The following is a 72,089-nucleotide window of genomic DNA, read 5'->3' on the forward strand; positions in this document are numbered from 1 at the left end:
CTTGTTGTATATTGATAAAGGAGGAAATAACTGCTGTCTCATAGTCTCCTCTTGAACGTTTCCCTTCTTGACAAACTGGGATATATGACGGTGAATGTGTCTGTATCATCAGTATCCTATCTGTGGGCTCAGACTTCTTGCATTTGTACTGTTATTTACAAGTAAAATGTTTCCAGGTTTTATTCTTGGCCTTTCCTTGTATTGCATGTAAGTGCTCTGACATTTAGCAGTACTTTAGAAAACAGCTGGTGCCTCCAGGGTAAACCTTTAAACAATGTCCTACTCTGACAAAATTCTGCTTTATCAGCAAACTGTGTTGTGCTCATTTCTCTTATTGTTTGTAAATGGCAATTACAAAGTGCTTTTGCATTTAAACAGGTTCTCTCTGACCTAAGAGATAGTAAAAATTGTTAGAGATGGCACACAGTAACTTGACGCTCTGACCTACCCTAAATAGTCAGACTTGTTTCACTTGGGCAAATTATATATTTATAATGACCCATTATGTCGTCAGAATACTTCAGCAGAGATGTTGTGGCTCCAACTTACATGAATATTCTTTTGAAGGGCTAATCAGAAGAGATATACCATCAAGTTTATGTGCTTTAAAAATATGGTTCTAGGCAGCGCTGTCCAAACTCTGCACCAATAATTAATCAGATCTGATTAATCAGATCACATCGATCCTTGCTTCTCACCAGCTCTGCGTGGTCTTAGTTCACATCAAAGCTTGGGCTGGAGAGATTAATTTTGTGCCAGTGTTTGAAAGTCAAAAGGCTTTCTTCAGCTCATATAAAATTGATGCTGGTAAGGTGCCTGACTTACTGGCAGCACTAGGTTCTGCTGCTTGAGGATTTCACTTGTTTAAGTGTCTTCCCAGGCCCTTCCTGCCTTTGCTTACCCGTGTGCACCTAACAGGCTGCATACAAACAATAGCTTATTCTCGTATAAGTAATCTTCATGCTACAGGGAGCAGCTGGTGGTCTCCTAAGTGTCCAGAGGATGAGCCAAACAGAAGATTTGGAAAACAAAAACAGCTCCATGTGCTACGTCCAGAAGGAGAAGGCAGTGGCAGCATGTGATGCTTGCTGTGCTGAGGTACCGTTGTCTCTTTACATTGAGCAAGAGGTTAGCTGGAATTCTTTGGTGGGCTGGAAGTGGAGGCTAGGGAAAATGTACTGTATCATGAAACAAGAAATTTCAGTGCAAGCCATTTTTTTGGGTGAAGGTGTAGGAGATTGTAGGAACTGCATGTTGAACGTCACTAAACGGAGAATGTTCTTTTCCATGAGGGTTTATTCTGATACTTTCATGGCTGTTGAGATACAATGTAAATGAAGAAAACGGATGAGTTAGAAGAACATAACATATTTTTACAATCAGAGATGCTCCTCAGTGCTTTTCAAGGGAAATGCTTCCAATGCATTCCAGGGTAGTGTGGCAACTGTAGAGCTACCCTGTTCGTAGCTTCTGCTCCAGAAGAAATAGGTAGTATGTACTTGGCCAGTGTGTCCCCATGGTACCCATCTTCTGCGCTTGTCCCCTGACCTTGCAGTCAAGATCTGGGGAATCTCCCCTTCACTGGGACTTCTGTCAGGAGAAGGCACATATGATTTGTCTGTCTGCTCAGTGAAATGGCCATGCTGGGCCTCGAGTCCTGGGGCTTGGGGACATTGCTATTTTGAACTGCTTTGCTGACTACTTTGTACTTTTGGAAAGCAAGGGGAGAAATAGCTTTAATTCTTGTTTCTTTTTTCTTGCATTTGTTGTTGGGTTTTGTCTTTGGTTTCTTTCTTTCTTTGAGCCATTTTCTGTCACCAAATTTGCAATCAGAGCCCAACGTTTCCAGATTCCCTTTGATAACTTAGCAGAACAGCCTGGTGCAAAATTTTATCTTCCCCTCTTTTCATTTTAACAGCCTTTAGTGCCTCATATGTTAGGAGTATCTCTCATTAGGATTAAAGTAACTTGGTCCCTCTATCTGCTTTGGATATGTACATGGCACTTCCTGAATCTCAGCTGTTCTTTTTGTGCAATTCTGCTAATGAAAAGCTGGTCAAAGAAGATAGTTTGTACTTCTAAATCCATGGTGCAGGAGGATGTTAGTGTATTAATACAGCTTCCTGTCTGCTGTCACTGAGGTCACTGTTCTATCAGAGTGAGACATGAACAACCACAGAAATCCAGTGATGGCTCTGCTATGGCTTCCTGGAGGGATGAATGTGGAAATAAGTGTCAGGAAAAGGAAACTTCCAGCTAGGCTCTCTGTCCCGACCACTTGCTTGTGGGAAAGGATTGGCAGGTGGCCCCTATTTCTTACATGGAGGATGGGTATATATATATTTTTTTTCCTATCTTCTAAGCTTCTGCTCAGACAAAACTGCTATAAAATACTTTCACACATGATTGTTGGCCTCACCACAGCGCAGGTCAAGCCTTTATCTGACACCATGGTCCTGTGAAGGCTGCTAATTTGAAGGACTTTCTTTAGAAGCCGCACCAAGAAACCATTTCTGCTCCTTTTGCTAGGGAGTGAAGGGTGTGCTTGACAATCCAGGACAGTGGGGGGTAACCATCCCACCCGGCCCTGATGCTGCCCTGTGTCCATTGTGCAGCTAAACACATGCTCTAATGTTCATATAATGTAGACCAGTTATGAATGTCAGGGATAGGGATGGTTCATATACATCCGTGAATTTGTTATTGTATGGGCTCCCTGTGTGGGACACTGACTCTCTGTTGGCAAAATGGTCTTCAAACAGCAGTTAAAAGCTAGCTGGAGGCATCTCAGAGAGGATGAAGGTGATTGCCCAGTACCAGCTGTTCTGAGTGGAAATGTAGGCTCGCAGAAAGCTGAGGCCAGGAGGGACAGCACTTCCACAGTGCCTGCTGGCCATGGGAATGGCTGCTTTTTTCAAAGCTCTGTCTTCACACCTTTGCAATTCAGGTAAAGTGGATAGATAAATCACTGTACACAGCTGTCATCTTTCCCCTCCAAGCACCAGCCAAAGAGTTTAAATATAGCTAAACCACTGTATTTCCTCAGAATAAACACTCCAGTACTCAAAATAAATTGCTAAGTCCTGGTATCGCAGGAATGATTTATAAACCAATTATACTGGGAATTTTGTTCTCTATTGTTGCTCTGATAGATTATGGGTCAATTAGGTATTTTACTCCTCTAGGAACACATCCTCATACTGCCATGAAGTGTCTGAACTTGGCATGCTGGGGTTCCATCTTGTAAAACATGTCCAGTTTGTGAAAGAAATTTGAGAATCTTTCTACTGAGGGCCAAGTCTGTAATTTTTATAGTGTTCTGTCTCCATTTGCTGCTGAGGCCATTAGTAGGAATGCAGAGAGTTCCTTTCTGGTAAATAGTCTTCACCATCTTCTGTCTTTTCACCAGACTTGCAATGTGCAGATGATGCTCATGGTGCAGCTGAGTCTGTAAATGATCAGCCACTGAGGAATGGATTTCTTTGAGCCTTCAAAGTAGCTTGGCAGCATCAGTAATGGGTCTTCAGCAGGGGCCCCAAGAAGACACCTGGTGAAAAATAAGAACAGGGCAAGCATGTTTAATCTTCCTCCAAAACATTTTCTACACACTCAGTATATTTAGCTCAGGATTTCCCAAGATTGATGTGATTCTTAGTAAGCCACACTGGGATCCTCTCGCAGCTGCTTGTCCAATCTGTCCTTGAACATCAACAATTCTAGCACCATCCTGAACAAGGCACATTAGCTTTTAGAGCAAAACCTGTTATTGCCTACAACAGTGCAAAACCACAGTTATACTAAAGCCTTTAAACCATTTGCTTTTTTGATTGGTGAAACCTGAACAAGGAAGAGAAATTGAAGACAGTTAATGAATATAAAAGAGGAAATTCAGGGGAAAGCAGTTTTATGATTATGCCTCTAAAGTCTTGCACCACTTCAGCAATGCAAATTGACTAGTGCATTTTAATTCTCTCGTTAATATGGACTTTTCCACTCCTCCATGTTATTTATGTCAATATAAACCAGAAAGGGAATCCAGCCCAAGGGTTTTGTACTGTCCTTGAATCTGTTCCTCCTCCTTTTTTTTTTTTGCAAATTAGAATAACAGTGTCACAGTCATGAATAATGTTGCATTTTTCTACTCCTATAAGCTACAGTCATCTTTGCTACCCATAAGGAGATGGAAGCTAGAAGAGGAACAAAATCCAATCCCAGTGAATTTTCTACAGTGGTGATGTAAGACCCCAGGCAGGTGATGTTGGTATTCTGATGCTCAGCCTTTTTAATTTCCCGGATGAAGCTATTAGCATCCTTGAGTTGTTTGCATTAAGTGGTGTCCATAGAGCAAGCCTTTTCCTCAGAATGCCTGACTCTTCTTGTTTGTCTCCCCACGTTTCAATTATCTAGCATATGAATACAACAAGCACTGCAATAATTAGGACATCATGCAACATTCACAAATTATTCTAGAGCAATTCCAGCCTTGGTGGGATGGATAAGCAGTCAGTAAGAATAAAATAAGCAATGCTACTGGTGTGAGCTGAAGATTGCTAAAGTCAGTGTTGCAAAAGACAAACACTGAGTAAGTTAAGTGTGTGTACAAGCTGGACTTAAGGAACTATTTTAGCTTTGTTTGCTTTCCAGATGAAATAGCACCCTAGATTAGAAGGGTTTATCAAACTCATTTGCAGAGATGGATGCCATTCATGGTGCAGTTCTCTGAAGATGATCTTTGTTATATTCATCGTCCCTCAGTTGGGGGAGAAGTTCTCTAACACTTGGCTGCCTATTACTGCATTGTTATTTACCAGTTGCGATGAATATTTAGTGTTTTCAATTATTTGCCTCTACATTGAAAACACAACGTTCATTGGATCCAGTAAGGGATTCTTAGTCAATTCCCCAGATAATAAAAAGGAGCAGAGGGCATGTATAAACTCTGAGCTCTTGCTGGCCTGGCTGTCAGCTGGGAATGTGAGCAAATCCTGCCCGCCAGCCATCATAGTCCTGCTTACAAAGGTTTCGAGGCACGTGAAAAAATGCAGATAGTCGAATGTTCTCAGGTTGTGTCTCTAGAAATATTACAGCTGGGGTTGGAGGAGGGTCTTCTGCTGATTCAAGCTGCATGTCTGTAGGGATGGGTGCTCTTATATGCAGAGTGTCAAGAATTTCAGTGTGGACAAAACCCATTCGGCATTTTCTTCCTGTTAATACATTTCCTTCCAACTGATAAACTTCAGCTACTTGGATGAAAATTGTCTTTCAGATTAAACAGCTGGCTTCGTGTTCTCACTAAACATTTTTTAATGATGTGGAAGCAGCACGATGCGTGCCACAGAACTAGTTAGGCAGGGGAGGTTAGTGGGTGATCTCCCAGCTTCTCCACCAGAAGCCCCGGGACACCCTTTGCTTTGTTTCTACAGAGATGCAAAGCAACCAATTCCTTTTTTTGTTTTTTCTTCCCTTCCTGAGGACAAATCACTTCCAAGTACATCTGGTTGAGCATGAGGAATGAGAATATGAATACAGAGAATTATGATGGAGTAGAGGCCTTGTAAATTTATACCCAAACTTACCCCCTGGTAACTCATTCATCTGCAGGTCTTGACAGGATGCATGTGAAATAGTGGGACAATAAAAGCTGTTGTTATGCTGAAAGATGTTAATAGCTGGCCCCGGGGTGAGCTGGGTTTCCAAGACAATCACAGATAGCGCAGATAACGCCGTGGAAACTCAGGAGGCTGAGGAGAATGAGCTGCTCAGACCTTTATTTTGTAAAATAAAGAGACACAAGCTATCTCAGAGTGGGGGCTGTCTAAAGATATATGTTTTACAGGACCTTATTTTTATGGAAAAGCACTTTGGGGAACAGCGGGATGTCTGAACTGCTGGTTACGCATATGGAAATATCCAGGGAACATAATTAGAGCCGGCTAAGCCTCAGCAGGTGAAGGTCTAGACATGTCAGAGGGCACTGGGCATTGGCCCCTTCTGCACCTTTTGCCATGCGAAGTTCAGCCTGTCTGCCAGGCTGCAGCCCCAGGCTGGGAACAAAGGAAGATGCCTGACAAAGAAATATCACGTGAAACTGCTTTGGTCGCCTTTGGATGGTTAAAGATGTTTCCTAAAAACGTTCTCAAAATTCAGTCTCTCAGGAAGGGAGGCTGTAATACAGCTGGGGCCTCACCGAGGAACTGTTCTGCCATGAAGCTCTTTTTCTGTCTCCTTTCTGCCTCTTTTGCCTGCTGTCTCTACACAACCTGCTGTCTCACAGGGAAGATGCTACGCTGATCACAGGACAGCTAGGAGAGCACGTTCTTAGGGCTGTGGATGTTATCAGATAGCTCCTGCATCTAAATCTGGATCGGCTCGGTTCTGTCTGAAAATAGTGTCCTTTCCAAGGTGATGCTTTTGTGGGAAGACTCAGGAATAAACAAACTGGAACAGATCCACGTGGGCAAGCATACAGAAATGATTGAAGTTTTGCATGTACTCCACCTAGTCTAAATGTAACTGTCTAAAAGTTGATTTATAGTCTCAAGAAGTGTGCGGATTTTGCTCTGCAGTCAGTAGGAAGAGAATAGTACGTTCAGAAACTGATCTCACTTTCCTAGGACAACCATCTTAGGATGAGACAGATAGTCTTGGGGGAAAAGGAGGGTGTTGGGTGTTGGCTGTTTTTCTCTCTCCAGCAACTACAACACAATCTGAGACATTTTGCAGGTCAGCTGCCTAAGCTCAGTTGAGAAGAATCCTATCCAGAGTTCAGCAGCACTGACACAAGGGTTGCTCCATGTGTTCCTGTATCCCATGAGCTAAAAAAAGCCTTTCCAGAGCCTACACCACAGCTGTAAAGCACAAACTCCACACTCAACTATCCCCTGTCAAAGGGAGGATATCCTGAGAGAAAACACACAGAGGATCCTAGGAAGGGCTTGCTGGCATCTCAATTTGGACATGACTAGTGGCAAAATGGCAGGTGAGCAAGCAAGAAACTTGAACTTTATGTGGCAGTGCTAGTGGTCCTAGCTGAGACCCACTGATGTGACAAGGCAAACCGGTAACAACATCTCAGAAATTTTGAAGGGATAAACACACTCCAGAAATGCCAGGCCCAAAAGTTGCACAAATGATTAACAAATGTGAAACTGCACAGTTTTGTCTTGGCATCCATAGTATAAGTTGTTGTCAGAATAATGAGGTGTCTATTTTGTGGTCATAGAGTTAATGTCTTTGGTGCAGGTAGAATGATTTTCAAGTTATAGGGACCTCTCTGGAAGGAGACAAGAAGCAAAACTTTTTTAAATGGCTGGTTCTTATACATCCATTATGTATTAAGTGTGTGTAAAATGTTGATGCTCTGCAATCCCATACTATGCTTGAGAGATGACAAACCATTCCGTGGCCTGTTGGTCCTTTAGAATTACCCTGGACAGTGCATACCAGTTATTATAATGGGGGTTCAGACAACAGTTGAGGGCACATGTTCTTTGAACTGGTGATCCCACTGGGGTTGATAGGTAGATAATTAGTTATGTCTAACTTGACATCACTTTGGGGTTTATGTATTTCGTGATTTTGGCTTCAGTTCTGGTTACGTCTGATGAATATGGACAGATGCAAATGCTATTTGTAATGAAATATCTGAAATATTTTAGCTGATGTAGGGCTCAGAGAAAGCTTCCAATCTCCTTATTTCATTTCTTGTCTGTACTGAGAATATTCCATTACTGACCCAGATCCATTGTATTGACTGATTCCTGATGGTGAGATGCAGGGACTGTTGCTGCTTTGGAAGAGAATATATTCACATTTCTGGACAAAGCAGTGATGAAGCTGGTTAAAGGCAAATGTATTGAGGGTTGATGTTTCAGATCAGGTGAAGGGTTTGGATTTCAGGATATTCACTGAATGTTCTTTGTGCTTCAGTTCATCCAGAGGGAAAACTTAAGCAAAAAGTAGCAGTCACACTGAGAAACAGATGCCAGCTTTTGGAGCAGGGCAGGCAAAGGACAACAAATACAAATTGATGTGAGACAGACAGCATCTAATGAGTGATGGACAGTTGCTTTCAAGATGGTTGAGTGTGCAGCGTTTCTAAAGTAGTGCTTAGTCATGAGTGGTCTCTTCTCATTGCTGAGCAAAGTGAGCATTAGAGCTGCCATGTTCTGCCATGTTATAATATTCACCCATCTCAAACAGCAACCATGGGAAGCATTCAAAACCGGCGTGTTCACATCATTGCTGAATACGTAGCAACTTACGCTGTACAGTGAAGTGCTGTTTCATGGCACAAGAGCTAAGGGAAGGTCAGTAGCAAATTTGGGAGCCCTTTAGTTCATTCCTAGCCTGGCCCTCCACTTCCCTCTTACCTTAGTACTTACTGTCCGATCTGAAACCATGAGGACTGTCCACTGGAGTTGAGAGAGATACATCTGATTACAGGCACTAGGACAATCCTGGTAGGAACTGCAGAAGGAAAGGAGAGGGGTAAGATGTGTGGAGCCCACTGAGGTGTACAAAGAGATTGCATAATATAAGATTATACTGAAAACAACAGTGGTGAGATTCAGCTCACCTCATTTCAGGTATCTAATCATCTGTCCAGATTTAGGTTTTTACTTTAGGGTAAGATGAATCATAATCTAGAAACATCCCTTTCTGCTGACTATAGTCATTGTCTGGTGCAGATGAAGTTGTCTGAACTTTAACTATCTGTGCCTAGTGAGCTGGGTCTGGCCCCTGTGAGTGAGATTAAATTTGCCTGTGCAAATCCCAGTTTGAGCATTTGGATATTCCTTCCTCTTTCAGTGCAACCTGCCTCTGTAGCCATTTCAACACTCCCAGCAGACTAATTATTACAAAAATTCTCTGTCATTGCTTTGCAATGGTCCATAGCTTAACTAATTTAAAAATGCAAATGAATGCTAAATTGCAGTTGAATCTGAACCATCTCCTTCTCCCTCTCTCTTTTTTTCATTTTTTCCCCTCTGCTGGGAAAAGAAAGATACAGCAGACATTAAATGCTTGATGGTGAAAATCAATCCTTCAGATTTGAGGTAATTTTGAATTAGGTCGCAGTGCCAGGGAAAGTGACATCACCAGAGTTGTTCAATTGATCCATGATTTGAGGAGAAACAGCTTGGACTTGAATCCTCCCTTTGTCCTTACAGAGAGAAATAAATGCTGCAGTCTTCAGCTTTTTTCACTGGGAAACTTTCATACTCAAATGGTCTCAGATGTCAGGAAGAGGCATTCAGGAACAACATAAGCAAAAGTGTGAGCTAAAACATGTCCCCTTGTACCGCCACTGTCCTCACACATTAAACTTGAGCTCTGTTTCTCTATCACGTGTGCCCAGGTGGTTATGAAGAATCACATGAAAGGTTGTTACCTGTTTAGCATCTATAATTAGCTAACTAACACTCATTAAGCTGTTGGTACATTCAGATTCTGTAATGCCAGTCAAGATTGTCTCATCATGTCACACTGTCCATCTATCTTTACCTGGTGACATTAACTTTTCTCTGCGAAAAGTGACATTAACTTTTCTCTTCCTTTGAGGAAGAGGTTGTGCTATAGCTACATATTAGAGGGGCACATGAACAAGAACCATGACTGGTGGTCTTCAGCTGCAGGGTCACATTGATAGTAGCAATCACATTCATAAACTGTCTTGTTGCTTTCCTAATGCCAGCACTGCACTGGAACATTAATACTGAGATTGAATGCTCAGGAATGGGACTCTTGAGCATTTAGAGTGCCACTGATGGGGTCAAATTTAGGTATTGAGTCTGCTACTCTCTGTGGACAGTATATAGCCTAAGGGCCTGGTAATCCAAACTCTTTACCACCTTCTTGACTGTAGATTTCCTTGGAATGTAGCAGAGTTTGGTACCCAGAGGAGAATACCTGAAACGGGACTCCCTGTGCTTCAGGGTTTCGATAATAGACCTTGTTAGGGGTTTGACTTCAGCTCACCTATTGAGTGAGTATTGATGGTAAAGGACATCTTGCTGAGAGAAACATGGCAAATTACAAGAATGGTCCCAGAGGGCAGCTGTTGGCAGCTGTATACACAGGGCTTCATTGGTGTTCACAAAGAATTTTTCCTATTTTGCTAATTGATGCAGAGATAAAATTTCATGAGTGTTTGTTGACACTTGCACAGAGCAGACAGATTTCTAAATGGGTTTGGCATAGGTGATTGAAATTCAAAACCCAGCCCCCACTGTGCCCATCAGCCTTGTACAATACCAATGGTGTTTGCTGGGCTGATGTGTGATGGGAGGTAAACGTGGTTCTTTGGAGCTGTGTTGCCCTTGTTGCCCAAAAGCAGATGCTCACAGACACACACATCTCACCTTCCAGATCCCATACCAGCACAGTCTGTGTGGGAGGGACTGGTTTTCAATTAGGATTCACTCTATCATCACAATGATAGAGTCCCACTAATCCTTCTACAAAGGTGCGTGTGGATAGTCAAACTGTAATGCCTCAGACTCTGGGTAGTTTTGTTTATCATCAGCTTAGTGCCAGATCCCCTGGGACGTGTTCACTGGTTCAGGATGTGCAGTGTGCTTCCAGCCCTCACAGGGCAGGGATGGCTGCTCGCCGCTTAAGGCAGATGTAGCTGTTGTGTTGCTTAATGCTGCCTCTTAGTAGCTGCCTGGAGGAAGAGGAGCCATTGGCCTTCTCTTCCATGCAGAAAAGCATTAAGCATTTTGTTTTGGGTGCAAATGTGCTTGTGAGAGAGGACAGATAATTTTTTTGTGTGTACAAACTACATTCAAGGAGGGAGCAATGGGAAGTGGGACAGGAAAGAGTTCTTTTATTGCATTTGCCTTGAGGGAGGCTGCAGTTCTACCCCAGATTACCCCAGACTGTAGCTAGATGTCAGCTGTGCCAGCCAGAGGTTTGCTTGCTCCATGTTTCCTGGGCATGTGGCAGCCCTCACTCATAAAAACACTTGTCGAGTTGGGTTTTGTTTTAGTGATGCTCCATTTTCCCATGTTCTCAAGGGACAGGAGAAGTAATTAATTGTTGCAAAACCTGGATGTCTCTAGCAACAGGCTGGCAGTTTTGTAAATTAAGCAAGAACCCTTTTTGAGGTTTTTCTGTGTTTGCCTGTTAATGCCCTCAGGAGTTTTGTGGCAACTTGGGATCACCAGCACATAGTGAAGGCATGGCCTTGAGAATTTTCCTGGACATTACTCTGACCTCATGTCCAGATGGAAGATGCCAGAGGAGATGTTTTCCAGGCTGCAGGAGTCCTAATGGTCAGTCATGCTTGTTGTACTAGGGATTTGCATTATCAGCGATGCATTCGTAGGAGCCACATATGGCAGTCTTAATTTTACATGCATATGCAAGGTCAAAGCCTGACCTTGATGATACTGGTGTAAAACTGAGATTTAGTATTATATTCATTTCAAAGTAAGCTCTATGCTGTAGCAATGGGAACAGAACCTGACCAAAGATCCCATTCTAGATGAAGGGAGAAACTATACTCTTTGCAGAGGAAAGCCTTATATCCTACCACAATCCATCAGTGCATGGCCAGAGTGCTGCAGGTCTGTGTGTGTCTTCTCCATGTGTGCTTCTCTGCACTTATGAGAGGTGGTCTGTCTCCATGAGTCACAACAAGTTCTTGCTCTGTCTCTTCAGCCTAGGTAGATAGCTGTGCCTATAGCTGGGGGGGTGGGGGGTGGGGGGGGCTGTGTTTGGATCATAACAACCCATCAGCATGCACTGAATCCATCCCTCAAGCATAAAACCTTTTGTCCCTTATGCCTCAGAGTCTGTTTGGTGGAAAAAGACTGAAATTAAATCTCCTTTGTGGGCCTGTGTCAGAATCCCCTATACATGTGTTGGCATAAACACACATACATATATATGTGTATTCATGTGCTTCCATACTGTGGTGTTTTTCCTGTGAGTCAGTGCTGGTAGGTCCAAAAGCAGTATTGAAGATGAATTCAATTTAATTTTAGCTATAAAGAACATTGCAGTCACAAGAGGTTTGCCATCAGTGTTGGAGGACATTAAGTATTTGGGGTTTTTTTAGTTGCGAGATAATAATGTTCTGGTGTAAATGTTTTATAATTATCTCATGAATTATTCACAGTTAACTTGATAACCCGACATTTTATGGGATATGGTTTCCAGAGTGCAAGGAGGGAGGGAAAATTTAAAAATAAATAAATGGGAAGACAGAGCCCAGCTGCAACAATGAGAAAGCACTGATTTATTTTCTGTCTGCACTGAAGGGTGTTTTCATTCTTTTATTTACGTTTTTGTGGTGATGAGCCACAGAATGTAAGTGGATGAGGTTATTTTCTGTATATATAGAAGGAAAGGGAAACTGGGAAAGAAATCAAACTCCTTTCACTGTTTTTTAATTTGAAAGTGGTGCTTGAGTTATTTCACCTATTGCTCTGGAGCTCAGAGGTTCTATTATTGTTGATGCCATTTACATCTGCTGAAGCATTAGTGAAAACCAGTGTGGATATTTCTTTATGCATATTCTTGGGTCTTTTTGCTCCCTTTCCCTTTCCTTCCCCTTCCTCTCTCTTCTTTCATCCTTATTTATATTCCATTTGTTCATTAATTTTCCTTTTTTGTCAGTTCCTGTCTCTCCTCTCTGCACTTGGCTTTTTTTTCCCCCCTCACTTCTCACTGATTCGTTCTCCACTTCTCATCTTTCAATGTTTTCCTCTGTCTGCAGTTCCCTCTTTGTTCTCTCTGTTCCTAACAGGATTTTAATGCTATCTGCTGATGTCCTTGAGCCTTAACCCAAATCAGCTGAAGAAAGAAGCAGACCCAAAGAAGAGTTCCTGCAATTTAATGAAACATGGTGACAGCTTCTAGAGGAGTGTTGAAACTCACACCTGCACACCCAGTCTGAATGTCTATCTGGCCTTGAAAAATGAACTGAAAGGAAAGGCACAAAAATGAACTGGAAGGATCAGTGGCACAAAATACCCAGCAAGGGGCTGGAGAAGTCTCCCAACATGCCAGGTATCCATGAACCCAAATGGAGAAGAGAACATGGCACACAACACTTAATCCCAATTAGAGTAAAGGCTGCTCCTGTACTCAGAGAAACACCTGGCAACTAATACAGGACTGAGACCTCTGTTAAGTTGTCCAGGAATGATGTCTCCTCTGTGGAAGACAGAAGTTTGGGGCAAACTCCATCTTCTCTGAATGGACAGTGGGAAGGGAACAGTATAATGCTTGGGATTGCCTGAGCTAGCTGGCATCCATATGCTGAGCTGTGTTGAGGTTTATTGCACTGGAGTTTCCATAAAGAGTTCTCATCAATCAGGAATGGATGTACTTCATCAAAGAAAGACAGGGGGATCTGCAGAGCCTGATGGATATGCTTATACATTTCAAAGTGGCAATTTGGAGGGTAGCTGGAAAGACATGAGCCGTTGTAGAAAGATGAATTCATAGGCAGGACTTTTTAGAGTATGGATTTGAAAATGAAAGAGTGATTCCACCAACCTGCTTCATTCATTTATTTAAATTTATGCTTTAACATGAACAGGAGGAAAGCCAAGACTTGCACTGATTATGGCACTGATTATTTTTCTTCTTTTTCCCAGCCTTCTTTTATTTATTAAGCTGCTCTGGCTATACCTTTCCAAAGAGGTTTGGGGGTTTTCTGCGGGTTTTGGTGTGTGTGGTGTGTGTGTTTGCGCCTCACTGTTTTTTATAGCTTTATCACCCTTGGTACGGGAACTGCAGACAGCTTGATAAATGTTTGAAAAGCTGCTTCTTCCAGAATCAAATGAACAAAACCCTCTCAATATCCAGGAACCCTTTTGTTTTAGCATTTCTAAAGCAAGCAGTTTCCCTTAGAGCATCACTGAAGAGTGATGCACCAGGGCAGGTGGGGTATGGTAGAAGGAGAGAGTGGGAGACAGTCCTTGGAAGGCTGAGCAAATCTTGACTCCAAAATGTCTTGGGATGATCACTGGAGTAAATAAACCAAGACGTATGAACTTTGGTCCTGCTTACAGAGACTAGCAGCTGTCCCACTTCCATAAAGCTATTTTTTAGCTAGATACTTTCTAAACTCTCCCTTGCATTCCAAACCTTCCTTAAATATGAACAGCTAAATATATCCCTGTTTCAAACCTTTTGTCTTCAGCATGCTTACTAAGGTCCACAGTTGGTGCAGCCTGGCAGTAAACCAGGGCTTTAGCTACTGTGATTTATTGATAGAGTAAGTGGCTCATTCCCATCTGTGAAGGTACAAAGTGTTCATAAGAAAATAAATACCCCATAAGAAAGTCATAATGGATGCAAAGCTCCCAAAAAGACAGGTGAAGGCATGTTACATTTCCTGCACAGATGTTGCAGCAAAGGATGATGGAAACAGAAAAATCCCTTTAAAACAAAAAGAGGATTGAAAATATTTGACTTGTGAGAGGAAGGACCAAAGCTCTTGTGGTGGATCCTGGGGACAAAATGAGAGAGGCTTGTGTTCCTTTCCTTGCTAACCTTGTTTTGCTTCTACATGCAAAACTGATTAATATGCAATGCGAAGGATGCTAATTTCCCCTTAACTAAGCTCACTGGTATGTAATTTCCCAATATGGATCATACTGGAACAGTGCATCCTACTCTCCTAATGCAGTTTCCAGTATACAGCATGACAGCAGTACACAAGGGCGGCTGCAGGATGCTGGATGGGCTCTGCCAAAGTCATCAGTTGTCTTGTTCCTGCCCATTGCTTGCCTGGTTTCTGACTGTGCCATCAGTGGGCTACCAAGGTCCTGGGCTGATTTGGTGATTAGGGTCACGTCTTCCAAGTAATGTTTCCAGTGTTGTGGCCGTGCTGTGGGTTTGTTTTCAAAACTACAGAGAGCTGATATCACTGAGGGATTGCAGTAACCCCATGTCGTTCCTTTTTCTCTAGCTGCTCCAGTCCCTCTTAAAGAACTGTCCAGCTTCAGAAGGTACATTGGTGTTCCTCAAGGCAGGAGGTGAGTGTGAGTGGAGAAGGACAGAGAGATGGACACTACCTTTCTCTTGCTGGAGAGATGTGGTGTGCACAAGGCCATGCAGCCAGGAATACTAATGGGAATAAGAGGTAAGAGGTCGGAAGGTACCTCGACCCTTGTGATTTTCTGGTTGTTTAGAATGCGTAATTGCAGTTTGTTTAACACCAAAGGATAACTGATTATTCACAGGAAAGAAGCCAGTGGTGGGGATCAATATTTCTATTGCAGTGCTAGAAAAACAGCAGAAAAGGAATGGCTCTTTATCTGTTACAGCAAAGCAGAAGAAATATATGCTTAAGGCTTCTTGTAGAGGGGGCAAACAGAGGGTTTGTTCAGCGCTGACTGTCATGTCAGTCTTGAGCTTCAGTGAACGTGTGTGGATGATGTGTATCCTGCACTTCGGATGTGGCCTGACTGGAGGCAGGACAGAGGGCAGCTCTGCCATCCTTGATCTAGAGAGAAAAATTAAGTCACCATGAAGGTGAAATAAGGAAAATCGGGGCCACAGGCTGATGTGTGGAATAGGAACCTGAGGAGATCACAGGTCAGTACTTTATTCTCCATGTAGGCCATACTGATGCATATTTTTAATAAAGACAGAATAATTACCAAAGAGCTGATTAACACTTGGTAGAGCCAGAGCTGAGTTTGCACTGGCAAGTTAAGGCTCCTGTAGTAAACTCATAGATTTATAGATTTTTTTTTTGGGGGGGGGGGGGGGGAGGGGGGAATCTATTTTATCAGAACATTCAGCTGAAGGGTTTTGTTTCCCATCGAATATTTGTTGAGCCTTTCTTGGAGAATCTCAAAGAAGGAGTAGGAGGAAGTGACTCTATGAATGGGATTCAGTGTAGAAAGTTAATTATAGGCACTGGCAAGAAATATGGCTCTGCACATGTTGTCTCAGACCTGAGGAGCATCCTGAGTTTCTGTGAGCCTGCACCCTGCTGATGAGCAGCACATCAGCCCTCTTACTGAGCTTATCCAGCAGCAGCAACTTTTGAGCAGGGAAAAAAGAAAGAAATGAAAACATGAAGAACCTCTAGATCCAAAATTCGACACCGAGGGAGCTGGAAAAGGTTCTATCTGGGGATGTCTTGTACACGACACCTGGGTGCTCAGGATCCCAAGCGCAGGGGCATCCCAGTGCCTCACTCCCCACGCGGGTTTTCATGGCACAAGACTGACCTCCAGTGGGCACTGACTGGTGTCGTCGGCCTGCCTGAAAACCTGGGATAATCTCTGCAAATGCTCTTTATAGTCCACATGTGCAGATATCAGGGCAGATAGTTGTTCCTCGCCTTCTTCAGGCACTTCTGGACTAAACCAGACATTAGGAACCATCTCCCGCTGAGCTGATAAATGCAGCAGGGCTCCACTGAGTTAGTTAATTCTGAAAATGTCCTTGTGAAGTAGGGAGGAGGTATCTTGTCTATGACCTCTACCTACAGAGCAAAGTGACAAGCAAGACAGGGTCAACAGAAAGGGATGACCCTAAGCTTTTGGGACAGAATGAGTCTCATTCTGACTGAGGCTCTATCCCTCAGAAGTCCAGGGCTAAGGACAAGGACCTGCTGCAGTCCATGTTGTGTGGTCTCCTGGCAGCTGAGTCATTCCCACTAACAGTATGTGTCAGCCATCAGAGAGCCAGGAAGGCTTGTCCTCTACCTGCACCACCTCCAGTGTCCAAGTTACTTAAGTATGTATGCATGATTTGTAACTCAACCTTTGCATGATGAGAGTGGGGAAAAACACATCCCAATTTAACCAGTGGTTCCACTTTACAGGGCAGCAAACAGCTGGGAGGAGCACTCGTATGACTGAGGAACCATCTGAATAAAGAATCACCCAGGCTTTCCTTCCTGTCCAGAAACCACAGGTGTCTCCTCCTAATAGTGGAATAGTCTCCTCCTCTTATTCCTCTCACAACTGCCACAGGACTATTCCTGCCTTTTATATTGCTGGTTGAGTTTAGTTCCCTTTCCCCTCTGTTTTCAGTAGCTCCTATGCCCTCAACACAATTCTGTTGGTGGCTCATTGTCTGAATACAGATCTCTCCTCATTCTTCTCAGAGCAGCATCCCTCCTGCCAGTGAGGAATCATTGACACCATGACAAGACGTTGGAAGAGGAGTCCTGGCTGGGTAATAGCTACTTGACCTTCATCGAAAGGAAGAAGATGTTTCCTCTGCCAGCAGAGAACTTTTGTGAACAGTAGGCTACAGCAGTGCAACCTTATCTGTAAGAAGGTGAGAAACCCATCAACTGCTAGGTGTAGATCCTGTTCCTGATTTCCAAAGGAGACCTGTTATCACAGGCTGAGGAGAAAATGAAGCTGCCCTGGATCTAGTCCAGTTAGTGCGTTTTATTTCAGAGGGGATTTTCAAGGACGACTTTTGGGCAACCAGAGCTGCATTAAGCAAGAGAGATCTTATGCCTACCAAATGTGTAAGTAATAGGTGATCACCTTGTGCTGAGTACATCCGATGTTCGGTTTGATATGATTCAGGTTTAGCTCAGATTTGCACCCAGGGCAGATCCCAACACCCATGAACATTGAACCGAGGCACTTTCCACCTGTATATGGCAGGAGGAGGTGGAAATATCACAGTGCCCTTGGTATCTGCATGAGAAGCATTCACCTCACAGTTTACACAGGTGTCTGATGGGCAGCTCAATGAACTTGGGAAGGCTGAAAAATGGGTAGAGGAAATGCCTTATCTAAAAGCAGCTCAGAGAAAAGGCAAGAATTATGAGCAACTGGGAGAGGTCTCTGGAGGGAGCAAGACAGACACATCTGAGCTGTCTTTCCCAGAGCCTGCCTAGCGTAGGCCAAGGTCCTCATTTGCTATTGACTGGAGGGATGTTTTACAAGTGCCCCTTCTGGTTTAGAGAGATATGAAATCTGCCTGTAATTAAGTTAATTTGGAGTTGAACATGGACAGAGATAATGAGCTGGCAATAACAAAAGAAGAGTAAGAAAGAAGGGGTTGCTAAGAAACAGATCTCTTCCACTAAATTCCCTCTTCTTCCTCCCCCCCCCCCATATCACATAAACCATTTTTATGAGCTTCATGGCTGAGTGATGGGGCAGACAGAGTGCAGGCATGGAAATGATTGCTGTATCAAGAGCTCAGAAGAATGAAGTAGATAAAAGGAGGGGTATGACTGGGAGATTTGAGAAAGGCAAAAGGAGGAGGAAAATTATTTTTCAGGTGGCAGCTCTGGTTAGTAGAGCTTAGTGGCAGAGCAGTGGCTTTGGGATCAGCAGAGTGGTGTCCTGTGCCTGACTTGCCTCCTGGTTTGAGGGAACCCCTCCAAAGCCCAGAGCCTCCATTGTGAAGTGTTCTGAGTCATGCAAGTAAGGACTGGATACCACCATATCTTGCTCATCAAGGATCAGCAAATAGCCCCTCTTGAAGCACAAGTCTTTGGCCTTTTCCAGTATTTGACCCTGGTGAGAATTCCCACTGGAATCAAGCACCAGCGTGGACTTAAGACTGTTTCTCCTTGTCTTTTAGAAATGATATAAAATATAGCATGTTCCAGCCAAAAGGAGGTTGGAATAAGAGGTCTGCAGAAAGGACCAGAATACTTAACAGTCAGCAAAGCGTAAGTAAATAGACAAGTTATGATCAATGAGTTTGTTTGAATTTGATAGAGCTTTCCTGCAAACATTGGGGAATGAAGGGGGGGGGAGATGTGTGTGTGTGAAACATTCCCTGCCAGTGTGAGCTGTAATAAAGGACCTGCTGTTTTCTGATTCTCGCTCTCTGTGAAAATTGAAAAGGTTAGCCAGGTAATTGAAATCGGGACTGGAATACAAATACAGTGTGAAAACCCTACAGCTGGCAAATAAAGTTGCAAGGAAAAGACTCAATCCTCAGTGGAATTCCTTAGCGGTGAACAGGCAGGAGTGGGTGGGGGGAAAGGATGATTCTTCAGTATGCTTGTTCCTCATGGGAGGGGAGATAGGGGGAGAAGTGAGACCTGAAGCGGCCAGATTGATGCTAACACCCCTATGAATGCTCCTTGCTGCTAATGCATGAGACACTGTGAAGAAGTGGAGTGTGCTGTGGCTGGGCTGTGTATGGCAGTTGTTGCTACCTCTTGGAGTGATGTGGTAGCTTTACTGGGAATTGGTAAGCTGCTGTGTCAGACCCAACCAAGGGACTATTTCTTGTTATATAAAGAGAGAGAACGAGCTCTATGCGACTCACCCCTCCTCTTGGGGCAGAGAGACATAAGCAAACTAGATGCTACTGAGCCAATGTCAACTGCCTCTTCATCTCTGCTGTATGCAGGGGCACAAACTGATTTGCATGACTTTAGGCTAAGAGCATGGAGATGAATGTTTCCTGAGAAGCAGCTGAGGAATGGTTCTTTGTTACCCCACTGTGTACTGTGCCTAAGTCCCAGTTGGAAGGTCCTGTCATCGCAACTGTAATGTAAATTTATACATATTCCTGTGCCTGTGTTCTGTCTGGTTTTCTGCAGGAGCAGGTAACTTGAGCTGGGAGGAAACACTGGAGCAGCGCTTGGGGGAACCTGAGGTTTGTGGCATTAGCCAAGTTTATTCCCATTCCAAAAAAAATCCTCTGCATGTCATATTTCCCCAGCACCAAGCCACCTAACAGAAACTCTGCTCTGTATGTGGTTAAATAAACAAAAACTCTACCACCATAATCCTGTGTTGGTGTTTTATTTCCTTCCTCACAAAAAAAAAGGCTGCTGGGGAGTTGTTCTATTTCCCAAAACTGTGATGCTCATAGGGTTTTTTTTTTGCTGCAGTTGCTCAGTGCTGCCCAACCCACCTGCACTGCAGTCAACAGCAGCATGAAAAAACCTTCCCCTTGGAAGCCTTTCCATTGAGTTTAGGAGCCTTTTAGAACATCCTGTGACAGGTCAGATATTTTTCCTGCCCTCACCAGCTCTTGTAGAAGCAAGGGAAGGAAAACTGCAAGCTTGGAAGTAAATGCTGCAAACTCTGCAAGTGGTAGAGCTTTTTTTTTTCCTGATTTCCCCAGCTTGTGAGAGCATGGTCCAGGTGTCCCAGAGGCACCAGCCCCAGATCAATGAAAAAAATGGTAGGTGAACCAATGAAGATGCTGTTCTCCCAGTGTTCTGCAGTGAGTTAATTGTTAGCCATTTGTTTTGCTTGTCTGGAGCATGATTTTCCTAGTGAGTCATTTCTAAAGGGGGGGGTCTCTTGGGTTCTAAAGAAATGAAACAAGTTGAAAGGGACTGACAAACATACCTGCTCTGCAACTAAGAACAAACAGCATTTCAAGGTGACCTGTACCTAGCTGCCTATCTTTGTTTTTCAACAGTAGATGAGATGCATAAAAACTACCTGTAAAACACCTAAGGTAGATGACTGAAATAGGTCAGATAAATTTATTTTAACACAGCTATTTTTCTCTCCTTTGACTGTAAAAAGAATCCAGATTTCCTCTCATGAAGATCTTCATGTTGTAGAGATCTGAGTCTAAGGGTCTTTTGCAAAACCCACTGACAGCCAAAAAAGCCCTAACAAAAGTCTGTTCTTCTGGGAAGGAATGTTGATGCATTTCACAACACAGTGTAAGCTGAGGATGCTTAAAAGAAGTTATTTAGGCTTTTGCAATAAAGACTTCGGTATTTCATTCATGAATTAGCGATCCTAGTGGGAAGCAAATTATTCCAACAGCTCCCCTACTCCTCAAATTAATCCTTCCTTAAAAATGAAGTGGATTTAAGATTATTTGCCTTAAAAACCACAGCTGCAACTTTCCACAGTTTCACAAAGTCTAGACAGCAAGAGAAAGTCTTCCACTTCTGGTGGCAAATGAGCTTAACCTTCTGCCTCTGTGCCTGGGGTATGACCAAAGCAGGTTGTTGACAGGCCAGAATGTGAAATGGAAAGAGATGTGGAAGAAAATAAGAAACTCCTGACTTTCCAGGTAAGGTTCTGACATCATGCTCCATGCTTATTTTACACAGGGCAAATTCATTGTTTCAAGTCAGGGAAGCCAGTCCTGAATCGAGCACAAGTTGGTCACTGTCTCCTGGTACATGAGCCCTTATGGCTTCTGACCTACTCTACCAACCTTTTTTTTCAGCCCTGTTTATTTTCCTGGGCAGAGAAATCTGCAAGGCCCAAATTGGACAATTATCTGCAGAGTTTCTTTTGAGCTCTTTTATCCCCCAATTCACTCTGAAGGACATTTGGTATCATTGCATGAATGAGGATCAAATTCTAAAACCAACTTCTAATCCTTGCAAGAGTTCCCGGTGGGTTTTTTTTCCTTTCCTTTTATTCCTACTCAGTTCATCATAGAAATAAAAAGTCCAGATTATTATTCTGTTTTCATTACTGTATTTTTCCTTACTTTAATATCTATTTGATATGGAAATGCTGCTTCTCAGCAATTTGCTATAGATTTGCTAGTTTGTGGAGCAAGAAACCTCAGTGGGGAAAAAAACCCCCTAGCAAGTGTCATAATGAACAGCGAAGAAAATGAGGCAAACAACTGTAGAAAAAGAGGGAGGGAGAACAGCCCTGCCTGGTACATAGTCTGGGAAAGAAACACTTTTTGCTTTGGGACCTTCTTCTGCTTATGACAACCATGCTGCTGAGTTTTTAACCTTCTGCCCTGAAACAACAGTGGTGCAGAGCACTTAGATGCAACACACCACGCTGGGATTAGTGCTGCATTTGCATATGCATATACATGAGCTGAAATAAATGGCTTGGGTTTTTTTTTCTATTTAACTACTATGATTTGTAGTAACTCCTTAAAGTCCCACACTTGGTGCTGGCTGAACATCCCAGGGATCTCCATCTTCTGCCCCTCATGTGCAATTAGAGGGAGAAACAAGAAGTGCAAAGCTTGGGAGGATGGACCAGACATAGGAAGAGAGACTCTGGTATATTTATTGTCATGTTACACACAAATACATATAGCCAGCTGAAAGATAAGATTTATTTTACTGATAAGCCATGGTTTAAACACTTGAAAACACAGTAGAGTCCAAAACCTCTTCACATAAACTTAACAGAATTTTCCATTTGCTGTCATTCTGTTTTTTCCCAGCGCAGAACCTGGCATTAGATCTGAGCATCACCCATCACCGATGCAAGCAATTCTTCTCTCCTTCAAGTGCCTCTTTGCAACACATTCCAAACTCTCCATCTTTTGTTCGCAGCTCTGGAGTGTTGGCCCTGCACTCCACACTTTCTGCTCCCAGACTTGCATGTTTCCCAGAGGGAAAGAGAAACAGAGAAATAAATCAATAGACAGTTCTGCCTCGGAAGTCATGCTTGATTTCAAATAAATATAGTTTTTATCACACTAGACCACTTTGGGGAGAAGTGAGTTGTTCTCTGTTTTCTTGCAACAGGAGTTTTTCTCAGCCGGTTGCCAACATTTCTCAGCACTGGGCTATGAAAGCTGCTAAATGGATAAGGGAAGAAATACCATCAGCTTTCATGACATCTCTATCCATCTTCCCAGCATTTTCACGTTGGGATGCAGCTTCTGATCGCCAGCCAGGTAAATATCAGTGCAGCATTGATAAGTAACTCAAGTGCTGACCTTTTGGAAGAAAAACCTTCAGGGGCTTCCTAAGAGACTCACCCGCAGGAGCCAGAGGGTGCTGGGCTGTGCTGACATGGGGAGCGTGACTCAGAGTGCTCGACATCAAGTCAGCCCATGCGTTTTTTTCACTACATTTTTTTTCAATATTAGCAGGATTTAGAAGAATTTAGAAGAATCTAGAAGAATTTTGACATGTCTCCCCCAGTAATGCTTTCACAGAAGGTTTGGCTAGTGTCATGCAAGACTGGTTTTGGCTTTCCTTTTTACATATAGCCAAAAGAAGCTGGTAATTTTTGGTTGCAAGTGTCATTTCTTTTGGTTGATGTCAAATTAAATGTGCTTAAACCTGCTTTTAGGATAAAAGAAGTTGGTTCAGAACAGGTGAGTTCTTGGTCATTTGCTCCTCACTATTTCTCTTCTAAAATTTCCCTATCCAGATACACTTTTCTTCCCCCACCACTTCCCTTCCTCACAAAGCCCCTTGTCTTCCCTGGGAACAAAAATTTCAGCACTTCAGTTAAGATCATATAAAATCTTCACCCTGCAGCTTCCCACCCCAGCCTTGACAGCGGGTCTGCGTGCTCAACTGCGAGTCAGGGGTGCATTTACCAACCCCAGGCTTTGCAGCCAAAGTTGCCTCCATGAAGAAAGGCATCCGTCACTCATGGATGGCTCTCTGTGCACCAACACGAGATGATGTCTGGTCCTAAATGCATAAGATTTGTTCAGAGAGCCACAAAATCTTGCAGAGGAATTTCTGCATCATATAGTGGATGTGTGAGTATGTCAGACTATATTGTCCCCTCACTGCTTTGGCTAGGACGGTGGAGGAGATGCACTTTGAGTGGTACCCAACTGGGATAAGGAGGATAAACCCCAGGGTCAATTCGGGAGTTGCACAAGGGAGGCACATGGTGAAGGAGGAACTCCAGCACAGCCTCTGCCTAGGCAATCCTCAGCTCTGGGTGGGAGCATAGACCTCCCTGCCCTCAAAGACCGGAGCAGCTTGCAGCACAAACACCATGGCAGGTTCAGAGGGTAAATGCACAGTAATGTCTGGTGGAGGGAAAAACACAAAACTGGTCGGAAATGTAAATGTCACAGACAGAACTCAAGTGTCCACTTGGTGGTGGCAAAGTATTTCAGCTGTGTCTTCAGAGAGCAGGAATTGCCTTTTCTCTCCAGGGCCTTGGGTGTATCTGTGACCCCCTCCCATGGCTTGTTTCTCAAGATTGCAGCTGCTAAAATGACAGAAAACATGGGCTAAAGTTCTCCTTGCGCTGCAGGAAGAGGCGACTCGCCAGCTGCCATGAGCCCCCACAGTGAGAGACAAAACAGAAGACTCTGGAACAGACAAGGTAAGAGCTGGTTGTAGCAGGAGTATAACCACTTCCTCCTATGGTGGGAAATGTCCTCTGGGTTTCCAGTGACCAGGCTGGAGTAAGCCTTTATGTAAATCGTGTATCATCCTTCAGGAACTAATTCATTAATGGTAAATCTATCTACTCTGACTATGTAAGTCCCAGCCCCTTGATGACACACGGGAGTGATATTCTGTGGCAGTGCATGCCAAGCCTGAGCCCAGAGCGGTGGCCAAACCCAGCACTGTGTCATTATGCATGAGGGAGGCATTTCTCTGACATGCCACAAGCAGGCTTTGAAACTTGGGAGAGAGAGAGGTTTATACAATTCCCTGCCATGTAATGGATTCACCTCTCTCCCTCTTCACAAAAGGGTCCTGACCTCTCGCAGTTGTGGAGCTCAGGAACTCAGTGGAGCTCAGAAATTCAGCTTGAATTAAGTATGCTCCCTTCAGGACATTTGCACGACTGGGGTGCAAGAGTTTCCCAGACCTTATATTGTGTTTTGTGGCAAAAAAACCAATCTTAATTCAGGAGATGTGAATCACTGCAAAACTCTCCTTTTTATCGCCTGCGTATCGGCTTCTCTGATCCTGCAGGTATGTCACAATCCCATTGTGGTTTCCAGCCTGTTTCCTGGTTGCCCCTAAACCCATGTAGATCTCTGACCTCTGCATTCCAGCTGCTATGGGCAGGTGTGAAGTCGGGTGAAGCAGGACCACAGGGCTTCACTGGCAGAGATGGCACATACGTGTCTGATGTTCAAGCAATGAATCACAGAATGAATCACAGAATCACAAAATGATAGGGGTTGGAAGGGACCTCTTGAGATCATCTAGTCCAACCCCCCTGTCAGAGCAGGAACCCCCTGAAAAGATTCTGTTGCAAACTTCAGGATGTAGGTCACAGCAGGGACCTATCACAGTCCATCTGTATGTGATCAGACTCAGCTCAGGCAGCTGGGCAAAAATAAAACCATAGAATGCCCAGGATAAGCCTGCAAAGGCAGCAGAGCTTTCGCATTCCCTGGGCAGATATCCCACACTAGCTGCGTTTTGGGCAGAGGAGTCATGCCAGGAACATCCTCAGCCCCCAGTGATGGCTATTTCCCAGGCCAAGCAGATGGATTTGTGGGATGCATGTGTCATTTCAGAGCTGTGTACATATCGTTAGACATAGTATGAGGAGCTGTCAGTGACTGAGACTTGCTAAAAATAACCCACTGCCCAGTAGGGTTTTTTGACAAAGTGATTCAAGGCATTAATCAGCATCAATCAGCATCCTCATGGAATCTTTGCCTTGCTCAGAAAGCAAAACTTTGCTTTGCATTTATTTTACAACTATTGGCTCCTTGGATGTTCTGGCCCCCAAAGAAACTAGTGCTGGTGCCTGGTGTTTATCAGCACAGCTCAGAGCTGCTCTTGTCCATGCCTAATTCCTCATGCTGCCATGAGAGACTTGCAACTGCCACACAGAAGACTGTAGGAGAGAGAGGCGTGAGTGGGTTGCCTGAAGCTGGAAGTGGGTAGACAAGGCTTATTGCCCCATTTCAAACTAGGTAAAAACTGATGTTTAGGCTGGTGCACAAAAAGCCATTTGGCAAGAGTTGGATGAGCTGTGTCTCCATCCTGTGCTGGTAACATCAGGAGTGTGTCCTGTGTAGGTAAAGCAGCTCTTGGCTGGCACAGCATGCAGACAGTAAGCTGATGTTTCCAGCCCTCAACTGAGTTTAAGGGTAATACAGTGCTTCTCAATCAACACCTACTTACAGTCTTCTTGCTCACTCATCGCCCTCTGTGAGCTCTTCTTGCTAAAATCCCTCTTTCAGGAGGGTCTTTTCTCTTTGTTTCCTAAAGTAATTTTCCTTAACTTCTCTCTCACCTGGATCACAACATGGAAAGTCACAGACCAGTGGAGAGCTGGGAACTGCTGACAGATGTCCTGTGGGTGCCAGGGAGACTTGTGTCTTCAGCAGAGTCCATGAGTTTGTGGTCCTCAACCACAAAGATGCTCTGCTGGGCAGGAATCTTGCTAGTGGGATGTTTAGGGGTCCAGTGCTTGCAGCAAGGAGAAATCACACTGAGGAAAGCCATCCTGAAGCGCTGGGACAACAGATTGTAAATTATGGGGTTCACTGCAGAGCTTAGATAGAAGAAAACACCTAGAAGAACAAGGGTGTGGAAAAGAGAGAGTGAGTAATTTGTGTGTGTAATGATCCCAGAAGAGGAAAGATCTCTTCCTTGGCTATACTGCTCCACCAAGCTTGGGTGCAAAGGTGGAGGCAGCTGCAGCCCATCTCCACCTGATATCGTCCTGGCAGAGGGATGTCTTACCCAGGTGAGTTCAAGCATTGCAGCACACAGGGAAAGGAAAGTGGGAAAGAGCACTAGCTGGAGCTTGCTATCATCTCCAGCTGTTCAGGAGCCAGCTCTCTCTCAAGCTGTACCCGCCTGCCTCCAGCACAGCCAGCATCCCCACAGCAGGCTTTCCACAGCTGGTGCCCCCATCAGAGCTGTCAGAGGATAACTTCCAGCCAAGGGGAGCTAATTTCTTACAGCACACTAGGACAATTGCATGAGATTGGATTTGTCTGAGCTGCCTAATGGCCACATTCAATGTTTTCCCATGACAGACTGAAACTAAGATTCCTCTTTGAAGCAGCCTTCATTTTCTGGTTGGCAGGGCCGTAAACATTTGGCAATAGCACCCAGTTCTGAGCAGTATGTAAGTCTTTTCTCTTGCCATTTGGTAAGGTTTCCTGTTTGCCAGAGAGACCCTCTGGAGGATGGTGCCTGCTGCTGTGTATTCATTAAAAGCAGCTGAATGCCAGCCATCTTCACTTCTGAACATTTCCAGGAAGGAAAAGCAGCTGGAAATGATTTATGATATCCTAATATTTATTTTTTTTCCCCTATTCTTTCTCTGAATATTCAGACAACTGTTATTGGACAACATGCTTAGATCTTGAAAGTTGCAGAAACTTGCATGCTGTTTTTATTCAAGGCATGATTCTTGTCACTGTCTACCAGATCCCAAAAAGCTTTTCCCCACATGCCTCATGTCACCTACAAAATAAATGACTACACATTTCTAGAAAACCACTCACAAATGCTCTTTCCCAGTCCCTGTGCAAGTGGAAGAAGAAAGCTTTACCTGACACCACATGAATTAAGTTGAATATATTAGCCAGAGGCTCTGTCCATTCCACAACAAAGCTGAAGAAGAGTCGATCTATATGGAACGGTGCCCAGCATATAGCAAAAACCATCACAAGGACAACTAGTGTAGAGAAAAGGAAGAAGAAATTGAGTCTGTTATGGAAGGATACAGTTCACTAGCCTGCACAGAGCAGAGAAAGTTCAAAGCTGTATAAAATACTAAATATACAAATTGTATTAATTGTTTCAAAAGTTTTGCCATCCTTTCTGTGGTCTTTCTGGTCACTGAGAAACACTGCCAGGTAAAAGAACAAACTTTCCACTAATTTCTGTGCTGGATAACTCAATGCACACACACACAGGGACTTTCAAACAGTACAGGCAAGAGCCAGGTAATGCAGTGGCATGTAGAGAGCCCAAGGAAGAAACTGCCAGTGAGATGTCTGGACTCATCTGGTACATGGGACACACTGACTCCCTTATGCCTTGGAATTAATTTCCTCTCACACTGTGTGTACATCCCATAGCAGGATAAGGCTGCAGGAGCCATCTGCCATGCCTCTGGGGGCACTGTTCAGCATGAAAGAAGACGACACTGCCTTCATCCACAACTTGACCTGTGGTGGCTCTGGTAAGGACTCTTGCAAACCCATTCCTGAACTTGGGTCCTATGACCACCTGTGGGCACAGTCATGAGATGCAGAGAATCAGGCTGGCTTCAAAGTACAATTTCCTAGTTCAGAAGGTGACTTAAGCTGCCTGAAAGAATAATGTTGTTGCAGGAAATGTTAAAGGTGATTCATGTTTTCTGCATAAACACCACCTCAGTAGCAAGGTGATATTTGCCTTAAAGACAGCTCAAAATTAGGAAGTGATGTCAGTGCTTTCAGGGTGGTTGGAACAGAAATTTCTCCTGAATGCTACATAACGTGCAAGTCTGCCTAGGTCCTACTTTTTCTTGGGAAGGTCTAAGTGGTTAAGTCAGCAGTAGGTGATGTATGTGGCTTGGCATAACTTTGTTCATGAGCAGAGCTTGTGCTGTAATGCAAACCAGAGGTACGTCCTTCTCTAAAAATGTACAAGATAGATTTTTTTTTTTTGCACTTTGAAAAAGAGGGATCTTCCCCAGAGGACTGCAAGAGTCAGGGTTGCAGTGAGGGATATTCGAGAGTTGCCATTCGAGCATCTGCCATGTAGGTTTGCTCCACCTCCTCCTGTGCTGGGGAGGAGAATTTGCCTGCTGAGTCTTTTGATAGTTAGAGGTGGTGTTTTGGTCCCATACCCTGTAAGTCCATATAAAACAGCACTAAACTTATTTTTCATTTTAATCACAGCTACTATTCTCATAACTCTTGTATTCAGTGAATTTCCTTGGTACCTTTCAGGACTTGGTCACCTTCTTGTCCATGGTAAATAAATGACAGAAAGACTCACTACTTACACAGCATCTTGGTCACTGATTTCCTGGATGGTCTCTGGACGTTCACAGCCATTTCCTCCACTTCCAAAGATTTATCTCCTTTCAACTGGTAAAAGGGGAGAAACCAAAGGAGAGCTTAAACAGGAGATGACATTCCTGTGAGACATAGCCTCTGATATTTTGATAGTTCTGGTTTGAGAAGGTAAAATTCAGGGCAACTCAGGGCTCACTGAAAAAAAATTCTACAGTTATATTTCAGTTTTAGTCTGGGGAAACATCGGAGCTTTAGGTTCAAAAGAATCTGCAGATTTTATTCCTCTCAGACTGCATATTTATAGGAAATCTGTATTTCAGTTCCCTTCTTGTCCTTTCTCAATGAGTCAATATTTGGTTCACAGTTTGTATTCAATTTAAACAGTATTTTGCTAGGTGTTATTTTCTCTTCTAGCAAAATATTGTTTGTTTGTTTATTTTGCTAAAAAGGTTCCCCACAATTAAGCACAAAACAATGATCCAAAAAATACCCAGAGAGCCCTCAGTGAAACACAGCTGAAATCACTGGAAAAATTCCTGTAGAATTCAAGGGAGTTCATTTCATGCCCTGGCTGTTTGGACTAATTGGTATTCAATCCATCTAATGAACAAAACCCATACATGATCCGTTGCAGACAGTGTCCATCATGCACACAGATTCAGCCACATTTCAGCCACGTGCTGCTCAGTTACAGCAAGGTGAGCTTTTCTGTATTCTCCAGGGTGTTTTCTGAATTTTAAAAAAAATGAACATGAAGAATAATAATCTGATCCTCAGTGAAGCACTTCTCCAGTATGCTTATGTGAAAGCACTGGTACTTTGGTGATCAAAAGACCAAAGCTAGATAATCAGGACAATTGCTTTGATTATAAAAGAAACCATCTATTGAGAGCCCATAACTGGACCCGGCTTTCTGAAGTGGGAACTTCTGATTAGCCAACAGATTTGGAGTGAAGCTTTTTTCAACTGGGAGAAACTGGAAACAAAACTTTCAATTACATAGGGAAGAGTGTCAGGAATGAGGGGGAAGAAAATCAATCTGGATTTGTAAAAATCTCATGAAAGCATGCTAGTCATGCCATATTGTTTTGCTTTTTACACAGTGACTTTGTGTCCCAAGTTTTGTTTAACAATGCTTTCCTGTAAATATGATTGAATGAGACCTTCCTTCAATGTCCTATTTATTCATAAAGACCCGTAAAAGGGAAACACAGTAAATTGAATGATATTCAATTATCTTGCAATTCAGCCTCTCATGTTTTGCATTATTCCTTTTATAACTTTTTAGCCATAGCCACAGTTGCTTCAGGAAGAACCTTAGTTGATTTTACACACATCTGGTGATAAACGTCTGCTCAGATTGACTAAAATCCCCTGTTTCTCTTCAGTGGGTTTTCAGTCTCTACCACAGTTTATTCCAGGCATATTCCAATGCCTCAGAGAATACAGTGCTCTGATGCTGTAATAAACCAGACACACATGTATCTTTATTTTTCACCTTCCACCTGTCATTTTGATGATACTGTAAGGCTCCCCTTGAGCCTCAAGTGATAAAAGATGGAGGTGTAACTAGTAAAAATAACTCCACAGTTGCAACTTAATAAAACAATGAGTTATGACAAAGAGGAAGGAAAAACATATAAAAAAAAGAGAATAGAATCCATGGCAAAGGTTGTAACTTGAATTCATGCTGATGGTTTGACAGTGGGAGAACTCTGGCCAAGGTAGTGGTTACTTTTATATCACTGGGCCTAGGCAGGGTTGCCTGGAGATGAATGTTACCCATTCACTCCAAGAGAATTAAAAGTATCTGGAGCAAGAAGCTGAAAATTGGATTTTCCCCCTACATCTTTATTAGCTACAGCATTTCATACCACAAATCAAAAGGCAGAGCAAAACAGGGCTTCACCTATCCCCAGGCAAACCTAGTGAGACCACTCAGCAAAAGCAGGAGAACTGTTTTCTGTAAGCTCCTTGGCCTGACACAAGTGGTGATCAAACATTCTCTCCATCTGAAGGAAAAAACCCAATATTTTAAAACCATGAGGCTTGTGCTGCAGCATGCAATTCTTCCTACTGGAGTGATCTGGCTCAAACAATTGCCATCTGTCTGCTGAACTGCAGCCTGGGTGTACTCTTTGCTCACTCCCAATGGAAAGGAAAACTTGTTAGTGGGTGCAAGGTTTGCAGGACAACCTCCATGGAAAGAGAACAGACCCTTCCAGGCTCTGCAGGAACCAGCCAAAGGCAGTCAGCTGTCTGCAGGTGATTCTGGCTTTAACAACTGGGCATTTAGAGGGCAAAATAGACTTTGATGAGAAAAATCTGGACCAGGTGTGGCAAGAACATGTTGTGTTGATTCAAAGATAGTTGAAATCAGAGTTATCACTGTGTCCAGTGTGTTACTGAGACAAATGACCCTAAGAGAGATGTTGGACTCTTTAACAGAAGAAGGGCTATGTCTCTGCTGAATCTGAGCTGTTGTACAATCTTTGGATCAACTTTGGGTCCACAGCAGTCTATGCGCAATACATGGCATTGAGGACACTCTGGAGTGTTGCTGAAGCTTCATAGATTTCATCCTCTGAATAGATAGAAAGTGTCTTCTCTTGTGAAATGATAGCTATACACTGTTCTTCTATCATTGATGCTGAAAAATGAAATTATCAGAGCGCAATGCGGATGTACCCAGGGAGGGTGGTGTTTAAAATTTGGCAGCATGAGTTGGAAATACAGAAAAGCAGAGGCACGAATCTTGCAGCCCTTAGGAAAGACAGCTTGAACATACCTGTGAATATACAGAAGTCCTGGGGGAGCAGCCCTCATCTGGTACCTAGCTTCTCTGCTGGGATGGGGGTTAGGTATATCTCATGTGGCAAATAGAAGTGATTGCAGTCTTCAAGACTTCTTTTTATTAGTTTGGGGATTTCTCTTTTTCTAACAGCCGTATTTTCAGTGCTTTCCTCTCCCTTCAGGTCTTATTTTGCTAAATTTTCAGGGACTCTATGTAAAGATGTCACAGCAGCCACTGGGTAGTAGGGCTAATTTAACCCATTCATTGCTTTGAAGATCTGCTCCGTGCTGTGGATTTCTGGCAGCTAATCTTTGTGGCTTTTCCTGGATCAGGACAAACTGCTTCTGTATAGGTTCAGATACCAGTAAATATCAGCCAGCACAAGAAAATGATGTATATACCAACACAGATTTGGTAAGTTCATTTGTCTCTACTAGCATATTGCACCAGTGTCTTGCTGTATGATCACACACAGCTTTTTAAACTTTGAGTTATACTCAGTGCAATGAAATAGGATTTATGTTTTCAAAATACATATAATGAGAAGAAAAAAAGTCATCAACTGGCTATGATTAGCAGTGCACTTTTGTGCTGTGCTATGTAGCTTTATAATGCCTTGATACTGATTGTTTTATCCATGTATTTAAATGATGAATACCTGGTAAAACTAGTCTTACTTTCTGAAGGAAGAACGAATAGGAACTCTAAGGTAGCCTTAATCGATGGTGAAACTATGCCACAGTTACATAAAGAAGCGATTGCTGAATTTCCTGGCTGCTGCAATAAGGTAGCATTTCAGTTTATGACAGCTTTGTGAGTTTTAACAACTGAATGTTATCACCATCTCCAGGGAAGGAGAAAAATAAAGTAATGTAATGGAAATTTCACAGCCACAAGAAGAGAGAAAATAAATAATACAGATGATTCAATCACTAGCCTGCTCCTTTTTATTCTTTTCACATTTTCCTTTTGGTCTATTTCCTTCTAGTCCCTGCTGCAAAGGTGCAAATCCCTGAGAGGCTGGAGTCAATCTACACCTGGATGTTTAAGGAACATTTGAATTGTGAGCAGCAGTGAGGGTAAGTTTTCAAAAAAATAATTCCCCAACTTAGCTATATTCATTTGAGAATGGGGTTGCAGCAAATAAAGAGCTGGATCCACTTTTTTCAGGGGTTTTAAATATTTTTGTGGGTTTTTTTTTGGGGGGGTGTTGGGGGGCTAGGTATGTGGGGTGGGAACCAGATAGGCAAGAAAAATGTGAAATCACTTAAAAGACACATACACACATACACACACACAAGAATGAACTAAGGAAATACTGAGCATAGTTGGAATAGGACTTACTCTTAGCCCCATCAGATAGTAGAGCACACTTATTACCCCCATAGGCAGCACATAGAAGAGAAAAGAAGTAATCTGAACAATGCAGTTGTAGATCCACATGGGCATGACTACAGTGCAGGTAGCAGATCCGGGGACCAGGGTGCCATTGGGGAAGTACTGCAGCATGATGCCGTGGGTACCAGTGTTGGGGAGGGCGAAGAGGACAGACAGCACCCAGAGCACCACGATGGTCCTCAGGGCACGTTTGCGAGTGCTTTCCAGCTTGGCACGGAAAGGATGGAGGATAGCAATGTATCTCTCCACGCTGACTGTGGTCACGCTGAGGATGGAGGCAAAACAAACTGTCTCAAATAGCGCTGTCTTGAAATAGCAGCCAACGGGCCCAAACAAGAAGGGGTAGTTGCTCCACATCTCGTAGACTTCCAGTGGCATCCCAAAAAGCAGCACGAGCAGGTCTGAGACGGCAAGGCTGAAGAGATAGTAATTGGTTGGGGTCTTCATGTTCCGGTGCTTGAGGATTACCAGGCAAACTAAGAAGTTACCTACCACCCCAACAACGAAGATCAGGGTGTACACCAAAGCCATGGGCAAGAACAGATGGCTCCGTCTGGGCCCACACAGGAAGGCTAAGTAATCCTCAGTGCTGTTCAAGTACCTCCTGAAACGTTCTTCATGTAGCGCCAAGTGATTAAACCAGGAGATATTGCTGATCCAGGCCATTGCTGGATCCCCAAAATGTTTCACAACTGAGATCCGATCTTCTGTAAGTTTCTCTCTGCTAGTTTGCTCACTCTTTGCAGACAGAGAGGAAGAGACGGAGGCGGAGAAGGGTGGCGGGGGGGGGGGGGGAGTTGTCTTGCCAGACCTAGATGCACAAAGCCACTGAGAGATGTGAGTGTGTTTGCCTGGCTTCGGTTAAGGTTTTGCCGTTGTAACAGCTGTTCCCCTGCAAGGAGTCCCTTAGCCAGAAAGCCCCTCCTTTCACACATATTCATTGGCTCGCTAAGTGCATTAGATTATAGAGTAAGGAAAGAGGTTCCAGCTACTTGTATCAGCTCCCGTAACAGATGCATTTACAGAATCAGAAATGTGGGATTTAGAGAGCTAGGAATCTCAAGTAGAGGATGTGAGACAAGCTGCAAGATGTTTGTATTTGTCAGAGGGTGGGAAACCAGACCAAAAAAAAAAAAAACCACCCCCCCTCCAAAAAATTCTGTCTAAAAAGCTTTTACAAAATTGTATTGATGCCACATCCAGCCACGAGCCTCAAGCAAAAAGAAAAAAAGTAAATAAAATATCCAGTATGATTTTATTTTGCAAATCTCTGCTGGTTTTTATTTTCTGTTGTCTATGGCAGCAAGTATGTGGAAACAGAGTTTGATCAGTAGAAAGTCAACCTGCTTTTGTAGTCATTCATGTGGAATAAGGCTATTAGAATGTTTCAGCCTTTCTTAAATCACTGGTTTGGTTTGGTTTTTTTTCTCCTGAAATCAAATGTAGGCTTTTAATTGTTCTTCTTATTGATACCAAAATATTTTCCCACTTTCCTGGTATGCTGGAATCTAATCCCATGTTCTTAGATAGCCTTGTTTTGGAAATATTTCTGAGGACTGTATTATTCTAAAAGCATATTTATTGCCTGTGGGACTAAATTTACATGCATTTTTTATAAACTCTTATTTCTTCCTGAATGACAACCATTCTGCAAACACACTTTCTGAGCCAAAAATGTGTATCCTGCAAGGATGATGGCTGTGTCAAAATAGATCATTTAGCTCCTTATGAATGCTTCATTCCTTACTGAATTTCTCTGAAACAAAAAAGCTTCAATGTGTATGGATGTTATCTTCTGAGATTCAGAAAAAGTTTAGCTGTTTGGAATTAAAGAGGTTCAAAATCTGAGGGCTAGTTTAGGGGATTTTGTCAGCTTGATGTGCACTCTGTCTGCCCAGTACGGGCACTAGCTCTCAATTTTGAATATCTGCCCAGTCCCCCTCCCTGAATCCACACAGGCTTTTTGCATTGCTAACATCCTTGGCAAGGAGCTCCTTGGGTCTACTACTTATGTGTGAAGAACCACCTTCTTTTCTCTGACCCTTAGGCTGAGTCTCCCTGGCTGCTAACCTAAGACTGAATATTTTTAACTATCCAGGAGCAAAACAGCCTTTTTGTTCCCTGGCATGTTCTCCAAAATCCCAACAAAAGCAAATTTTCCAAGGAAGATGCAAACTACTCCACTCTAAGTGGCTGGGGAGCAAACTGATCCCACACAAACCTATTTCCTGACTCTTAAGATTTGAGACTTAGACACTGTCATTTTATTCCTTCCCTCTTTAACAGCTTCTGGTGTACCAGTGGTTCAATAACCTTAGAAGAAAAGGTATTGTAATAAGCACCAACTGCCTCCAAAAATAGCAGCAGGAGGTAAAGAGCCGAGGTTTGGTCCCACAGAGGCGTATTCAATGCGCGGAGCCTGAGGACTGCTGTGCATTCATTTAAAATGTTAGAGGCACGGAAGGTTCCACAGCAACTGTACTAAAAGACAGGCTCATGTCTCTTGTGACTTCTGGATCTGCTGAAATTATCTTGCACATAAACGTTTGCCATCAGAAAGACGCTACTCATTTATTTTCGCATAGCGCAGAGGTGGCTCATTCAGCAGATTGAAAGGTTTTATCAGATTGGTGAGCCACAAGTATGCTCTTTTGACCTCTTTCTCCTTTCATTAAGGGCTCATCTTAAAGTCATGCCTTGCATTTTAACAATGTTGAAAGAACATGAATTTGGTTTTGATCTACTGTTGCAGTAAGAGGTAGGAACAGAGGCATCATTAGTACCTGGTTGAGACCAGCAGTGACTGTTTTAGAGCACAGTAGGAGACAAGTATTTGAGAATTCGTGCAGGACTAAGCACTTTCTGTACCTCTGCTTAACTTTCAGGGTTTTCTTTTCCCGTTAACCTCTCAGCAATATTTCATTTATTTCCGTTTCTTCTTCCCAGTAAGTTCCACCACTCTCTATCCCACATCATAACTGAAGTGACTAAAACAATTTTAAAGTAGCTACCAAATTGGTCTTCATTTTTCTTCTTACACAGTAACCTCTGAAAAGAAACTGAAAAGGAAACTTGAGGTCTGTTCAGTTTCAACTCAATCTTACAGAAAAGGAAACAAAAATGGATGAGTTATTTACTGAAAAACCAACAGGGCAGCAATAGCTGTCACGGCCTCAACGAGAGGAAAGCAATGGGCTGTAGAAACACATTGGGTCCCTTGACAGCGTGGATGTGCCAGGCCCACCTATGCCTACTTCCACCTCTTCTCCCTCCTCCATCATTTCTGTTCCTGATGGGTTTGGGTACTGACAAGCTGTAGGAATAGAAGCACAGAAGGAAAAAAGAGGTCTCTTTGTCTATCAAGCCACCACTGCAACCGTGTCATTATGACCACGATTAAGTAGCAGATGGCAAGGACAAGGAGGGTGGAAAATATATGTCAGTTCATTTCTTGAAGCTTTATTTGGTGTTCTTTATCATAGCTGTCTCAATAAGGATAGGAGAATGTATCTAACCAAAGACTAGCCCTGGCTCGGTATGACTGGAAATATTTTATTTTTACAACTGAGACAGAAAATAAAAACAGATTTTTCCCTTCGAAAGTAATATTAAAGCATTTGGTATTTTTCATTATAAAGCACACTTCATTGGTGGTTGCTGTAATAGGCTCAGAGGAAGATGGTGTGCTGCATGCTGGCCATAGAATCCTGCAGCTTTATGTAATAGTGATGGAAGTCGTGTAATGTAATATTTACATTCATGTGATGCACACGCTATAATGCATGTTATTGTTGTGTAATATTTGGTGACATTAACTCAGGCAAGAGCTTTTTGGCATTGGTGTCACTGCTTGTCAGACTGTGGCGTTATCTCCTTAGGCACTGACTGTGGTGGTATCTCTGGTATTGCATTTACACTGTGGAATCTTCCCCTTAGCTGACATGATGTGTACAGCACATTCCCGTGTTCCACCAAGAGTTTCGAAGTGCACATTTAATAAGAGGTAAATTCAAATGTGTTCATGTTTCCCAAAGCCCTTATATATTAGGTCAGTAAATGGTGACTAATTTTCTATATTAGGGAAAATTTGACACATTCATCAAAAAAGACAGAGAACAGCAGAAGTGATCCAGAGGACAGCAAATGGATAAATCTACCACTGGTCACACTTACAGGGGGATCTACTGTGAAGAACTGTGGCCCATTATGATGGTCTGCTCTGCATACTTGCTCATCTCAGAATGTAGAATTTTATTCATGCAAAACAAGCTTTCTTTGATATTTATATCCATGTGGTCAGACAAGGAGGCTTATCATCCAGCTTCATATTTTCTGATTTTGGAACTGGAAGTAACTATACTAATGCCATGGTGTGCCATGCTAATTAATACTGTTGATTAGCTGAGATGCAATGCTCCCCTGACATGTCCCCTTGGCATCCAGGACTTGAGCTGACACCTCTGAGCAACCCTGCACGGGATGTTGCTCATGGTTTGCAAGAAAGTGCTGCAATGCTTACTAAGGAAGCACTCTTGGAAAGATATCCTACTTCATCGGAAGGGCTTGAAGAAGTATTGGGTTTGTCCCAGTACTTGGTAAGCAGGTCCACTATTTTTTTTTTTCCTTAGCAATTACAACCTGGCCTTTCATTTCTAATTTCCTAATTTTCAGCCATCAGATTCTGTTGTTTCAGTGGTCTCACCCTTTCTCCAATTTGTAGATACAGAAGGTAGGTGCAAAAACCTTTAGAAATCCTGTGTGAGGGGAGTGCAATCCAGCCTGCCTGAGCTTGCTGTCCCTGTTCCTTTCGTGGAGCCATTCAGAGCTGCCCGTGCAGCCACGCCGCTTTCTGAATTGCAGGTTCAAACTCACTGTTTTCACCCATTCAGAACTTGGCATTACTGAGTATCTCTGCCCCATAGGGATGCAAAAAAGAGGATGTAAAGAAGAAGGTGCAGAACAGGTAAGCAGAAATATTAAACCATACTACATTGAATGTGCTGACACGACTGCCAGAAAAGTATAGCCCCCACTCTCCTTATAAACTACTGAGCTATAGTTATAGATAACAGATTTGACTTTTTTTTGTCCTTTGAAAGTCTTTTTTGGTTCACTACAGTAGCTAGAGTGTGAGTTCATGTTTTTTCTAAGTATATTCAGTGTAACATTCAACATACCATCAAATGCATAGCTGCATTTTGTATATTTTCTCTCCCTCCAGGCTGGAGGAGTAAGCTGCACTGTTATCACAGCTGGATCTGCAGTAGCCTTTCCGTGCCTTATTGTAAGTCATTTTGCAATTATCTAGGCTCTTCTCAGTCAGCTTTTCCATGGCTGTGCATGACATCTGAAGTCCCTAGGATATCAGTCAACACACATAAGAAGTGGATTTCATGACTACGGTACAAAATACCAAGGAGGGCACCTCTCTGCTTGAGCAGCTGGCAATCTATGCAGGCAGTGCAGACACATGCCACTTCAAGAGTGGAACCATTTTGCCCAACTTTAGTCATTAAAACCAAGAAAAGAGTCTACCCAGGTTTTTTTAGGCTCATACCTTCATCAGACGTGGGAAGAGGAACATCCAGAAAGGGATTTGTCCTAAACCATGGAGCAAGGTGAGAGGTACAAAATGCAGGAGCTTGATTTTTTTTTTTTTCCTATTGTCTGCAGAGGAAAGGCAAGTAATAAGATTTAACAGCAAGCTTGTTAAACAGCTGAGATGAATTTAGACCCCAGTTTTGTGCAGTCTTACCCACTGTCCTCCCATGAGAACCAGTCTTTAGAGGGAGCCATGCATAGGTTTCATCCTTCAAACAGGACAAAGAGCCAGTGAGCAGGTGGGTGAAGAGTCAGGATGGCCCAGTGCTAAAAATTACTCCCTAGTCATCTCTTATCTAGCAGGAAGGATGTACCTATTGACTTGGCTTTCAGTGACAGGTTGCTTTGTTAGTGTTGATTCTGGAAACTAGTGGGAATTACGTCCTTCCTTTTCTGTAAGCATTTTGTTTGTTTGTGTGTGTCTGCTCACACTTTGAAGAGGCAGTGGGTGGCAGGTAGGGATGTGATTCAGACTTGACACATAGAGGAGAAGCAAAAAGAGCTGAAAAAGAACTCTGATGCAGAAAATCTTGTCATATTGAATGTGTCCATTGGACAAGTGACTCGGATTTACATGGGGGAAGATGAAAGGATTGTCATGGCAGAAAATGTATTGGAGTCGCAAGCACGGTACAGAATGAGTCAGGCTGAGTCAGAAGGGATCAGGTATCACAGGACCAAGATTTATGCAGGAAGAATCAGATTATTCAGCATCTCTCTATGGCTTTCTGCATCTTATTGCAGTATTGATACTCCACTGCAGCCTCTTCCTCTTCTTGTGGTGTAAATGTTTCTCAGGAGAGCTCGACTCATTTGATTGTCTGACCCAAAAGAGAGTTAACTACTTTGCCTGACATGACTCATCAGTATTAATTTTCAACTTACATCCATTTGTCTTCTGTTCCAAACCTTGGGATTTTGGTAGGGATTTTTCCCCACTGAAAAACCCCAACTATCAATATGATAGAGGCTGTATAATGCCCGGATATGTATTTGACATATGCACTGATGAGACAGAGGGAATCACAGTGACAAGTCTTAACATATTCAGAGAAAGGCAGTGATGAATTGTATTATTTGAGGTAGTAGAAAGTTAGCGATTTGTTATATGAGAACTGAATCTGTCAATGAAAATGATGAATGGGACACATGGAATTTATATAGCAGATATCATATATAAAGCTAACAGTAAGAAAAATATTAAAAGAATCCCTTTCTGAATATTTCTTTCTTGAAGGGTTGGTGTGGAGGCAACTTTGCTGTAAGAATAACAAAGTGTATTTAAAAAGTTTTACTCCTATTAGAAAACTATACGCACTCTCTATTTCTCTCAGAAATACAGTGATGTGTTAGTTTATACTCTACTAACAAGTTTTCTCAGAGCTACTTACATAATAATAATAATAAATAATAATTAAATTTAAGAAACTGGATATTAGACAACATTTTTCCTCTTTTAATTTAAGAAAAGGCTCATTTAAATTATCTATGCATGTTTAATTCTCCTTGGCTTGAGTAAAAGTACTATTCTCCTGCTCATAAGGGTCACTCTTTGGCACAAACACTTCTCAAGAGTTCCCATTCTCTCCTGCCTCAGCTGCTGTTCAGATTGCTTTGTAAGTTGGATTACAGTGATCACCCGTCTTTGTGTCACATTGAGAATCAATATTATTTGACTTGGAATTAATGAAACCATCTTTATGAAGAAGGATGTGCATAATTTGGAACATTAATATGCTGGCAGATGATGTTCTCTTCCTGCTCTTTTCCCCATTAGACTATCCCCAGGAGTCATATCTTGGTTTAGTTAAATGCAGCGAGGGATGGTACTGTTCTTTCAAAAGTCTCCTGCTACAAGGTTAGAGAGAAAAAGAAAACTCTAGACACAACAGTGATGAAACAGATACATGCCAGAGGGATAATTTACCATAGTTTTCAAATAACCTAACAGGCCTTAGACATGCAAAGCAAACTGGATTAACTTATTAAAAAGCTTGCTTCAGATTATGGTGTACACCTCAAAAACATTTTTGTGATTTGCAGCCCACTCAGTAGTGAGATGATCCCAGGCAGAACTGCAAAATAAGGTAAAATAACCCATCCATGCCCTCTAGAGCTGAGGAGGACAACAGGAGTCCCCTTGCCATGAGAACAGCCTCTGCAAACAGACAAGGGAATGAATCACAAAATTGTAGGGGTTGGAAGGGACCTCAAGAGATCATCGAGTCCAGCCCCTGAAGGCTGTGTCCTCTTCATTTCTGTTGAAATAGAATGCTCTTTGGACCTTTCCTTCTATCATGGCCCACTAAGGCCACAGCTGCTGCAGTGCATCTCTCTGATCTTCCCCAGTACTAACTGTACAAATCTGGCCTAGTCCACCTCTCCTGTCTGGGAGACCAGTTTAGCACCCAGACTGAGAGATATTTTGCCTAGCCAAGACACCTTAATCACCTGCTCATTTGCAAATTCTGATCCACAATTAGACCTGAGCTGACCCAGAACTCTATTGATTTGTTCTGATTGTACTAAATGCTAAACATACCTCTTATTGATGAACATCTGAATGTATTCTACAATATCTTCAATAAAACAAATTTGTGCATCAGAAAGAAATGACTCAAATCTGAGTCAAGTTGTTCTCTCAATACAACAAGCTGTGTTTAAATGGGTAGTAATACTAACTCTGAAATTACATCAGAAATAGATTAGGTAAGGAAAATAGAAGTAGAGAGCCTGATGTCCTATTTTTCAATTCTATTTAAAGATCAATGGCTAAAGATTAATGTTGCTTGAAACAAGAAAAGCTTAATGATGGCTGGCAGGACAAAGGAGGGAAGTAAAGTGGAGGAGAAGACAACCTAACAACCTTGAAACAATAACCTGTTAGGAAGATAAACGAAGAAATGCTGGGGATTGGATTTTATTGGATTGGTGAAATTAACTTCAGAGAGGAAAATGAAAAGAATATACCAAATGAAAAACATACATAAAGGTAAAGATTGGTATGAGGAAGGTGGCAGACAGAAAAAGAATGGAAGCACCAAGTCACCTGTGAAGAAATGGGATCAGAGGATCACAGGCTCAGGCAGCCTTAGTACAACCTCTTGCTTAAGAGCAGAGTCAGACCACAGGATAGATCATGAGGTGACCTCCTTCTAGGTGTTATAGGGGTTTCTATGAGGTCCCCTGAAGCCTTCTCTTTCCCAGATGCAACCAGACCACTTCTCCCAGCATCTCTTCATAGGGCAAATGCTGCAGCCTCAAACATCTCAGTGATCTCTCTTAAACTTATTTCAGGTTATCACTCTCATTCCCACACTGGGGGAACCAGAGTTGGATGCAGTGCTGATCTGGGGTGGACGAACACCTCTCAGTATCCTGGCTGTGCTCCTATTAATACAGCCTGGGCTGCTGCTGCCTCCAGACACGCAGCTGGCTCCTGTTCAGACTTCTATCTACCAAGACCCCCAGGTCTTTTTCAACAGAGCTGCTCCCCACCCAGCTTTGCTTTAGTATGCAGTTGTCTGCTTTTCCTCTGTGTGGAAGCTGTTACCACTAAAATTTGAGGAATGGCTCTTTAGCATTGCTATTTCCAAGATAACACTGTGTATAAACCTGATTAGTCCCACATTGTTATTCATTATTCTCTCTTCTACTGTTTGAAATGATTCGATCATCCCAGAAGAGAAAGGAAACAGTATCCATGGTCCAGATTTATGAGGTGTCTGGGAGCCTAAGTCTCTCTGGTACTCATGAGACTTCAAATCTTAAAGGCTATTCAGAGCCCTGGTTCCCAGCCTTATGTTACTAGTAACAGAAGAGAAAGACGATAACACAAATCTTCTCAGCATCGAGAATGTCCTACTTAAATACCTACCTTGCCATTTCCCGGGAGGATACAATGCATGATGATTTGGTACTGGATAGTCTGCTCTCACTAATAAATGGCCCATAGAAAATGTTCAGGACTTTTTCTTAAGGCATAAAAGAATTCAAGGCTCAGAACGGAAGGTTTCCAGGCTTCTCGCTCCAAGCCTTGTTCCTTGTCCTTACATTGCCACAGTATTTATAAGTTTCCTAAAACTTTGGGGCATCACCATAGTGCATGGGAAGATGCTATGATTGCTATCCCTTCATTGCATCAGAAGATGCTATGATTGCTTTCTTCTGGCTGACAATCACTGCCTTTTCAAATGCACGGTCTGACACAGCCCCCAGTTGAATTGAAGCCTCAGAGCTGACATGCAAGTGATTTAACACAAAACAGAAGCAAAAGGGAAGGCATGCAGGTAGTACTTTGTGCCTCCCTCAAATTTGCTAATAGTTCTATTGGGTCCCTAAAACAGTGATGATGATTGGTTAGGCTGACAGCACTGTATGTGCCTCCAGGCTAATGGAAAACCAAAGAATTTGCTCATATTTGTGAAGGTACAAGGTTTAAATGATACCTAATAGACAGAGAGAAAAGCAGCAGAAGATCCCCTCTTACTGGCTAGCTGGAGAAAGGTTCAAAGCAGAACAATGTACAGAAATCTGCACATCTCTGGTCCCTTTTGAGAAACATTTATTCACAGACCTAAATGAGACTTCCTACGGTGAGCGAGCGGCTCACACTCTGGCTCTGTGCTAAAAAGGTACTTTTCGATGAAGTGTACAGGCCATGATTTTGTCTTCAAGATGTGAGAATCAAGCCCTATGCATTTTGCCAGTGATTTTTTTTTTTTTCAAAAGCATCGTACAATGCAATGTAGATGGTGCTTGGCAGTGTGAAAAAGACTGTGCTCAGTGGGGAAGAAAAGCTCATCTTCCTGAGCACATCTACCCTGGCATCGCTATAAAATTTCCCGTGAGATTTTCAAGTGCTTTATAGATGTGAATAGCCCAGTCCTTCAAAGCAGGATTGTCCCCCTCTCCCTGAGGGATACAGAGGAAGCATAAAGAAGTTCTACAGAAATTGTAGTGATATCAACTTTTTGGAATTTGTCCCTGTGCTGTACCAGCAACCCACTGGAAGAAGATTTTTGTCTCTTTCCAGAAGAAATTCTGTTTCTCCTTCCACCCTTTTGGAAGCATTATGTTGATTCTGCTTTGAGAGACATTGTGCCTTTCTCTGACAACAATTGCAAGAATGTCAAGAGCCCTGGAGTACTCTAAAGCTCGTTTGAGTCTGCTGTATGATATTTTGAAGATTTTTAGATGGCTACCAGATTTTGTACACATTAACTCAAAGGTTTCTTCTTCTGACCTTATACATATTTATATGGAAGTGGGTGCTTTTTCTAACCCCTCTTGGCATTTTTAAACACAAGCCATGGAAGTCCAATGATATTATTGATAATAATCAACTGTAGTTATAAACATGTGGTTAAAACAGCTGTCTTCTGGGAAATGTTTTGATGAAAATCATGAGATGCCACTGATTTTGATGAAATAACACCCCTCTAGAAAACTTCTGAAAGTAAAATGTGATCACAGACTCATAGAATGGTTTGGGCTGGAAGGGATCTCAAAGATCATTTAGTTCCAATGCCCCTTGCTAGACCAGGTTGCCCAAAGCCCCATCTAACCTGGCCTTAAATGCCTCCAGGGTGTTCTGATCTGATTTGAAAATGTCAAAATGAATGTTTTAATATCAATTATGCTTTTTCATTTATATAAGTTTGAATATTTCTATATTATTTTGAGGCCTGTCATAAATATATTACTTGATAGGCTTTGTTAAGAATGTGTTGAGTTACAGTGTAAAATACAGCCAGACATAACATGACATTTACATATTTTCTAACCTTTGAAAATAAGTTTTAAGTACAGGTACAACTGAGATTGAACTGGAAAAGTAACACGAAGCCTTTCAGAGTGTTTCTCATTTAATCAAGAAGAAAGGAGCAGAACTGAAGGTGTTACCAGGCAATAGCTGTTTCCAATAGCCCAGTCTTAGCTTGGAATAACTTTTAAAACATATATAAAATTATGTTCTTTTAGAAAAACTGCTGGAATTTTAGATGTTTTTCACTCCAAGATTTCAGCTGTTCCTCCTAATTCAAAACCAGAACAAGTCTTCCAGCATTAGTGTTCCCAATGAACCCCAAATTCTCACAAAGTCTAATAACCATCAATTTCCTTCTTCTCAGATTGGTTATGTGCGTATCTGACGTCTATAAAGTTCCACAGTCACCCTTGCAAATAGGATCCAGAGACTTTAGGTAGGCAAGATCGCATTTGCATACAGAGCAGACAAGCTTTTAAGGGGCTCATCATCAGACACTTCATTTTCATGCAAAAGAGACAAGCTGTAAGGCAAGGCCTCAATTATACACAGAAGAGAGGGCAGGAAAGGCAGAGCTCGGTTCAGAGATAACCTGTTAAACTGTTAACAAGACAGATTTAGGACTTCTATACGTGTGCACTTACGTAGTCTCAATGTAAAGGGTAGCTATGAAACTACATATACAGAGAGTTTTTCTCCTTTCATGTGTTTTATCCTAGTTGTATACATAAAAAGTCTTGAAATAAATGAAAAAAATATATAACTTGACCACTAACTGCAAACAATATTAGACTGTATTTAGAAAAAAGATATATAACTCATGCTTCTGGCTCATGTTCTGAATGCTTCTGTATTATGCTAAAAAGGTCAAAGTGTTGGTGGTATTTGAAAGCAAATAAAAAAAAAATTATTTACTGTCTGCATTTCCATTGCATTTTTAAGTTAGTGAGAAGGCTTGATGTTTTCTGGGGATTTATCTTCCCAGCTTTTGTTGAATATAACTAATCATTGTAAGGATTTTGGAAATAGCATTTTAAGCACAGTTTTTAGAGTTCATAATACCTACCAGCTTTAAACCTACTCAGAGCAGGGAAAACCCCACTAGTTTCATATGCTGCTTAAAGGTAGGGAAATACAAATGCTTTCCCCCTTAATGGAATTTTCCAGTTTAGTGGGATCCTGGCTGAAGATTTTGGTATAATTTTGCAGTTTTGTATAGGTAATAACTGGGGATAGTATCCCAAAGTGGTGAGGAGTAGAGAAGGGATGCAGAATGCATTAGATTTAATAACATAATTTATTCAACCGGTAATTCTTTTCAGTAGAAAGAGAACTGTTATCAGAAAATGTCAAGCTGTTGAACTCAGAACCTGTCGTGTGAATGCACTCATTTTGAACACTTATTAGGCAAAAATGTCTGTGTTTCAGGGTGGGTTTCTAAGAAGCACACTGAAGGACTTTGTTCCTTTCCAAGAAAAGTCAATAACCCAGTGCTCTGGTCATTACCTCGGCATGTGGGATAGCAGGTTCAACTCTTTGCTCCCACACATTTTTAAAATTAATTCCAAAGTAGCCAAAACTCTGGCACTTAAACTTATTCTGTGGTGAACAGACTCAGTCCAAGCGCTGTCAGAGCAGAGGTTTGAGCCTGACCTGGATTCACCATCCTGCTGAGCAAACCCCTACCCATAGACTAGTACACACTCACATATGCTCTGGGTTTCCCCAAGGCAATAGTCATATAGTCATTGTTTCAACTAAAAATGTCCCTAAGGTATTACTGTGGGAAGCAGCATTTCTTCTCAAGATCTGAAATTTATTTCGGAAGATTCAGTGAAATTCTGGTAAGGATACATACCCAGCAAGCATGACCAAATACACAAAACAGAGATAACTTGGAATTTTTTCCAAAGAACAAGTAAAAATCTTTTTTTTCCTCCTTTCTTCTCCATTACATGACAAACAAAGGCCATTAATAGTGACAAATGAAATGTAAAAACTTCTGTGACTTGCCTAGGGCTGGAAAACGGGTCAGTAATTCAACTTCTATAAGAATGCAATGTTTATGGTTCCCAGCTGCCTCTTTGCCTCCCTAGATTGTGTTATTTGTTTCCCTTGTATGCTGAAAATGCCCTACAGTATAGAGAGGAACTTTTAAGAACCACATGTGATTATATAATGACAAAAATGGGATTGTTTGGAATAATTTTGAAATGACTAACTGAGCTATAGATAAAAATTATCTCCTAATTTTGTTGAGTGTGATAGTTCAGAAACATACCTTCAGCAATGAAACCGCTGCAGCTTCAAAAGGGAAAACGTAAACATTTTTGTAAAGCTAAAGTTATGCAGTTTAAAGCCAATTAAAAAAATGGCATCAAATTTGCACTTGTTTTACACACACACACACACACACACAATTTTATAGGTATTACTTTTTTTTGCATATTTAGAAATATGATCTAGTAATTTTACTTGTAAGTTTAGTTAAAGCATCAAAACATTGTGCTAATACCTGGTACCTATATATTTTTCAGGATAGCTGCTCCCATTTTTCAAAACAATCATCATCACAGATTGAATGCAACAGGAAAATAAAATAATTTATGAAAAAAAATACTTGCACATGTTTTAAGATGCTCACATCAAAGTCAGGCTCATATTTGAGACATTTTTGAGACCAGATCTTTTCTATAGATATTTCAGGATTCAGATTTCTAGAAGAAAGAGAAGCCTGGTAAAAAAAGCCCAGCAAAATGAAAGTGATAAATAACAACTTCTGCAGACCCGACTCTGCCTTGGTTTTGCCCCTAACTATATTCAGGAGCTGATTACTCCTGCTTTTCCTCTGAACTCAATGACAAGTACCTTGTTTTAATTAATCTGTTTACCTCCTTATTCTAGCAAAAAATGACAAACCCCAAACCCAAGCAGGCCTGTATTTATGAAAAATAACACCTTATTTTACTGTGTTCATAAAAACGTTAGCTACAGGACTGTGCATACAAAAAAGTGAGAGGATGACACTCTGCACAGGATATTCATGTCCTATTACAGGCATGCAATTAGGACCAATAAACATGTAAGGATGGGAAAATGAATGGTAGATGAAGGCGGCAGATAATAGTTTGAAAAAGAGGCCTGGTTAAACTATCTGAAGTCAGAAAGCTGTGATTGAAGAGGAGGCGGCAATCAGTTAGGAACAAAGATTAAAATCTCAGCTTCACAGTATTCCAAGCAAGCAAAATTAACCTGCTATGATGCTACTTCTGATATAGAGCTTAAGGCTTTTGTGTGTGTGTGTATCTTGAAGAGGATGGTAATCAAGTTTTTCACTAGCCACAGGTTAAGTAGAAATATTACAAGAAAGTGCCCTCTTAATAAAGTCATAAATCTGCAAAAATAATGTCATTGTATCTTTCTTCCACCATTCTGTACACCTGCTATGCACCTCCAGCATCACTTGGATCCCAGAGTGAACCTTCTACCTCTCTTTTCACATCTTAACATCTTTCATTCTATAGACCAAAGCAGAAATCTTTCTAAGATTCTACCAACATAACTTGCATCCAAACTTCCAAGTGTCAGTGCAGGATATCCAGGATCATGGCAGGACAGGGAGGAAATGTATGGAAAACTCCCTGAAGTGCCGGGACATAAAGGTGGGGGGTTTTGCCTGTACTGCTACAGTCTTTGCCAGTGTTCCAGTTACTGAAATCAGCAGCAGTAAATTGTCTCACCTCTCTGCAGTTAGCCAAGCCGGTATAACTTTTTTTTCCCTGGATGTATACCTGACATTTGCACAGCTTCTTTGTCTCAGGTGTCGCTAGGAATCAAATAACACCTGCCATACGAAGCATATTAAGTCCATTTGCTATACCAACATTGATATCCATCTCCCATTAGCCTCACCTGACATATATGTGTGTATGTGTAAACATGCTATAAACCCAAGGGGATGAGAACTAACAATTTATGTATCGTGATATATTATGACGCCAAGAAAGCGGAGCTTGAGAACCAAACATGCTGATCCATCATTGCTCAAAAACAATATCCCAACCCTTCTTCCCTCAGAGCTGACCTTCTCCTCACCTTCTGAGCACTCATCTCTCACTTGCTTATTTTTGTGCAGATTTCTTCCATGATTTAATATCTTTGACAGAATAATACATGTAGCGTTTATTATCCATGTGTCTTGGAAATGCAGATCAGCATGCCCAGAGCAGAAGTAGTTTGTTTACTACTTAATGGCAAAGTGGATGAATTCTAAAAAGGGCACTGATGTTATTATTTAAAGACAAGCAGAAAGTAGGCAGTGAAGAGAAACAACCTATTAGAAATTCAGCACTGTCTACAAGATAGTAATAACCTTCTGCCATAGTAGAGAAATAGAGGTAATTAATGCCTTTAAACTCAAGCCAGAAGCAGCATCCATTTCTTTTCATTCCTGCCACTGCTTAATAACACAAGGCAATATCTGAGCAGGGAGAATGGCAAACCCTGGCACAGTTTTCCAGGAAAGGTGGTGGAATTGCAGTGAAGAAGTTCTGAAGAGGGAAGCATTGGTAAACATTGGCAAATATATGGCAAAAAATGAGTCCATACTGGCTAATTTAGTGGTTTGTCAGCTCTGGGTAAAGAAGATCTCCTGACTTTTCTGGGGGGTGGGGGTGGGATAAACTTTTTTTTAAAATCAGGCAACAATAGAGGAGTTGGGAAAATGTGAGAGCTTTTTGGAAATGAAATCTTTGCAAAGACTTTGCCTCCAAAATATATTAGTTTCTTTTTTGCAGAAAAGACTCTTAGGAACAGCACCTCAATTTCATACAACCCTATAAATAAGGACCATTACCATTCAGTGCAATTCTCCCTCAGGTGAGGACAACGTGATAAACTAAAGATAATCTTTCTATCAGAAGATAATCTTCCTACAGCCATAACACTAAGGCCTGGAAAATCCCATTGCTCAGACGTGAGTTTCTTTCAATGAGCTACCCTAAGTAACTTGGGGGCAGAGCGCTCTGCAGCCTCTGTGAAAGCAAACATGACAAATACTTGCTTTCTCATAACCTCCAGGAATGTAGGTCTCACTTTTCCACCCAAATTGGTCCCAAAAAAGAGAATGTTTTCTCAGAAAAGGGAGCATGTCAGAGTTCCTGTTTCTTCAAGATTTCTTTAATTTTGTCTGAACAAAGGTTTTGGGGCACAACTTCAATTCTACCACTATGTGACCAGTTAAACTGCCAAAGGAAGCAATGCATGGACCAATGATCATCACAAGAGGGTTAGCACAAAGGCAACTGTGCTTTGGAGTCCAGTTTGTACCTACTTCTTCAGGACCACGTTCTACATGGAGCAATGGTGCCTGCTCTGTTACCCTTTGTGGGATGTGTTTCAAAGTTGTCAGTTGCTTGGCAGGATACAGAGCTGCTATTTGGGCCATTTAGCAGACAGCTCATCATCCAGTATTTCAAAATGGGGCCATTTTGCAGGAGGCATTTGTGAAATAGCACATTTGTGCAATCAGAAGGAAATGGGGCTCATTTCAAACACCCTCACAATTGTCAGTATAGCACCAATCAGCATAGTGTCAGAGCAACTTACAGCAACCTAGGCCAGCATGTAGATTCTCTTGGTGAGGTACACCAGATGCCATGCTAAGGCATCTCAGATGCCTTTGCCTAGCTACTTTTATCATGCCCACCTGTTGATGTTTAACAGGAATTAAGGTTTTACTGCACAGGTACAGACCAAGTACGCTCATGGTACATGCCACTAGTGGAGGATTTGCTTTACCAATGAGAACATTCTGCCATCAAGCAAGGGACAGGGGTTTTCAGGATATTGGTACATTTTTTCAACGTGTTTGTGACATGTCCAGTGCACATCACTATAAATAGCAGGACTTTGGAAGTGATTTCTAGACCAATATAAAATGGGTTTTCGTATAAAACCTCCAAAACAACATTAACGACTGCTAGTTGTCATTACAAATAATATTTAACACTTGCTCCCAAATTACACCTAATTATAGAGACAAGGTGAAAGCAAAAGAATAAAAAAATAAAGATTACAGTCTGATAAGGAAAGTATTTCAGCAAGTTTTAGAAATGGCATCAGAAGAGGCAGGAAATAAGATGCTAATTACATACTTTGTCCCTCTTTGAATTTTCTGTCTAGGTGAGTCTAAGTAATCAACTCTCACAACATTCATAAAATCTCTGGGAATGAATTTCAGCCTTGTGAATTCATACTGTGAGAAAAGCACCATAAACAAGATCCCAGAATGATGATTTGTTTCCACAGAGGGCCAGACCATGGGGAAATGTCATAAAATGAGATGAAGACAGGGCCCGAACTCTTAACAGGCAGATAATTCTCCCAAATTGTCTCTCTGTGCCATCAAACAATAACTTCAGATGCTGTTTAAATATGACAGTATTGATCTGGCCAGTGCTAATCCCCAAATCCTTTCTTCAATTGCATATAACTTGACAGCTTAGTGGCTTCAAGTCATTTCTCGGCAAGGGAGACTCAGCAAATGACTGTTTCATTGCAGCAAGGTAAACGATATTGAATTATTCATTGGTTAGTTTATCCAAAGCCAGCACGGCTGTGGCAGTCACATAGTGCCTGTGAAGTTATCTTGCCATCCATATCTTCCCTTTCATCGATGTGCCTCTTCCCCAGTGCCAGGCTAATGGCCCAGTCCCTGCTGTGGTAGGTTTGGGGGATGCTTTCACAGCTTACCAATAAACAGTGGGTAGAGAAAGTTGGCTTGGAGGTTCACCCAATCCTCTCCAGCTGGGGAGAAGTTGGAATCCCCTGCAGTGCTGGATCTTTTCATTCAAGGAGCTTTTCACCTTCATGTGGCATCCAATAATTACTAGAGAGAGAAGATTTTAACCTGTGGTTTTAGAAGTTCCTCTAGCTCTGATTCAACAGACACATGATTTCATGGTCACTTCATGGGATATCTGTAGACTTATTAAGACTGGTTACTCTGAAGTGATTGTACAATCAGATTATTTTAACATGACATCGCGGGCTCCTCCAATGAATTTGTATCCCACACTCCACAGAAAAATCAAGGCTTTCCTAGGAATATTTGCTCCACTTCATTTGAATTGCTTAAGTGCATTTCAATGGCCTTTCATTCCACTTGGCCTCACTCTATTATCAGTGTGTTAAGCTCTCTTCAAACACAGCACTTAACCTCTTTAGGGAAGGTTTTAATTGGTCCCTTGCAAGAAAATCAACATTGACCTTCTCCTTCTGTAGTGACCACTGTAGTGGGAGTTGGTACAATTCAGTTCATTGTTCTTATTGTAAAAACTAGACCAGATTAATTAGAGTTCAGGTTGCAGATGGAATATATTTTCTAATAATCCAAGCACAGAAAGCCACTTAAACAGTATGCTCTGCAAAATGCCATTTAATTCTGATGTCCTTATTTCATATACAAACTTAGAATATTTAAATGCAGCAAGATCTAACATCTCTGAACTAGAGGTGGTGGGAAAGAAGTAGTTTCTCTTACAAATAAGCAATGCTTGCTTCATATTTCTCACCTTTCAGACTTGTTCCTATTCTACAGGGAGAGAAATGCAAAGTCTCAAAAAGTTCAAAGTGAATTCTAGGGCAAAATCACATACCTTGTTTTGGGGGAATGCAGCCTCAGTTTCTTCTTTGTTATTTCCCCAAGTGCAACAAAGGTGGCATGCACACCTTCTTATCTGAAATATGACACAACTGCCAAGAACTGGGCATCCTCAGAAAATCAGAGAACATGAATCTTCACAAGCTTTGTGCTGTGATCATGGTCAGAGAACAGGCCACTTGAGTAGAAAGGTTCTATTGCCAAGCATTGGTTAGCTAATATGGAAAAAGTAGAAGATAAGCAATAATTTCAGCTGCCAACATAATTGACTTACTCCTACAGGACACACTCTCTACTGCTCTTCATTCTGATAGCAAGAGAAAAATGTTTAAATTTAAATCTAAAACCCAAACAAACAAACAAAAAAAAGCTAGTGCAAATGAAGGCTCATCAGTAGCCCCACTGCTTCTGGAAGGTATACAGGATCTGGCAGTTCATGTGAGGCATCCTGCACAACTGCAGTGACTGCCATCTTCACCTTGTGGATAAACAGAGAAGATAAGAAATGAAGGTCATCAGTTTGCTATCTTCCAGCAAAGCTAATTTCCTAGAAAAATGTCCATCTTGTTGCCTTGGTGAATTGTCCAGTGTATTAAATTTCATAAATCCTTTATCATTTCAAATCTTTGCAATTTTTTACACACTCAGCCACCTACCAGAGACATTCAGTTTCTCCAGATATTTCCCAAAAGCTCTGGTACAGCTGCCAGGTTCTGTTTTGCACAGAAACACAATTGCACATTGTCACAGCCCTTGTGAAGAAGACATACCCATGTATGTCTTTGCTGCAGGGCAGAGGCTGCCTCTCAGCTCTGCGTTAGTAGATCTCAGGACAGGAATTTGGGTGAGCACTCCATGACAGGATAGACATGTTAAGCCCAAAGCAATGAAAATATTTCTTTATTAAATCCAAGAATGCAATACTGTATAAGAAGTTCTACAGACATATAACTGTCCAGGAAGATAAAAAAGAAAAGAAAAAGAAGCAAAGAATCTACTTAGCACTTAGACTGGTGTTATTAAACTAACTAGTTCAGCCTATAGGTTGCCAAGTCCTTTACAGGCTTCCTTCAACAGGTATCTAGTCCTGGAGCACACCCTTTACTAAAGGCTTTGTTTCCAGGGAAGGAAATCTTGCTTTGCAAGACACTTTTCTCTACATCTATTTGTATCCTACAACAGACACACAAGCTTGCAAAGGGGCCTCAAAATACAGCTTATTCTCTCCCACCAACCTAAAGTAAAACCAGGAATAGCTACTAGGAATAACTGGAACATGTCATTATTCTTCATAGCCTCCAATACTGAAGAACCCCAAAGTTCCATTGACCTTTGTCTAAAACTTGACTTAGTCAGATCTTTATTTTTAGTATCTTAACTAAATCTTTTTGGCTTCAGATTGAGTTTCATATTTGTCAACATGGAGAAGCACAGATCACTGCCTGTGTAAAGACAATCTTTCATGTAGTTGGGGGCTTATCAGACATTCCCTGTCACTTTCCTTTTTGTATAACAAATTCATTTCTTTCAACTTTACATCACAGCTTCTCTTTCCCAAAACTCCATCATTTTCATGTTCATAGCCTTTAGCTGTTAATAGCTCTTCTGTAATTACTGCAGTTTAGAGACTGCTCCCGGGTAATCACCCCCTGATGTATTAATAGAGGGCAATTATGTAGACTCTCAATTAAAATTTTAATAATATTTCAGAAGGCCTTCTGTGGACAGCAGTATCAGAGTGGAAAAGGCTGTAATTCCAGTCATGGAATTTTTTAAAAAGGATTTAAGAATCTACTATAATGTGTAAATACTAACTAGCTAACAAGGGAGCCTGAGCTTAACAGCAACATTTTCTCAGGCAGAAAAGGTCTGTAGAAAGCATAAATTTGATCTCCTTCTGCTGAAATGACAATTTTACCAAGCAACTGATTTATCTTGAATTTCTAGATTGCTGAAAAGTCTGAAAAGTGTTGGCTTCAAAAAGAAAGGAACATACAATAGTTCTTTTTATTGATCTGATTTGGTTAAACCCACTCATAACCTTGGGGCTTAAGTGTTCTCCCTCACTCGATGTTGACTTTATTTGATAGAATAGCACACAAAGCAACTCAAATCCAAGTGATTTGAAAAGCCCTGGACAAAACTGATCAGAAGTCCTGGGGTTAGTCTTGTTATTTTTGTTGGATTCTCCTCAGATGGCTCTATCCAGCTCATTCATCAAACACTGTTTAACGTCCTGAGGAGTAAAGGACTGGCTCTGCACTTAGAATGACAAGGAACCTTGTCTGTGGAGAGGTAACAAGCTATAGAGTTTTCCAACAGATGCCATGGAAAAAGCAGGGTGAAATCCTTTTGTGGTGGCAATGACAAAGGTATAGGATTCAATAGGAAATTGCTGCTTGCCCAGTAAGGACATAGATAACATCGTGCACTTTCACAGTCTAGTCAGAGATCCTGGGATGGGGTGTGCACAGAGGATGCCTACCTTCCAGTTCACCCTTTCCCTGGGCAGAGGCTATGTCTCTGCTTCCACCTGTGAGGCAAATGAACAAGTTTCTTTCAATCTCCCTATCCACTATGCTCCAGAGAAGCAGGAACTTTCTCAAGATACCTGTGCTATCAATAAAAGCACTGACAAATTTTTCTGTTCTTTTACAAACCTTACTTGGTTCTGAAGAGCCTGGCCAAGTTAAGAACAAATAAAACCCAACCAACCAAAAACCAAACCAAAAAACCCCCAAACCACAGAAATGTTGTGGAACAGCACCAGCCATCTTCAGAGCTGAAAACATCTGCAAATTCCTGCATACAGACAGTCTGCTACCAAAATCTTTAGGCAAGACATCTTACCTGGAGCTGTGCTGCCTCAGCCTTTGGTCACATTCTGCTGACCTCTCTGTCCATTAGGTGCCTCTGAGAACTGAAGTTCTCCACAGTGAACAGCAGGAAAAAAAGTATGTGAGTCCTCCTTGTCTTCAGGTGAAAATAAAACATGCCTTAAGTGGCAGCTAAATTAAGTATTTTAAAAACAAAATTCAAAATTTGAGGCTGGCAAAAACTACAGGAAGAGTTTCAGGAAAGTTCAGCAGTGACTCAGCCCGGGCGAGCCGGGCTGGGAGCGACACTAGGGACTGAGTGCATCGCTGCTGCTGGAATTACAGCGGAGCAAGCCCCGGGCAAGCGAAGGAGAAATGAAGTGCTAATGAGCAGAGTGCCCTGAATCACTGTAGTTCACACACTGTAACTCTGGCCAGCTGAGGCCTCCCGGGTGCGCACGGGGATTGCTCACAGCAGGGCCGAAGGAGCAAGATTAGAGATGCTTGTGGTGCAGAGAGAAACTGCGGCTGTTCCAAAGGGTTTTAGGGACCCTTTCCATCCTGGAAGGCAGCGTATGATTTAAAAAGCATTGAACCCAATTTTAAGGAAGGAGATTGTATATAAAAGAAAAAGTTAAATATTCTGAACGCAGAGATAGTTCAGATTATATCTGTTAATTGTGTATCCACTGTGAGATGGGTGTTTCCAGATGAGACAGTGCCCTACAGCCAACACAATGAGGCTGTTTAGAGTGTAATCGTGTTTTCAGGAAATATTAGCTGGGCTGCTGCTGTGCAGTTCAGACTTTTTTTTTATCAGCAAATCGTTTTCTCCCTGTAGTTTGCTCTTGTGCCAAATTGTGGAGCTGAATCTGAAAAAAAAAAAAAATAATCTCCAGGCTCTACATGTGAGAATTGGTAATTCAAGGCTTTGAGGCTCAGTAATTTCTGTGGGACTTGTGGCAGAACGAAAACAGGGTATCATAAAGCCATGGTGATTCAGAGGCGCTATGAAGAGGGCACAATTTCTTTTTCAAGCATAACACCCCCAGACTTGCCCATGCAACATAGGGCAGGTTATTGCCTGTATCGCTAATAAACATTGCCCTATCACAGAGACGAATCTCTACCATTAGAGCTAAATCATCCAGTGTATCTCACTGACAGGGTAATTGCATTAATCTAGCTACTCTTCTCACCATTACTGGACATGCAAACTGACAGACTAACAATTATCCAGGGATCATTGCATTAAAAGTGACACAAGTGTGGTTTTGTTTGATTCAAACCCAAAACATTTCTTTCTTTCTCACTAAAAACAACAAAAGAGTTTTTTCATATTTTCTGATTTTAGACATTTAGAAAACAAACAATACAAACCCAAAGCTCAGCTCCATCTCAAACCCAGCAGGAGCAGCTCTTCTTTTCTTCAAGAGCTCAACATAAGAGGATGTTTTCTTAGCCCAGTTCAACTTTCATGTCTTCCAGAGACACTAATCCTGATTCCAGTAGAGCAATAATTTATCTTTAAAGTAATAATTTTAAGAACAAGCCATGATTTTTAGATAATCAAAATGGATATAAGAATCTCAGTTTACTACAGAACAAACAAAAAAGTTCACATAATCCTGTCTTTTCCAGAAAGAGGAAAAATAAACTTTGGGACAATAGAGCTGAATATCTTAGCAGATCTAGTTCACTGTCTGGGAGGAGATAATAATGGACCCATTCCTGAGTATATAAGGCCCTTCCTGTCTACCACTTCATTGTCACATCCATACAGAAGGTTCACAGTTTTTTCAGAGCTCAGGCTGTTATTTTATTTTTCTAAAGCTTAAATTTGGCCCATAGAGGTACTGCTTCATGGCCACTTCAGACCTGAACACAATCAGACCCTTCCCCCATTCAGGAATCTTACAGGGTTTTTTTTCCCCTTTTTATTTGATAACTAATAGACATTTGGCCTTAAAACTAACTTTTCCTAGCTCAGGTCTTTCTTAGCTAGCTAATATTAGCACATAGAGACAGCTCTGTTAGCAGCAAAGTTAACTCTGTATTTCTTAAAAGAAATCTCTTCTTTTTAAAGTTTTCCCCAAAGGCACAGAGAGTGCTGGTGGAAAATATTTAAAGTATTTTGTCCTAAGAAAATGGAAAATATTCAATGTTTTCATAAGTCACAAACCCAAGACTGCAGTGGGGCCGTTCACAACTCAGCAAACCTCCAACCCACACCTTAAGACTGGGAATTCATTTCAGACTGCTGCTGAATGTGAGAATACAGCTCGGAAGAGTGATGCAGAAAGAGCTGGAGGATGGTGCCCGGGTTTTGTGCAGGCAAGTGTTGACTTCAGGTATTGCAGTCACAAGGTAGCTGAAGCAAACCATTGTTTTCTCCAGAACCCTGACTAAGGAGAGTGAATGGTCACACTGGGTAGCTCAGCTGCTCTAACTTGGCCCAATATAAACATGGAAAAGTGTAAATAAACTCAACCTAGAGGGGAGAAAAACCACTCCCTGGACTGGTTGGGACTACATCCAGCTTCTCTGCAGCAGTTTAGTGTGTTATCTGTGTTTTCTAGTTGTTTCTCACCATTGCTGATAAGACTGGAGCGAGTCCCACTCACTTCTTTTTGGACATCGTTTGAAAAGCAGTAGAACAGCTTTAAAAAAAATGTATTTGAAGCATCCAGCTTTCTGGAAGGCTGGGAACAGCAAGGCTACTGTGCAGTGGCAACACCAGGGAGCAGATGGTGACATTGATGCTAGCTACTGAGAGGGATGAAGCTCTCAGGAACTGATATCTGTGGTGATGAGTGATTTTACATATAAAAAAAATAAAATATCTCCATATGCAATCTGTTACCCTTCTGCATATTCATTTAAGTCTATTCACTCCTGTCTGGCTGCCTGGCTGGTGGAAGAAACCAAGCTAAAAGTACAGCACAAGGTGTATCAGTAACACTGATGTGACCTTTGGCAGAAGGAGAGGTGGGCTGCTGGAGGTGGGAAAGCTGTAAGGCGACAGGGCTCAGCTCTTAGTGCCCTAATCCTGTTCTTGGTCTCTTTGCACCTCAGGAAGTGAAATGCCACACACAAAAAACTACCTGTGAGACAAGTGGGGCCAGACAGAACACCACACTTTCCATTGAATTTGGCTTCAAGTCATACATTTCCTTCAAGGGGAGAGGAGGACAGGTGAGTTCAGTAAAACCAACTCCCCTTCAAGAAAAATGAAAACACACCCTAATCAAATTTTAGATCAATTAAAAAGTTTTCATGCGATTGGAAAGGAAAGATGTCATTTCACATTGCTTCACCTTCCAATTAGTTCAAATTTGGAGGACACAGCTTTGGATTTTTTTTCTTTTTTTTTTTTCTTTTTAAAGCACAAGAACACCTCCCACCCCCCCGCCCCCCAGCTTTTTATGTGAAGCAAAACACTGTGGCTTTTGCCAGTGAAACATCCTAGTGCTCCACTCTCTGACCAGCAGACAGCCAGTAGAGCTGGGTAATGGCATCTGATGCCCAATGGTGCAAGATATTCAGATGTTTAGGATGTTAAGGCACGAAAAACATGAGTTCAGTGGCAAGAAACAACTGCAAATAAACAAGACCAAACATTAAAGTTAAGTATATAAAGACTGTAAAGATCTGTGATACTCAGCAGTGAGCCCACAGCGCATCCTGAGTAGCCAGGGTTTTCAGCAGAGATCGCAGATGTACTTTCAGTGCCAGTAATGAGAAGAAACAGTAGGTTAAGGAATACAAAGACATTAAGAAATTATTTTTGATGTGTGAGTCAACAAGGCATAGAGTTTTAACCATGTATGATCCTCATGGCCTGACTCTGGGCTTCATCTCTGGGGGGCAAGAATAAGACAGCATATAATTGCTGGTCTTGGCAGGGGAGCAAAGGAAAAAGAGCTGTAGCAGCAGCAGAGCTATAGGGGTCCCAAATGTATGAGCTGCTGAGCTACCTACTCTGGGGGGAGCCTGCACAATCCTAAAGCATAAACAGGAACAGCTGTTTGTATCCTCATCCTGCTCTGGGTGAGGGGGAGGTCTTTCTTAGTCCTAGGACAAATGTTGACAAGTGTATAAACCCCATTTTTTTTTCCCAAAAAAGTTTCCAAGGTTTTAATAGGCTACAGGGTAAAAAAACCACAACCAAACCTAAAACAACAGAATGTTATTAAGGTTTTCATAAGAACACATATTTTATAAACCCTTCTGGATATTTTGTAAAATTTTGAAGTGAAAATAAATATTTGTAGAAAGCAAAAGCCAGTGCCAATGACCATCGGTACTTGCCAGCATTAACCAGTGAGTTTCCAAACCAGAAACCTATGAATATTTAGTGCAAAGATATCACAGTGAAGAGTTTAGTTTGAAGTTGAATTAAAACAATATCCAATTTCAATCATTAACAATTTGGGGTTTGAAAATGCTGAATACAGCTCAGGATAGCTGGATACTGACTTTACGACTGACACCTTTATAGACCAAACTCAACAGTTCTCTGCTACTTTCCCCCAAGAAGCAATGCAGTATTTGGCACTGATAGGTGCCAGAGCTTAATTACACCATGCCCACATTTCTTTAATATGGACCAAAGGCTGTGAAACTCATTGATGTTACTCTGTCCATACTGCAGTCAACGTGTGCTTACAGTTTCTCCTTCACTTGTCTGTTTTGTGAAATCAGACTTAAATCTCCATGCCTTGCTGCAGATTGTGAATCCTTTCCTTGGCCAATCCCCCTCCTTGTGCTATTGACTCAGGACAGCAATTACACCCTGCAGCCTGCCCAGGGTGAACAACTGATAATGGTAAGACCCACGGAAGGGGAGTTGCATGTACCTTTGTGCGACGTTGTGAGGACAGGCAGGCCTCGGGTTCCACCTGCTGGCCAGAAGATCGCCGGTTGATAGCCACAGGCTCTGGAGCATCCTTCCAGCTCGATGGGCACAAGGACTTGCACAAGCATCCAAAGACCACAGGTCACTCTCTGGCCGTGAGGACCTGAGCAGCACGGAGGTGGCGAGGGGAGGCACTACCCCACGTCTGCCTGCAGACTGTTTCGGCTTAGGTGACTGCTAGCATTGCCAACACCTGAGTGGCACCTCGCTGCACCCAGGAGCAGGGGTGCCATTTTCTCCAGTCAATGCATGGTGTCCAGCTCCAGGAAAGAGACAACTGATTTTGTACTACCTCTGTATTTTGGAAGCTTTGTTGCGGGTTGTTTAGGGGAGAGCATCTGCCTTCGGAGACTCCCACCTGGTGCTGTTGCATGGGTTACAAGCCTGGGCTCACTGTTGGCAGAACACTCAGCACCACAATGCAGCAATGCTTAGTGGCAGCAAGAGAGCCATGAGTCCACTCCTGAGTGTGCTCATAACTTCTGCTGCCAAAATGGGTGTATGGATGCTCTGATCTCTGAGAAATCACAGCATATCTGTGGGTCGAGCAGGGGCTGCTCTCAGAAGGAACCAGTACATCTTCCAGATGCAGCAGTGGCTTCACTGCTGGATACTTGCCCATCAAACCATTCCCAACAAGACAATTAGCTGCAGTGACTGGCCCCAAGGAAGGACTGTGTATTGTTTATTAACTGAAAAAACCTTCAATCTTGTTAATATATTTGCACTTCCTCCCAAAAGTAGAACCCCAGTAAATTATTGCCATGGGAGGATTCACCCTCGGGCAGCTCTTGGCAGGATGCTTCTGCAAGAACTTCCTGTCAAAGAAAAACAACCACCAGATGTCATTGTAGGATAAATTGTATAAAAATCGCTATTCAAAAAGCACAAAACTAGCTCAGATTATTTCACTGGTTCTCCAACAACCTCATGCAGGGCATTGCTGGGGCCATATGTCCCGTTTCCCTTCACTCATAATGAACCGGGGCACTTGGATCAAAGTTACGGGCTGGGTTTCACAGTAAGCTCAGTTCAGCTCAACTAGCCAAACTCTGTACTTAGTTTGAACTGTATCACTTCTTTGTCAGTAAAACTTTTAAAATTTAATTTTCCCACCTGTATCAGTTGATTTATAAACACCACCCCAGTGTACAGACATTCTGTTTCATCTCTTGATACCACCCTATTTTCAGGACTACAGCGACTCTCAGAGAAACATACGCTGGTGAAAATCAACAAGTGACTTGTAAAATCAGTCACTTATTCAACACACAATCTTGGCCATTCATCTGCAAGTGAATGCTGATTTTCTTCTCTACACTCCTGTCAAGAACTATCAGTGACACAACCCTTTTGCCCCTGTCAGAGTGATTGCTTTGTGCTGGAAATAACCATAGAAGGTACCTACTGTCAATCACCTCTTCAGCATCATCTAAACAGGCATACTAAAGCAGTCACTGCATAGACTTTCATGAGTATGAATGAATCTTTATTCATAAGATCTGTGTGACAGAGCAAAGTGTTTTCTACAATGGGACTATTGCCCCAAATTCTGAAACAAGCTGCTGAAATTGCCAAGGTTGTTCCTTTTCACACATTACATGTTAGCCACACAGCAACGATCTCTTTGTCCATAAAGCACCCAGTTCCTCAAGTCTCATCAGTTCCCCGTGCATGAAAGGCAAAACACTTCTCTGTGAGCACCACTTATCCTGAAGCCTATAAAGAAAGGAACACAGCTTTCATGCATCTCCTGGGTTGCTCCTACAACAATATGGGAATGAAGTCCAGTGGGCAGAGGTGGCTAGGCAGCCCTTGGAGACTTGTGTGAGTGTCATGCAAAGGGCAGCTCTGCCAGAGTCTCCACAGTGTTACCTTCCTTCCTTCCTTCTTCTGGCCAGGAGTCTGGGAGGGGCACTCCAAACGAGGACCTCATGTTCACCCTGTATATTGTCTACTTCAAGAAGACTCCTCGTTCATACGAGCAGAGCTTCCAGGGACCCCTTAAATCTATTTCATTGGAATAAGATGACCAGAGCACAGGAAAGGGGTGTGTTTGTAAAACACAAGTGGGAGCTTCTCTTCAAAAAAGGAAGAGTTTCCTTTTTTGGCTTTGAGGGTGATATTCCTGCTCAAAATGGAGTTAGAAATAGTGACCAGCAGAGGTCCTTTCCAGCCAACATTTCCCCCTTTCTACTGTTGTTTTTCTATTTGCTCCTCTCTTTGTTCAAGGGAAGAAACTGGGAAGCTCCAAATATTTTTTGGCAGAGACTGAGAATTTTAGTATCCAGGATTTTATGTACAGTATTTTGGATTTGTTTGCAGGTTGAAACCTTCTAACAAGCAGAGTGTCAGAGATAATAATTATCAATATTCATACCCAGTTACGTAAGTAAGCAGGAAAGTGCTACTTGAAGGCGTCTGGCTACCACGACCAACAGTTTTCTCTGTGTTTCTGTTGGGGGAGAGGAGGGAAGAGAATTTTTATAATAACACTGCACATGAATAGCCACATGAAGAGGATGAAGGAACAGTAAATAATCTGATTCCTTATTGAAAAAAAAAAAAAGAAGATGTTGGTCTTTGAGCTATTCTTTTGACCAAGTTTGGGGCCTAGGCCAGGTACAGCATGTCCAGGAGGAGTTCTATGAGACATCACTCAAAACAGATGTCACTTAGGCTGCACGTGACAGACTTTCTAGTTTGGTTTTGCCCCACAAGATATAAACCTAGGCTTTTTTCTCAACCTGGTCTTTCCCAATAAACAAAAATACCCTTGTATCACATCTACTAGGGATCCAGGATAAAGGAATGACACCTTTTCTGAAATTTCACAGACAGCAATACACCACGACATTCAAGGAGTAAAAATATGTCCTCTCCATTTGAGCTGCCTCGGGTCTGGCCTGCCCTTACAGCATTCATCTTTGCATGCCTATGGTGCAACCAGCTTAGAAATAAACATTGTGATAAATGTATAATGCAGCAAAGATATAATTACACACACAGTCAAAGACAATTAAACACTGCGAGATTAGGAAAGGTGGATCATGCTCCTAGGTATTGTCATTAACTGCACGTTCATACACTGTTTCTTCCACTGTCTCATCAGCTCACGGGATGGATGATGTTCACTTAGTAAGCAGCTGCTCTGTATTTTGTTTCCTCTCCATTTTTCAGTACGTTGCCCGGTGCATTATTTATGCCAAGGCATTACTGACTCGTCTGTGATGATCCTGCCTTTTTTGTCTGAGATCACAAAGGGAAAGGACACCTAGAAATCAAACACCACCCTCCTCCCTCTCTACCTTCCCTCTAAAAGTGAATAGCCTCACAACTTTACTTCCCTGCTGGGAGACTGCACTCTCTCATGTCTCACAAAACTGTTTCATTATTTCCCTATCTGCATATATTTCTATCTATATCTTGTCTCCTGGTTCACATTGTAAATGTCTTGGGAAAAAATACCCTTCTGCTTTGAGCTTGCCAAACTCAAGCAATTCTTCAGCACCATTTGATACTTATAGTTTTCTCTGCTAACAAGTATTTTGTCTCCTTTCTTCCAGGACATTCTAGAGGCTTTCCAGTGAGCTCAGAGGAGTATAGAGTTGTCAGCAGGATACCACAGTGGCAGACGATTTAGAAAACTCCAAGGCTGATCAGTTTTAATGGAGTCACACTAAGGTGCAGCAGGCATGGGGAGCCTGACATCAAACAGAATTTCTCAAAGGACACCATCACAGAGCTCTGAATCCACAGCCTTATAGACTGGAACCGTTTTCATCTTTTTCTGTCTTGGACTCCTGCAATCATTATGTTCATCCAAATGAATTGCCCAAATTGGAAATAAAATCAAAATCAGCCCCCCCTTATAATCCCCCCCAAAACCACCACCACAACAACAAACTCCTGTGAGTAAGGAGCATTGGGCAACAGAGATAATAAGCAGCTAGACTATCCTGTAGCTCCCGTCTGTAGGGACACATTCACAGAAAGTTGCTGTCGCAAAGTAATTGCCTGTGCTGACTCATTCACAGAATCATGCAGGCCACAGACTATAATTATCATGTCATAATTATCACTTCAATAGCACAAAGAGTGCACTCTTATCTGATATGATAAAATAGTTCAATTAATTTTAAACAGAGGGAAACACTAGTACATCCTTACAGCCTGGCCACAGAGACAAAGCAAGCTGTCAGAATCAGATTATTGATTTCATGTTCTCTTCTGGCTTTATTAATTTTCGTTCATGCATTACAGTCACCATTTTTCATGCACTTAGGAGATTTTAATTCGGCATAATACAGAAGGAAAAAGAGTAAGATTAGATATAAATTCAGGAGAGAGACAGAGATAATGGAAATAGAGGAAAACTATGGGTAATATTTACTGCAGAGGTACAGGTGACTTCAGCGAGAAGGAATTCATTCCCACTGGGAGCAAAGGGTGGCAAGGTGAAAAGAGGAGAGGAATTGCTTATTGTTGTCAGCAGTAAGGCTCCTGGTTCTCTTTACGAATCAAAACAGATTGCTGCAAATTAAAGCTTATATCTGAAGCAAGGGAATTCTGCATCAGAACAGAAGTACCCTTTAATGAAGGTACTTCCAATTTTTCCAGTTCGATAGTTTTTATAGGCAGTTTCCTTTGGGCTTGTTCCTGTCGTGGGCTCTAGGGGCAAATGCTGTGCAGCATGTCAGAGTAATTCTCTGTAATGCTACCTGATCAGCCAAAGAGTTCTGTGCTTTTAAACAACATGGTGAGCCTGGGAATCTCACAGGAAACCTAATGTACAAGGTTGTGATAAACTAATTCTTTTAGTATCAGAAAACTTTCCAATGAGTGCATTGCGTTGCCATGGTTGCAAGACATTTCACTATTCCAGAACTATCGCCTGTCAGCGCCGCTCAAAAAATAATAGAAAAGTCTGAAATAAATAGTTCAGAAAGAAATTGGGGTTAAAGAGTTAAGATTAGGGTTAAATTTAGGGTCAGTGATTCTCCTGTTTTCTAATGAGAAAGGCAGAAAAAGCCCCGGAAGAGGGGAGCTGTATTTAAGAACCACACAGCCGGAAGATCCCAGGATATATCTGCAGTGCAGAGCCTGCCAGCTCCAGGAGGGAAAAACCATGCAGCTGCTCATGCCAGTGCTGTGCTGACACCGGGGCTGCAGGTGCCTTGTTGGGCTCCAGGACTTCTGGCAGTATGGAAAGGTAGAACCTAGGTGAAGGTGGCAGAAGGACTGCCATTTCCCCAACCCCAGATGCTCTACCTGGGGTTTCATAGCCGCACACATTCACCCTGTGGGGTAACCTGTGTTACTGAAAACCCAGACTATGGCTGCTCTCCTCTGCTAGGCTAGAAGGCTAGACTTCAAGGAGGATGGAAAGCCTGTTTGTGGGGTAGGTATGAGATTTTAGGTGTATAATGCAAGGAAATTTCTGTGGTGGTTCTACCTACTGAAGGACTTTCAACTGAGCACGGGCGGATTAAATGAGGAACAAGGATGAATCAGTTTTGGCTATGGAATCAAAAGTTAGTTTGTACCCTAATTTCTCCAGTTTGTTTTCTTAGGTATCTCAGAAGATGAGACAAAAGCATGCAAAAGCCTGTGGCAAGCTCTGCTAATCAGGGTCTCAGCAGGTCTTGGTACAGTGAACTCCAGGAACTCCAACATTTCTTTCAGAACAAAATAAGCTTTGCAGTGGCTTGTCTCCCTTCAGCACCCTCCCTCTGCACCCCAGTGCCTCACAATCTTTATTGCAATTATCCTCATAACATACCATAGGTGGGCTAAGCCTTGTTTTTACAGGCTTCTTTCTATCCACAGGTTGTAAAAGAGAAAACAGCAATTAGGCTCCTTAGATACCCTAGTTAGACATCTAAAGTTTTCTGGGACAGAAGCCAGGTCTAAATGACCTAACAGAGTACACCTGAACTTCTGTGATACAGGGACTTTAATTGCATTTCCCATAGCTCTAGTAGATTACTATCAACTCTGTCCTAGAGGTTTACATAGAGGTCTTGTGCTGTTCAAAACCACATGGATAAAATATGCATTTCCCTTTGAAATCAAAACTAAATTTTGGGATGGTGTGCTCAACACAGAAAAGATTTATCTGAGATACCAGTCCCAGCTCCTTCTGCTGATGGAGACTTATGTCCTGCAGTATTACATGTTGGCAGTAATTCCTCATCATTCTTCCCTTGAGGAAGAAGCTGACAAACAGCAAGGCCAGGAGCTGCCTTCAACTCAAACACAAGCATGTGGTGTGAGGCTGCCATGGATGCCTGCCAGGCATATAGCCAATGGCACTGAAATTCATCATGGCTGGTTCTCAGCTCATAAGAATTCTGGGTTGGCAGAAGGGTAAAAAAAAACCCCAGTGCTTTTCAGTTTGTACTGGGATTTCTCCAAATTTATTCTATAAGGCAGTAAGTGGTAAGATTTGGGAAGAATGACTCCAAAATCATATTAGCGGTTATGCCCTTGGCCATTTCAACAGTCAGGCTTTGCACCCAGCAGCTGGCTTCATGTGCAAACCCTTTTCCTTGCAATACAAGCTCTGAAATCTGAGCTGTGCCCTCTACCAGTTGACATTTTTCATACGGCATGTGTTAGAGGCAAAGAACAGAGGTTATATGTTGTAACACAGCATCACAGGACTGAATGTAGCTCTTGAAGGTAACAAGTGTTGGTAGTGTTCACCATCATCCAGATTGATGTGAAATAGCTATCCCTGAAGAAATCTTACAAGCCTTTGTACACAGCATGAAGAGGTAGATATTGATTGTATACTTCTTTGACTAGCTAGAGAATCAGATTTGTGCTACAGAAAAGTAGGGATACATATCCGGATAAGAGGACACAAGAGTTGTCAGTCAATTGGACCAATTTTGCTCTAGGAAAGTTTCTGGGCAGTCAGAGATGACCCAGCTAGATCCCAGGCCTTTCTAGTGTTTTCTACTGTATGACACTGCTTCCAGGTCACTTTCCCAGGGTGTAACACCTCTGGGAGCAGTGAGTCTTCTCATTTGGTAGTGGCCAGGCCAATTAATGGGAATCCAAGGAAATTCAAACCCACAAACTACCTCGTCCCAATTCTCTTCTTGTGCCAACTACCCACTCCAAGGGTGACAGGCAGGGCAGCCTCTGCAGAGATACTCCATTGTTAAAACACTGCTCAGGAGGTTACAGCATTCAGCTCACCTGGAGTAATTTTTTCAGTAGATGCAACTCCACAATATTAACTGAGTATCTGTATTCAGGAGAGAAAGCAATACTGACTTCTGCTACTCTCCTGCTAGCTTCTGGTCCACATAATACAGAATACATTGTTCATTTTCTCCACGTAGATCTCTCACACCATGTGGTACCTGATTATCTCATACCCTGCAAAGTGGGCGATTCTTGCTGCAAGTTTTGATTACTGAGATTTGCTGGCTCCTCAAAGATGACATCAAAACCTAGCAGCAAAATCGAACTCACGCTGCCGATTTGATCTGATTCTCTTAGGCAAAACCTCGGAGCTAAAAGCAGCAAGCAGAGATAATAAACATTGTTTCTGCCTAGATGTAAGAGTCCACCCAATCAATTACTCCCTGGTACATCCCTGTTTAAGAGTGAACATCACTTAATTAATATAGTAAGTGCAGTTACAAGGGTATTTATATATTCATAGAAAAGTGACATTTTTTCTGAAAGTAGGGCTGTAAAATGCATTAATGTATTTATGCACGCCTCACTTACATAAAAAGGGCTTAGTGTACTAGTTGATGTTAATAGCAAGCTTCCCCTGACTACACTGATGCAGAAATTTTTGACACATATGCACAAGTCAGGTAACGCATTTGCATACTAAGCAGGGAGTTTGAGTTCTAGCTTTCTGGGGCAGAAACTGCTTTTAATTGTGTGTGATACACAGCACAGGGAGGCTGACAGTGCTAATCGAAAGTTAACAAGCAGGAAGGATTTGTTCTTTGAAAGCTGAAATTTCCAAGTAATCCTTTACATCTAATCCAGCTCGAGCTAAGGAGTGGGAGAGGAATTGCAGCTGGACTTTTGTGACCTCTTCAAAAGATTTTGTCAGTCAAGCTTCTGCTTTTCCAGAGAGATGGACATAGTTCTGGCTTGGTCAGGGGAATAAACAGTGGGGAAAATACTGCACAAAGCAGATTGGGAAAGAAGTTTCATCACAAGCTGACATTTTTTGATGGGTGACTGCCAGATGCATGCCAGTGCTTCTATGCATATTGTTTGGGATTTTCTGGTTTCAGCACTAAAATGAACAGCAATGGAAGTTTTTTAAGTGTTTGAAGATTAATTTCACATAATCGCAACAAAGCTGAAGTCAACAAGCTGAATTTAATTACTGCCCTGACAGCTGGGAGGCAATTAATGCCCTTACACTTTCAAGCTCTTTCTTGCTTGTATTTTTCCCCTTGCCCTATTCCTGCTAATTAGAAACATGTTTCAGGGTAAAGCTGACCATGGTGTTAAATTACCACCTTGTCATCAGAACTGTAGAAACTTCCCAGTTACACACTAGGTTTTTCACCAGAACAGGAATCCAGGCCATCTCTGAGTGGTACGAGCTGCAGAGTGCTGCCAATGTGTCTCTCTGCCTTATGGTACCAAGTCCCACTATATTCATCCCCTGGGGTGTATACCTAAAGGAATGTCCCATGTTGACTCTGGAGGAATTTCTTATCACCTTATAACCTTTCAGATTTCTGTATTCAGTAATAAAATCTAAGACAAGCTTTGTAAAAGGACATTAGTGTGCCAGCGATTTAGTTAAGAATTTAAAGACTCATGTCCTGTGAAGCTTAATATACCCCATCCTGCATTTGAAAGGAGTGGGGTTGCATATATCCAGGGAAAGTAGGCATTAAAAATTTCCCTGTTCTAATGGCATCATTAAGAGTGAGATCTATACACATGCAGCATCGGGATCATTACACTTCAAAACTGGAACAAATCTGCTGATTCAGTAGATTGCAATTCGGAATTCAGATGAAATTTCAGTATTTAAGTTCATTGTGATCAGATTTTTGTGGCTGGTATGGCCTTTTCACTGTTCCAAAATGTAAATGTTTTAGTTCGCTGGACTGATGTATCTTTTATTTCTCTCAACATTAAACTGCATTATCCTACTCCAGCAGCTTTTCCAATGTACCACGTTGCCAACCACAGAGGGGTCCCTAACATACAGCAACATATGTACACAGCACTGTCTATTAGCTAGCTCAAAGAGGACTCAAAACAACTTCATGTACAAAATAAACCCCCATGCCATGATATGACAATGCAGTTTAGCACTTGTTCAAAGAGGTTTCTTCAGCCAAAGGAGGAATTTTGGTTTGGTTTTCCTTTATGGAAAACAAACTTCCCAGGACAGTTACATTTGTGAAATCCTTGGAGTGTGTAAAACATGCACTTTTAAGGGTTCAGATCATAATATATTTGGGGTTTTCTGTAAACTACCTGCATTGAGCCAGTAGGTCAGTGGAGAGCTGCTGGGATCGGAAACTTCTATGGCTTCCTTCTTTGGGTGCAGTGTAGACCTGAGCCTTCCTACTGGCAAATCACAGCTATTTCTGTGTGTGCTCAGTCTTACTGCCATCAGCAGAACAGAATCTGGGAAAGAAACTCTGCCCAATAGTTTTGCTTTATGTCTACATTTCAGCGAGTACCGGCAATTAATGATCTGTTGGCAAATTAACACCGCACATGGCAATTGACTCCAGTAATGAAGTTATAGAGGCTTCTTTATGGTTTATTAGTACAATAATAAACCACACTCAGCATGTAATAATGGCACACAGTTAAATTAAAGACTTGCTGATGCCTTATAAACCATTTTGAGAAACATTCTTGTAGCAATCAGTAATAGTCTTCCCCGTGAGCAGAGGCAGGCTTTGCTCTGTATTCTGCAGATACAGTTCTGTCAATATATTTTTTTTCCATTACTCTTGCATTACTAACAAAGCAGGTCAGAGAGAGGAAAAACAAATTGACTGGAACATTTACTTCAAGTTGAACTAATTTTTAAGCACTTCGGGTGAAAAATAAGTCTTGGTTTCTTCAGACTGCATCTATTTCTCCTGTGACGAGGAATATAACTTTAGAGTTGTTCATTGCTTTCCTCTCAAAGCCACCAGCTGAATCCAGCAACGTGTCTCAACACTGGGCAGCTTGAGCTGACTACACAGCTTTTTGAAAATTAATAAGAGGCTAAATCTATCCTCCCACATCAGAGTGGTGAGAGGTACTGTTGTGACCCAAGTTTTACAATGAGCTTCCCTCCAACTTTCTCATTCGTGTGTGTGTGACCAAGATCCTCCCTGTTTAGAGATGAGGCCTTATTTTGAACTCCTTGTTTAGAGATGCAAAACTAGTGAACTCCCTGTTCACTAGTTGATGCAAAAAACTAGCCAGAGCTCTATGCCTGTGCAGAGACTAAGGGTAAAGCACCCAGAGAAGTCTGGCACCACAGGGCTTTCAGAACTGCTTTACAGCCCCAGCTGTAGCGCAGGAGCATTATTTCTCTCTCCTTCCTGCAGGAATGGCAAGTACTTTTCGTTATTCAGTGTTGCAATACGGGATTCATGCTGTGAATGATCAGGGACCCGTAATGGCAACTGCACGCTGAATTTAACAACCGACAAAAATATCTGGAACTCTCCAGTCTTCTCCCTGTAGGAAGCCAAAGCGATGCTCAGGGAAGCTACTGCCTGCCCTTCCCAGGACAGCTGCCTGCCTTTCCTCCAGCTCCCGCTGTACGGTGCTGGCCACTAGAGGACATCCCAGACCTCGCCAACTGCTGGCCCCATTCACAAAAGACATGCTGACACCAGCCCTGGCCTCCCTCAGTCCCATGTTAGACTTGATGGGTTTTTAGGTCAGCTGAGATTTTCTTTCTTGTCTTGCAGAAAGAATTTAGGAATATAGGAGGAAAAGCAGCCCTTTCCCTAGCCTTTGTCTTCTTTGCTTAAACTGAAAACTCATCAGGGAAAGGCTAAGTCTGGTGTAGGTAATACCCATCTGCCTGAGTTGAGATTTGAACTTAGACTGAGATGATGTTATAGTCAGTGTATGTAATGCACTGCCCCAACTGGAGCAAAGAGTCTGTAAACAGATGAGACCTCTTAAATCAGCATTTTGGATGCCTGCAGTTCAAGAAGATGCCAGGTCAAGCTCCTGAGCTGAACAAGAATAGTCTTCATTGTGCTCATACAGGCATGCTCACAGGGCCCCACAGAAACATCTGCATCTTCCTCACATGTTCATGCAAGCTGTGATTCCAAGGTGAGGGATGAAGAGAGTGCATCCATCAGAACCCTCTGAAACTTTTAAATTTTCCTTCTAGCTAGACTACAGACAAGAGCAAGGTGACTACTGCCTGTCAGTCATCTGAGGTGGCGGCTAACCCATACGAATATGAGATGGCACTGTAGGATGGGCAAAAAACTTCACTTTAGCTGGTGCAAGGAGGGTCAGTGGGGGCTCTGAGGAGCTCTGAGAATTTCTCACTATGGACTGCAGTGTGATACTCATCTTCCTAAACTGAGGTTGAGGGTATGTCACTCTACTTCCAGTCCAGAATGGTATCTAGTGCATCTTTTTGTGATCACATGGAACTGCCAGGATCTAAAACTTCCTTTGTGATAGACATCTATAAATCCTACCTCACCTCCTGCAGACCAGCATTTGAAGATTCCACCAGGGCATAAGTGTTTGCAGTAGCTCCGTTTTGTTGCCAGCTCTCTCTTTGTTTTATCCCTCAGAAAAGCTTACTCAGCATTATATAAGTTCTGTGCCACAGAAGGCTTTTCTCCTTGTGAACACTTTTATAATATCACTGTCCTTAAGACTGCTCCCATTAAGGAGCTTAAAATCTTGAGGTCTCCACACTAACACAGTCTTAAAACTGACAGTGTTTTCTCGCCACCTCTGACACTGTCATTGCCTTGAATTGCCAAATTCCCCTTTCTCACCTGTTCTTACAGGCACTGCAAGGAGTTTCTGAAGCAATTTAAAGAATACTTGACAGATTCTGCTGAAGTTGAGTATACTCACAGGGGAACGGAGAAATCAGTGGGGAAATGGGGAGAATGCAGCTGCCTCTTGCTGTCGTGAAGCGGACTGGTTTCATTTTCATTCAGCTGCTCCTAGCTGGTCACTTCCATGCTTAGCTTCCAAACGCTAATTCAGAGCTTCTCATTAATTAATGAGCTTTGCCCAGTGGGAATCTGCTTACTGGGGGATATCCGTGCCTGAGATGCGCAGCTTCTCTAGAAGTCTAATATCCTCAGCAGATGATGTTCAGTAAACTCAAATGCATGCATATGCACTAATTAATATGTAATAAATACACCTAATAACGTCAGTGCTAAAAACTGGCTCGTAAACGCTGACTGGACTCAAGAAGCTGTAACAACTCGTAATGAGCAATTATGAATGCTGAAGAATTTCTTCTTCTTTAGTGCTTTGGAAAATATCTGTCTAGTGATGGTGTGAAATGGAAACTTGCTGGAACAAACGGAGCAGCTCAAACTATG

The 72,089-nt window shown here is 42.2% G+C and overlaps 1 protein-coding gene across 1 annotated transcript; it reads right to left on the reverse strand.

Annotated features, from left to right (window-relative positions):
- Positions 1 to 25,858: 25,858 nt before the first annotated feature.
- Positions 25,859 to 33,427, reverse strand: NMUR2 (neuromedin U receptor 2; the record flags this gene model as incomplete). Its single annotated transcript, XM_084268510.1, has 4 exons — positions 25,859 to 26,118; positions 27,111 to 27,236; positions 28,557 to 28,641; positions 32,708 to 33,427. The coding sequence occupies 4 exons, from the start codon at positions 33,425 to 33,427 to the stop codon at positions 25,859 to 25,861; spliced, it is 1,191 nt and encodes a 396-aa protein (XP_084124636.1).
- Between the last annotated feature and the right edge of the window lie 38,662 nt (positions 33,428 to 72,089).

This window comes from Gallinula chloropus (genome assembly GCF_964237585.1).
Source record: "Gallinula chloropus genome assembly, chromosome: 10".
In the NCBI taxonomy this organism is placed as follows: Eukaryota; Metazoa; Chordata; class Aves; order Gruiformes; family Rallidae; genus Gallinula; species Gallinula chloropus.